Source organism: Phragmites australis, chromosome 15, assembly GCF_958298935.1.
Source record: "Phragmites australis chromosome 15, lpPhrAust1.1, whole genome shotgun sequence".
NCBI lineage: Eukaryota > Viridiplantae > Streptophyta > Magnoliopsida > Poales > Poaceae > Phragmites > Phragmites australis.
In genome coordinates, this window is record NC_084935.1 from 11,817,650 (window position 1) to 11,889,738 (window position 72,089).

At 45.2% G+C, this 72,089-nt stretch overlaps 2 protein-coding genes across 3 annotated transcripts; one reads left to right on the forward strand and one right to left on the reverse strand.

The window, feature by feature from the left end:
• The first annotated feature begins 8,995 nt into the window (after nucleotides 1-8,995).
• Nucleotides 8,996-14,411, forward strand: LOC133892631 (FT-interacting protein 3-like). The gene is made up of 2 exons (XM_062333521.1): nucleotides 8,996-9,308; nucleotides 11,116-14,411. The coding sequence occupies exon 2, from the start codon at nucleotides 11,150-11,152 to the stop codon at nucleotides 14,174-14,176; it is 3,027 nt and encodes a 1,008-aa protein (XP_062189505.1). The 5' UTR covers nucleotides 8,996-9,308; nucleotides 11,116-11,149; the 3' UTR covers nucleotides 14,177-14,411.
• Nucleotides 14,412-64,174: 49,763 nt separating this feature from the next.
• Nucleotides 64,175-66,537, reverse strand: LOC133893540 (uncharacterized). 2 transcript variants are annotated; one of them, XR_009904529.1, is made up of 6 exons: nucleotides 66,205-66,537; nucleotides 66,028-66,094; nucleotides 65,688-65,736; nucleotides 65,296-65,340; nucleotides 65,046-65,138; nucleotides 64,175-64,550 (listed from the first exon to the last, which is right to left on the reverse strand). XR_009904529.1 is itself a non-coding variant. In XM_062334580.1 (6 exons), exons 1-5 carry the CDS (start codon nucleotides 66,442-66,444, stop codon nucleotides 65,076-65,078), a joined length of 468 nt encoding a protein of 155 aa, XP_062190564.1. In that variant the 5' UTR covers nucleotides 66,445-66,535; the 3' UTR covers nucleotides 64,175-64,550; nucleotides 65,046-65,075. The 2 variants fall into 2 exon arrangements, 1 of the variants encoding a protein (XP_062190564.1); XM_062334580.1 differs by having other exon boundaries at nucleotides 65,046-65,142; nucleotides 66,205-66,535.
• Nucleotides 66,538-72,089: the final 5,552 nt, after the last annotated feature.

Consider the following 72,089-nt stretch of genomic DNA (forward strand, 5'->3'; position numbering starts at 1 on the left):
TCTTCTACTTTATTTCCTATGTTATATTGATTTTGTATGTATTTCTGAACTATCAAACCTTTCCATATGCTTATGATATTAGGCCAATCAATAGGATCATGTGCTGCTAGATTTAGTATCGCACCGTCACTCTTATGATTTTGAAACTTTACAGTCTTTTCAAATTCTCTTCTCTTAGAACCCATGTATGTATATTGTCCTGGAATATAATTATAAGGATAATCTTCTTTTTCTGGGGGCCATCTTCCGGATACTCTAGATGGTCTCTCCATTTCCCCTTCATTCTTTACCGAACTTTCACCATATCTTCTCCTTTTCCCTTTTCCTATGTCTACTTCCATGGCTTCCATTGCGTTTTCTAAATTATGCAACCCTACATCATCTAAGGAGTCTATAAAATCCTTATATTGCTCTGACGTATCATAAGCGTCATCTTCAGCGTATAATTCATTATTCGACTCGTCATCTTCTTCATAGCTTTCTAATAATAATTTATCATTTAAATCCCACTGCTCGTCTTCACTTGCAAGTTTATTATTAGATATTTGTTCATCTTTGTTATCGACCTCTTTTGCGCTTTCTTTACTTAGTTTGCTTATATCTTTGCTACTTTCTGAGCTTTCTAGACTTAATTCCTTATCTCTTTTTAGCTTTCTTAACCTTGACAGTTCTCTATAGAAATAAAGTTCTTTGTCCCTTAGTGCAGGCCATTCACTTGTCATAGCGCTATTATATTCTGCGGATATTTGTTTTAGTTTTTCTTCATAATATTTTATTTCGGTATCTAAATCTAGTTTTTCCATAAATTCAGAAACACTGTGCCTCCTATTATCTTCGATATCTTGTTCTGATGTAACCGAATCAAAATCATCTAAGGCTCTTGACTTATAATTTATGAATCTAATACTAGTATTGCCTTTGCAATTTTGGTAACTTATATAATTTTCATGCTGTTTCAAAGTTTTACTCTCTATTAACTCACTTATATTCCATTCTTCTCCTGCTCTTACTTCGGAGTCTATCTTTAAAGGGCTCATAAACTTTATTCCCCTTGACTGCATGCTTTCAATTACATCATTGACATTTACTTTATATCTGGTTCTACTTCTATTAGTTAACCTTCCAATGAATTCTATACTTTCTAATAAGTTTGTTCCCTTGAACTCTACATATCCTTTGGTCTGGAAACCAAAACTCATTTTTTCTATAAATTCTTTTATAGGCATCATCAAGTCTGGAGCTATATAAGTTATTAATTTATTTTCATTCATATCTCCTTCTAAGAAACCTAATGCGGCTTTATTTACTGTATCCCATCTTTTATCTAATAATGTTATTAGCACCTTTGTTCCTAATTTCTTCCTTGTCATGCCCTTAATTCCTATGATATACATACCTTGGTGAATATACTTGTAACCTGAGTATTTTAAATCATTTTCAAACTGCTTACTAACAACTCTTAATTCTACTAGTTGTGTCAAAACACTTAATTCTACTTCTTTAGATATTCTGTATAACCCATTCTTACTTTCAAACATACCCATTTGATAAAATTGTTGGGGCTTTATTTTTCTTAAGGTATCCTTTTGATATCTTTCAAGGTCCTTATCTACATCTATGACTTCTTCTAGGTTATCTATATCCTCAATTTTACCCTTTAGCCTATCCATTAGAGTTAAGGGTCTTGCATCTTAGTTTACTAGCTGGAGTGTTTTGCCTCTTCTAACGAAGCTTTTAGATATGTCCATCTTTGTGAGTTTATAGCCTTAGTGGATGCAACTATTCTGGACGAAGATAAAACGATCTCTTTGTTGTTTTCTTCTATATTGATTCTATTTAAAATCTGGATCAGCAATTGTAGAATGGTATTATTCTGTCTTATTAAAATCTTAGAGTCTTCTTTAGGTCATTCGTAATCAGAAAAACCAACAGGGTCAGCTAAATATTTTTCTGTTTCTCTTAAAGCTTGTTTATACTCTGTCATATATTTATGAGAGAACCAAGATCTATATATATATATATATATATACATATATATATATATATACATTATACATATATATATATATATACATTATACATATATATATATATATATATCATATTTTTACCTTTTGGAAGTGATATCGAAAACTTGCTGATTGAGCTCGCCTATTTTTTCCAGCAAGAGACAGCCCACTCCATTTTCCATTAGAAAACAGAAAGTACAGTAATTTGCAAATTGCAATTAAGAAAAAAAACTCAACCACAGAGAGAATTTATCTTAAGAAAGAGGTACCAAACTCTCTAGCGAGTTACTTACATGAACTACTAAGATTCGAGCCTAAGTGAACCACATTGTCACAGCCGGAGCATCTCTGTCTGAAGAACAAACCGGCTGAGACATTCAGATGCTGTCGCTGTCCGACAACGGCGCTTGTGCAGCTCTATTCTGCCGTTGGGCATTTCAATTGTTGCTGAGCTGGTGCCAGCTGTATGCCAGGGTGTTATGGACCCATAGGTCAGTTAGTGTCGAGGTGGGCCCAGGTGGCCAGATGGTTGACTGTTATAAACCCGTGTAACGAACTGTTGCTTGTTGTCGAAGAAAGAACTGAACCTTCTTCCTCTCTGTCTTCTGTCTGTTTCCTTACCACCCTTCCATCCTTTCCCCTTGGTGTCCGGCGACTCTTCGATCTCGCCGGTGTTACACTGGTATCAGAGGTCCCAGGTGTCCTCAGCACACACGTTGGCGGGGCATTTGATTGCAGCGAAGGTTGTGCGGCGATTGTCCGCACCTAAAATCCCAGGAGCTGCCATCGGATTTTTCTGCGGTGGTGACGACGGGAGTCCGGATTCACGCTTGGGTTGTTTGATTCGTTCGAATGTAAAATCCCTCGGTGGATCTCCGGCCTCAGGCGGCGGTAGAATTCCTGCTGAGGCATTCAAGCGAGGGATTCATCCTAAGCTGTCCTCGTAGGAGATTTTGCTCAGTTTCTTCGTGCGACAACAACGGCGCCCAAAGCCGGAATTCAAGTCCGGCAGGTCGTCGGCGCCATGGATGACTTCGAGAAGCGCTTGATGGAGCGGCTGGATCGTATCGAGCTTAAGGCAGACCGAGTGGAGCAGCTGACGGGAAAGTTGGAGGTATTGGATTCCAAGGTCTCTGCACAAGTGGAGCACCTTGGTCAGTTGCAAGCCAAAGTGGATCTGTCTATGGTGTCGTTCGGCAAAATTCAACAGGATCATGAAGGATTGACAGCCGCTGGATCAATTAGAAGAGCACCATCATCATCTTCTCTAGTGCTTCCATCCAAGGATGGTGTCCCCAGTGAGCATCCTGGTGCTCGAATTTTTCCATCACCACCACCACCACCACCACTACCACCACCATATCCACCTATGTGTGATGCTCCTCTTCATTACCCTACTCACACCTCTGGACGATCGTGGATGCCTAAAATGGACTTCCCAACATTTAATGGATCTGATGTCCGTGTTTGGATTGACAAGTGTGAGACATTCTTCGAGTTGTATCAAATCCCTCCAGGTTTTCAGGTACCAGCAGCGACTATGTATATGTGTGGTAGTGTAGCCCATTGGTACCAATCATTCAAATTAGATAACAATTGCATTTCATGGGATCATCTGAAGTTTGCTATGTTGGGAGAATTTGAACCTTACATCCATAGAGATAAGGTCACTGAGCTGCTCATGCTGAAACAAGCTGGTTCTGTTGATGACTATAAAAGGCAGTTTGAAGCTTTGGTATATCATATCAGACTCTATGACAGATCCATCAGTGACACCATGTTGGTTTCTCAATTCATTTTGGGGCTCAAAGAAGATCTGAGATCTGCTGTTGAGATGCAACTTCCTGACTCGGTTAGCCGACCGCCCAATTTGCTAGTATACAGGAAGCTATGTTGGATCGTCAGAAAAAGAGTACAACCAAGACCTTCCCTTACAAGAGTTTCCCTGCTCAATCTTCAAAAGCTGATGCTAAGCAGCCATGGAACTCGGGTGAACTTTGGAAGGCTAAGCAATTGAAGGAGTATCGAAGGACTAATGGCTTGTGCTATCGTTGTGGTGACAAATACACACCGACCCATAAGTGTAATACTATAGCTGACAGCCAGCTGCATGCTGTTGAGCTCACTTCTCATGATGGAGGCCCAATATTGTCTAAAACAATGTTAGACACATTGGAACTCCAAGACATTCAGTGTACTCCTTCTGAAGCATTATTGTCCTTGAGTGCAATATTAGGTACTGACACTCCTAAATCAATTCAGTTGCGAGCTTTGGTTGGTAATCAGGTATTGCTGATTCTGGTGGATTCTGGTAGTAGCCATACCTTCCTCAATCACGAACTCTTAGACAGACTTTCTCAAATACCTACTGCTATAGCCCCTTTGACAGTCAAGGTTGCTAATGGTACTACATTATCCTGTGCTACTGAAATTCTTGATTTTAGTTGGTGGATCCAGGGGCATACTTTCACCCATGCTGCAAAGATTATTCCATTGGGAGGCTATGATCTTATCTTGGGCATGGATTGGTTAGAGAAATTCAGCCCAATGACATGTGACTGGCTTTGTAAATGGATAGAATTTGAGTATCACAACAAAGTGGTTCGGTTGCAAGGTGTCCTTCCAGGGGATTCTTCTCAGTTATTGGAAGTTTGTCCAGAGCAGCTAAATAAATGGTACACTGGAAATGATGTTTGGGCAACAGTGGTGCTTAAGCCTGCAACTCAGCCACTTTTACCAGGTTCCACCACTCTGCACCCTTCTGTGCAGGCAGTGATCAACAAATATCAATCCATATTTCAAGAGCCTAAGGGATTGCCACCCAAGCGTGTGTATGATCATGCTATCTCCTTAGTACCTGGTTCAACCCCTGTTAACAGCAGGCCTTATAGATACACTCCATTGCAAAAGGATGAAATTGAAAGACAAGTAAATGCAATGCCTCAAGCTGGTATTATAACACATAGCCTCAGCCCCTTTGCTTCCCCTATTTTGTTGGTCAAAAAAAAAAGGATGGCTCTTGGAGATTTTGTGTGGATTATAGGAGGCTCAATGCTCTCACTATCAAAAATAGATTTCCAATGCCAATTGCAGATGAAATCTTTGATGCAATTGCAGAGGCATAGTACTTCACAAAGCTGGATTTGTACTCAGGGTTTCACCAAATTCGAATGGTGGATACAGATGAACCAAAAACAGCATTTAAGACCCATCATGGCCATTTCCAGTTTAAGGTAATGCCTTTTGGTCTTACAAACGCACCTGCGACTTTCCAATGTCTCATGAATAATATCTTTGCTGAGTATTTGAGAAAATTTGTTTTGGTCTTCATGGATGACATTTTAGTTTATAGCAAAACCTTGGAAGATCACATCAACCACTTGGACTTAGTCTTTCAGACCTTGCTGAACAATCAGTTGTTTGTTAAAGATAGCAAATGTTCCTTTGCTCAAACTCAGCTAGAATACTTAGGACATATCATTTCAAATCATGGCATTTCAACAGATCCTGCTAAAACTGCTGCTATGGTTCATTGGCCATCACCCACCAGTTTCACTGATCTGAGAGGATTCCTTGGCTTGACCGGATATTATAGAAAGTTTGTCAAGCATTATGCTATAATTGCAAAACCACTGAATGATCTGTTAAAGAGAAAAGAATTTGAGTGGTCTCCAGCAGCTCAAACAGCCTTTCCACAACTCAAAGATGCTATGTGCTCTACTCCTGTCTTAGCAGTTCCAAATTTTCAACATCAATTTGAATTAGAGACAGATGCTTGTGATACTGGCATTGGAGCAGTGCTCACTCAAAATGGCCAACCTTTGGCCTATTTCAGCAAAGCATTTGGCTGCAAAAATCAGAAACTGCCAGCTTATGAGAAGGAATTTATAGCTATTATGATGGCAGTTAGGGATGTCAACGGGGAATTCCCCTATTAGGGGACGGGGATGGGATCATTTTTCCCCCCACGAGGAGTTTAATGGGGAAAAAATCCCCCCCCCCGTCGGGTATGGCGGGGGCGGGGATGATTCCCCATCCCCCGTCCCCGTTTCCCCGCGGGGCTCCGAATATTAAGTTTTATTTTTATTGAGCTGAATTTATTTAACTCTAATCGGCCCAGCCCAAAAATTTCTACCTAACTACAATCGGCCCAGCCCAAAATTCCTTCTTGATGACGGGGACGGGGACCCCGTCGGGTACCCATTCCCCGCGCGGGGGCGGGGATAGGGGAATTTTTTCCCCCGCGAGCGGGGACGGGGACGGGGACGGGGAAATTTCCCCCGGTCGGGGACGGGGATGGTTACCCATTCCCCGCAGGAATTTTCCCCGTTGACATGCCTAATGGCAGTAGATAAATGGAGACCCTATCTTTTGAGAGGACCTTTCATTATTAAAACAGATCACAAGAGTTTATGTCACCTCAATGATCAGCAGTTGACCACAGATTTGCAAAAGAAGACCATGTCTAAACTCATGGGTCTACAATTCAGTTTTCAATACAAAAAAGGAGTTGAGAACAAAGCTGCTGATGCTTTGTCCAGGGTGGGGCATTTCTTTGAGCTGCAAGCTATGTTAGTTTGTCAACCCAAATGGATAGAAGAAGTGGCAAATTCTTATTATACTGATTCCTATACTACTCAATTACTAACTGAACTGTCAATTGTCTCTCCTAATGTACAAGGATTTTCTTTGGTGGCTGGTCTTATTAGGAAACAAGGGAGAGTTTGGATCAGTGCAAACTCAGCTCTACAGACTAAAATAATTTCAGCTTTTCATGCATCAGCCCTTGGAGGTCATTCTGGCACACAAGCCACATATCAAAGAATTAAGAAATTGTTTATATGGGCTGGTCTTAAGTCTGCAGTAGAAATTTTTGTGAAGCAATGCAAAGTCTGTCAACAGGCCAAGCATGAACATTGCAAGACTCCTGGCTTGCTACAGCCACTGCCTGTACCAGCAGGTGCATGGCAGGATTTATCAATGGATTTTATTGACGGGTTGCCACATTCTGAGGGGTATTCAGTCATTCTAGTGGTGGCGGATCGCTTTACAAAGTATGCTCATTTCTTACCCTTACATCACCCTTATACAGCACAACAAGTTGCTAAGCACTTCCTGAATACGGTGGTTAAACTGCATGGAGTCCCTCAAACTATTGTCTCCGATCGGGACAAGATCTTTACAAGTCAATTTTGGCAAGAATTGTTTCGACTTTTGGATACAAAACTTCAATTAAGCACAGCCTACCATCCACAAACGAATGGCCAAACTGAACGCATCAACCAATTGGAGATGTTCTTGCGGTGTGCTGTTCACGATTCTCCTACCAAGTGGATAAAATGGCTCCCTCTGGCAGAGTTTTGGTATAACACAAACTTTCATACATCTCTTGGCTGTTCACCCTTCAAAGCTCTCTACGGTGTTGATCCCAACTATGGTACGGTTCCTACTCTAGCAACTTCAGAGAATTCCGATGTCAGCTCCTTATTGCAGGAAAGACATCTCTTTTCTGAATTGCTGAAAACTCATCTGCATCGAGCTCAGAATAAGATGAAACAGCAAGCTGATAAGGGTCGATCGGTCAGAACCTTTCAAGAAGGTGATAGAGTTCTGTTAAAACTCCAACCTTATGCTTAGTCTTCGGTTGTTAATCGACCCTGTCCCAAATTAGCCTTCAAGTTTTTTGGTCCCTTTGAGATACTCCAATGTGTTGGTCCGGCTGCATATCGTCTTCGTCTACCAGAGAACTGTAAGATTCATCCTGTATTCCATGTATCACAATTGAAGCCATTTGTTGAAGATTATGCTCCAACATTCTCTACGCTTCCGGATTCCATCGATTTTGGTGCCGCTGATTTGCAACCGGAAGCAATACTGGACAGAAGGCTCGTAAAAAAGGGAAATGCCGCAACTACTCAGGCGCTGATCAAGTGGAGTTCTTTGCCAGATTCTTTCGCCACTTGGGAGGATTATTACGTGGTGCGTGATTGTTATCCTCATGCGCCAGCTTGGGGACAAGTTGCTCCTCAAGAGGGGGGGGGGCACTATCACAGCCGGAGCATCTCTGTCTGAAGAACAAACCGGCTGAGACATTCAGATGCTGTCGCTGTCCGACAACGGTGCTTGTGCAGCTCTGTTCTGCCGTTGGGTATTTCAATTGTTGCTGAGCTGGTGCCAGCTGTACGCCACGGTGTTATGGACCCATAGGTCAGTTAGTGTCGAGGTGGGCCCAGGTGGCCAGATGGTTGACTGTTATAAACCCGTGTAACGAACTGTTGCTTGTTGTCGAAGAAAGAACTGAACCTTCTTCCTCTCTGTCTTCTGTCTGTTTCCTTACCACCCTTCCATCCTTTCCCCTTGGTGTCCGGCGACTCTTCGATCTCGCCGGTGTTACACACATATTAAATGGAGGTTCTATCAAGTGAGTTATTGCTGGGTTCACCAAATTATAATTTAGGTCATTTTTCAACAAGCCAAACAGGAGCGCTAAACCGACACAAGATTGACGTGCAACTTCCAACAATAGTAAGTAAGGATGACCGAAGAAAAATAAACACACCAATTATTACGAAAGGACTCCAAGTAAATGAACAAAGATCAGGGAGCAAGCAACGACGAGGAAAAAACCAAAGACAAACAGAGGAGACTCACAGTGAAGGCGATAGAGACGGTACCACCACCAAGCAAGCTCACCATCATCGCTTAGTCTTTTCTACTCACCTGTCCCTATTAGCCTAATCTTTCTTTCCAACGTGTAGTAACCTAGCCATGGTTATCCCCTGCCGCTAAATCTCCTTCGTTCACACACTCCCTTCGGCCTTCCTCCCTCTTTCCAGTTGATCTCCAAGAAACCGCCAGCGTCCAACACGGCACCAGCAGCGACCGCACCCACCACAAGCACAGCCAAAACCACCATGCATGTGTCGCTCCATAGGCCTCTCCCCCCCCCCCCCCCCTCTCTCTCTCTCTATATATATATATATATATATCTATATCTCTCTATATATCTCTCTCCCCTCTGATATCTCTCTCTATATATCTCTCTCCCTTCTGCTAGTGCTATTGGTTGTTGCACGTTTTGCATCCCTTCTTTAATTTTCGATTTCCTTCCATGGTTTGGAGCTTCCAGCTGCGTGTGGCCAGTTGTTCTCCTCTCTCCTCCTAGCAGGCAGGATAGTTTATCTCTCTCTCTCTCTCTCTCTCTCTCTCTCTCTCTCTCTCAAAGAGAGACCACCAAAGACTGAAGTTCTGAAGCTGCTGAATTTTGAAGGATAGCAAGGCCACTGCATCAGTCTCGAGGTTTGCAGCCTACCCTCTTGTCTAGTTTTCTTTGCCTTATGAATTTCCAAAGCTTTTACCTGTCTTTCTTGTGCTCCTCCAAGTTTCAGTTTGGTGATGGTGGGTTAAATTGGGTAATCAAGTTTGCTTTCTTCTCTCCCCCCCCCCCCCTCCCTCAATTTTTCTCTTTGTTGAGCCCCTCGGTAATTTTGTTCATGAGTTAATTCCCCTTTATTTGGTGGATGCATGATACGAAGATGCAAGAAAATCCCATATTTAGGGATATACCACTAAAAGGATTAGGGAATTACTCAAATTCCATGAGTATATGCTTCCTTCTGTACATGGTTGCCTTTTTCTTTTCCCCATTTCAAATTCATTGTATGTAGGCTCTGAAAAGTCCAAACATAAAGAAAATCTAAGGTAAATGTGGAAGCCAAGTCCAAATTTCTTGAGAAAGACCAAGTTTTTCCTTCAGCCCAAATCTGCCCTGATTAGCTGATACACCTATGCTAATTTAGCAAATAATCTTCTATTTGATGAACTTGCCGAAGTTCCGTATGCAGGACTGCAAATAAATAAATAAATTTCACATTTATGGATGGATTCTGATGTTGGTATCTGGTGATGGGTGGAAGCACCATCATGGAGCACTCCATTCACTGAACTCAATGTTGACACCCCCATCCCATAGTTCCATCCATCACCTGCCTGCCTACCTACCTTTCTTCAGCAAAGGAGCTGGAAGAATGGCCCATGGTGTCCCATCCCCCAAGCTCTTGATTGAACTGAACAAATTCGGTTGCCGCTTTCCGGACGTTAGACTTGTGCCGCTTCATTTATGCCTCCGGATCTCCTTTCATTGTTAAGGTCGCGTCTTATGCGAAAACAAGTGGTATCAGCGCAATAAATAAACATCATATTCATACTAAACCTGTGCTCTTGTTATGAAATTAAAATTTCAGTTATGTTGCGATATTTTCTTTTTCGAAAACTAGTTATGTTGTGATATTTCGTCGATAATTGTAATCGTGCGTGGTCACAGTGGCAGTCTCAATCAGAAAAAGAGAGGGGCCGGTGGCCTCTCCCTTTCCTGCACTCAGCATCTGGCCTGCAAAATGTTGCTGGTGGTTTATAGCTTATATCAGCGTATTATGGTGATGCATGCCATTATCTGGATTGGATTTAAATTGGGTTGCTAGGTCGGAGTTTCGGTTGCGGACTATATGTGCATAAGCAAATGTCATCAGGTTACATTGCACTGAAAAAAGGTACACCTGATGAGTTAATGATTATTCAATAATGATGTATGTGTAGGATAGTTCCATATAGATAGCAAGTGGGTACAAGTCGCAATAACATATCCTTCAGAAAAGTTTGTGCCCTCCAAAGACTTGAAGCACAATACTCTCTAATCGTAAATATATATAGCTTCCAGCTGTTCAAATGCTTAATCCAAATCAGAAGTTGAAGACTCAAATTTCTTATCTACTACCACATGTGAAAACAATTATCAGCAGAAATAAAACATATTTTTCCTTTTTATACTTAATGTTGTTGTCAACACTTCCAACTTTCAGTACCTCACATGCTTCAAAGAATCTGTGGATCCAACTACCAATATTTGATTCCATGGGACCAAGAAAAAACTTGTGGGCATCACCAATAATTTTTTTCCAACCAACCATCTATTGATACAACTTTCTACAGCGTTCACATATTCTCTTTTCTTCCACCTCTTATGTCAAACTGGTAGTTGCAATGCTAGCTGTTGTCGTAGTTTCTGACACCAAAGTTTTCTAAATACATGTTTTTGTTCATGTTTCAGAATAAGGTGCATAAACAAGATCCAGTGGTGGGCCATGATGAGCAATCTTAAGCTTGGTGTTGAGGTTCTCAGTGCTCATGATCTCCTCCCGAAAGAGCAGGGCACAGCCAATGCTTTTGTCGAGGTCGAGTTTGATGACCAGAAGTTCCGCACAGCCATCAAAGACAGGGACCTCAACCCTGTCTGGAACGAGCATTTCTACTTCAACATATCTGATCCATCCCGCCTCCCAGAGCTATACCTTGAGGCCTATGTGTACCATGCAAACCGCACCAGCAATTCCAAGGCTTGCCTTGGCAAGGTTCGCATCTCGGGTACATCCTTTGTCAGCCAACCTGATGCCTCGCCCCTGCACTACCCGCTGGAGAAGCGCACAATCTTATCGCGTGCACGTGGTGAGCTTGGGCTAAGAGTCTTCCTTACAGATGATCCATCGGTAAGGGTGTCTGCTCCAGGTCAGGAATTCGATATGTTAAGCACGCCTACTACTGCACAAGAGCAGGCAGCGATCAACTCCATTCCAAATCCTTTCCAAGAGAGCAGACCAAATCCAGTGAGACAATTCCAGCACTTGCCAAGAGACCAGAACCATCCGGCACCAATGGCTGCACAACCATACTACTCTGAAGGTTCATATGGAGAGCAACAACAGAAAAGCTTTTCTGCAGTTGGGAACAAAGCTGGGGCCCCTCAGCCTCAGGTAGCAAGGATGATGTATGCTCCAGGACCACAGCAGCCTATAGACTTCCAGCTGAAGGAGACAAGCCCAACGCTTGGTGGTGGGCGTGTTATTGGCGGCCGGGTCATCCCTGGTGAAAAGGCCGGAGCATACGACCTTGTTGAGAAGATGCACTATCTCTTTGTGCGTGTGGTCAAGGCCCGCGACCTGCCCAACATGGACATCACCGGGAGTCTTGACCCTTATGTGGAGGCGCACCTTGGAAACTACAAAATGACAACAAAGTACTTTCAGAAGAATCAGAGGCCTGAGTGGGACGAGGTGTTTGCATTCCCTAAGGAAGTCTTGCAGTCAACGGTGCTCGAAGTTGTTGTGAAGGACAAGGATGTCGTTCGGGATGACTATGTTGGCCGGGTGATCTTTGACCTGAATGAGGTGCCTCTAAGGGTACCTCCTGACAGCCCATTGGCGCCGGAGTGGTATCGTCTTGTGGGCAAGGATGGCATGAGGGACAGAGGAGAGCTGATGCTCGCAGTCTGGTACGGCACTCAAGCGGATGAATGCTTCCCAAGTGCTATCCATGCAGGATCAGCATCAGTTGATTCCCATCTTCACAATCATATCCGTGGGAAGGTCTACCCTGTGCCAAGAATGTGGTACGTGAGGGTCAATGTGATCGAGGCACAGGATATAATCCCAATGGAGAACCGCATACCTGATGTGTTTGTAAAATTGAGGCTGGGCCACCAACTTTTGAAGACAAGGGCAGTTCGCTCACCAACCAAAAACTTCGTGTGGAATGATGAGATAATGTTTGTCGCAGCAGAGCCTTTTGAGGAGGACTTGGTCATATCAATAGAAGACCGTGTTGCACAGAACAAAGATGAGGTGATTGGTGAAGCTATCATACCACTCACAGGGCTTCAAAAGCGGGCTGATCACAAGCAAGTACGGCCAGCGTGGTACAATCTCAGAAGGCCAGGGCTGATTGATTTGAACCAGCTAAAGGAAGACAAATTCTATGCAAAGATTCACCTCCGTGTTTTCCTTGAAGGTGGTTATCATGTGCTTGATGAGTCCACACAATATTGCAGCGATCTCCGACCAACGATGAAGCAGCTGTGGAAACCAGCAATCGGGATGCTTGAAGTTGGCATTCTAAGTGCAAATGGTCTCAGCCCAACAAAAACCAGAAACGACCGGGGGTCATGCGACGCATATTGTGTTGCCAAGTATGGTCAGAAATGGGTGCGAACACGCACAATCGTTGACAGCTTGAGCCCTCGATTCAATGAGCAGTATACATGGGAGGTCTTTGATCATGGGACAGTAATCACCATTGGCCTGTTTGACAACTGCCACATAAGTGGAGACAGCAACCACAGTTCCCCTGGCCATATGGATAAGCCCATTGGTAAAGTGCGAATTCGGCTTTCAACGCTTGAGACTGGGCGAGTGTACACACACACATACCCATTGCTTGTACTCCACACATCAGGAGTTAAAAAGATGGGTGAACTCCACCTTGCCATCCGGTTCTCAGCCATATCCCTGATCAATGTGCTTTTCACATACTCTCGGCCCCTCTTGCCCAAGATGCATTACGCCCAACCTCTGTCAATAGTCCAGCAGGAAATGCTGCGCCAACAGGCTGTGCAGCTCGTTGCACAGCGCCTGGGGCGCATGGAGCCACCAGTTCGCAGGGAAGTTGTTGAGTTCATGTCAGATGCCCGCTCTCATCTTTGGAGCATGCGGCGGAGCAAAGCTAACTTCTTCCGTCTTATGCAAGTCTTCTCTGGAGTCATTGCTGCAGGAAAGTGGTTCGGCGATGTTTGCCAGTGGAAAAACCCAGTCACCACAGTCTTGGTTCATGTGCTCTTTGTCATGCTTGTGTTCTATCCAGATCTTATCCTGCCAACGATCTTCCTCTACATGTTTTTGATAGGGCTGTGGAATTACCGGTTCCGGCCACGCTTCCCGCCACACATGAATACAAGGATATCTTATGCTGATGTTGCTCACCCAGATGAGCTCGACGAGGAATTTGACACATTCCCAACCACAAAGAGCCCAGATCTGATTAGGATGAGGTACGACAGGTTACGGCATGTTGCCGGGAGGATACAGACCGTTGTCGGGGACATTGCCACTCAGGGAGAGAGACTACAGTCACTGCTGAGCTGGAGGGACCCAAGGGCAACGGCTATGTTCCTATTGCTCTGCCTGATCACTGCGATTATACTATATGTGACACCATTCCAAGTGATTGCACTCTGCCTTGGGTTCTTCTGGATGAGGCACCCTCGGTTTCGCCACAAGGTGCCTGCGGCGCCGGTAAACTTCTTCAGGAGGCTACCTGCAAAGACGGATTCTTTGCTGTAAAGCTCCTCATAGATCAACTACCAGCGATGTCTAATGTACCTCTTTGTATCTGTTTTTCAGTGGCCCATATATTGTTGTACAATAGCATTATTAAGTGAGAGCATATGTAATTTCGTCAGAACAAATAAGTCAATTTCGTCAGACAATTTTCTTGCTTTTAGAAGTTACGACATTCAAACTTCTGTATAGCATGAAATGTTTATAAGATGTCTGCATCAACAAGAGTTTCTCCAAATGAGTCAATTTTGTCATGCTGAAAGACTACTGACTTCGATAGGTACCAGAGAATTACACAGCAGTCGTGAAGTTGAGGCTTTTGATATCCTCTGGATGTGAATATGTGCATACATTTTCTATGTCTGAGCATCAAAACCTTGCTGAGAATCAAAACCTTGCTGTATTATGAAGATGAGAATCAAAACATTGCTGTATCTGGAAACAGGTAACAGCATCATTAGGACAGAAAAGTCATTCTTTACACTTCGTTTGAAGAAACCGCCTTACCGTTCTGGGACCTGGACGCGCGACCCGTGCTTCTTTCCTTTTCTAGTTCGAACCTCCACGACGCAGGTTCCCTTTTCTCGTTCGAATCCGAGGGTAGCCGCCGCCGCCGCCGCGTCCACTTCCCCCTCCGCACCTCGGCGTCCGCCGTGCCTTCCCCACCACTGAGCTCGCCGCGTAGCCCCCCCTGCCCTGCCCCCAACACGGACGCATTCGTCGGGCCAACGCCGCCTTCACTTGTCAAACGGGAAGCAGCAGCAAGGAGATGGATAACAGGGAGGAGAGACGCTGGGAGGTGTGCTGCTGGAGTTGCTCCATGGCCCGAGGAGGAGAGGAAGAAATCAATGAATGGCCGTCCTCGGGGCGTTGAGGTGTGAAGTTTTGGGGATTTTTTTTTTGCTGTGCCTTCGTTCTAATTTTCCTCTCCAGTTTCAAGAATTTCAAATATGCCCCTGAGTTCAAGGTTCATAAATTCGTTTTGGCAACAAAAATCGCTCACTGACCATTACCGAAAAATCACGGTTATAGTGATAACTGCAAAATTCAACGAGAATTCGCTCAAAATTCACTCAATTAAATTTAAAATTCGGCAATAATTCGATTCGAATCGACCAAACAGTAACTGGTCAGTTTGCTACAGTTACCGAGCGCATTTAGCGATTTTCAACCGATTTTTCCGCATTTTCAGAATTATCGGTAATCGTTCGAATTCTTCGGTAACCGTTCGGTTTTAGCGATTTATCGAGCGGTTTTCTCAAATTTCAGTAAAATTCAACAAAAAAACAAAAAAATGGCTCAACCTTGTAAAATCAATAACTAATGCATCTGACCTTCAAATCAATTGAAATAAATTTTGTTGGTTTCCTTGTAACATTATATACATGATAAAAGTATTTATACTCATAAAAAAGTTGAATATTTTTTTAGAAAATGTATTTGCTAAACCAAGTTAAATATATAGTTTACTCTCTGCTAATCCAAAAATCATGAAACCAATCTTTTTAGTCTTCTTACATGATCCTATGTCTTTTAAAAATACATAAACTCGTGAAATAGTTATTGTTACATGCAGGATTGTGTAAATTTATTGCAACTAGATTAATTCATAACTAACCCATCACACCTCTAAAATTAGTGAAACCACTTTTATTAGTTTACTTATACTATGCTTTATATAGGAAAAATAATGGTAAATATGAAAAAGTTAATTACAATGATGTTTCTTAACATTTTTACTTTATGCTTGTGAACTTTGTAAAAATTATGGATAAATTAATAAAACTCTAAATGAAGTGAAACCAATTTTAAAGATCCTCTTAAGATATCCTCTAAAAAAATGTGTTTAGGTGTTGAAATTTTCCTTAACATAAGTTAATAAATGAGTTGCGCACTTCAACTTTTTTCCTTTTCTTTTCAAACTTCCTCCCTATAGAATATGATGCAAACAATATTATTTTTGAAATTTTTTTCATAGAAGATCTTAGAATTGTCTCTAGTTTTTTAGGATTTGTTTTGAATTTTTTAAATTTAAATTCGATTACCGAACGGTTTCTATTATCGGTGCGGAACGGTAAGCTCGGTTACCACGATTTTCGAACGGTAACCAACATATTTGTGAACCGTGCCTGAGTTGTGGCGACTGACAAAGCTTTAGTTCTTACCTTCAACTCCGATTTACGTCGTGCCTGGTCTGATCCTTCGCAGTTCGCCCATCTTGACGTAGATCTCAGGAGTTGACATTAAAGCACCTTTTTTTTTTTGCTTGGCCAAGCACCTTTATCACTCTGACCTATGGAAGAAAAAAAATAGCAGAAATAAATAAATTGCTCGGAGTAGACAATTAATCATGACAATTGTTGTATACAATTTTTCTCTAATGCACAAGTTTGTGGTCCCTCAGTCATTCTTGTGACATCTAATGATTTGAAAATCTAGTAAACATGAGAACATAAGTCGCTATCATCCACTGCGCATCACTACTATTCTTCATTACAAGTTGCTACCCTATTTCCGAAAAGGACCTAGCTAACGCGCAAACAATCGTGTGTTGCCAGATAATACAACTCGTTACCTCATAGCTTCTCCGCTTCCCTCTTGCCACATCGTCGCTCCATCCTCTTTCTTGTTGGGTGATCTATTCCCCATTGTCTCCCTCATCCTAGCCACCTCGCCTTTCCACCATCACCAACGGCATTGGAGGACGAGGTGCGTTGGCCACATTGGCACACCGCCTCATCATGTCGCCTCGTAACTCATCCCATAATCAAGTCTGATGTTACAACTAGTTTCTCTAGGGTTTAACAAGTTGCCAGTAGAAAGTGAACAACTTACTAGTCATCTTGTAACAACTTTGCTAATCCACTAACACATGACTTGCTATTCTAGTTCTACACAACTTGCCAGATCCTTTGCAACTTGTTGGCCATCCTCTATCTTCTATTTAACGATTTACTATTTACTTTTAGAAATTTATAGTCCAATAACAAGGGGTGTGGCTAAGCATGTCACGACTTCACTGAGCATGTGACCGCCGCGTCATTGTTGATAGGTAACACCCTACTAAAAAAAAAACTGATGAACATTTCTTCGCCCCCGCAGATCCTGTGCTTTGCTCTTTACGCAATGTCATTTGGCCCTCCCCTCCCCCATTTCATCCTCATACCAAAACCAAAGCATGCTCTGGGAGGACCCGAAAACGAGCTGCTTCCCTAAACCACCAACAAGACAGCAAGTAATCGGAGCAAAAACAAAAAAAAAACCCTCAAGATATATCAACTTCAAATGCAAGTCAACTGAAGCATTGCGCTATCAAAGGGATGGTTAATTAGAAAAACCGATTTAAGGATAGATGGACACAATCCATTCTTCATACGGTTGGTTTGCCAGCTGGTATCCTCATACACCACAACTGCATGCTATAAGTATCACTATTTCCTCAAAAGGTAGCAACTTATGTTGAAATAAGATAGCAACTCACTCATACACAAAAATTCATGGGAACTGAGTAGCAACTCACCCCTTGAGGTGTACTTTTTTTTTTCAAAAAATATTGTTTGCAACTCACTCATAAGACAACTTGAGAGGGGTAGGTAGCTATTCACTACATAGAGATATATGTGTAACATTGATTCATCATAGTCTCTCCCTCCTTAAGAATGTAGTAATTTGAGTGAATGTTGGATAGCAACATATGCTTTGGATGTAAGCAAAGGGGACTGAAGCAATAAACATCAATGAAAGATAGTAGCAACTTATTTGGTAGCAATTTTTGTTGAGACTACATAGTAGCTCAGCATGTCTCTGAAAACATATATTCAATATTGTTCTAATTTTGTTTAGCTCATCATATTTAGCACAATGATACAAGCGGACCTGAAGTTGGACACTATGCACTGGCACAACAAAGAAAATGACATGTTTTGCACCCTTTCTATTTTTTGGAATCACGTTGGATCTTTCTTACACCGCTTGATTCACAACCAGTGGCCTTCTGGCCCCTAGAAACCATTTAGATCATTCAACATCCTAAATCCCAAATCTTTCTACCTTTCCTGGAGCACCTAAAGAGCATGGAAAAGTATTTCCTTTCAATTGATTTTCTCCTGCATAAGAGGAACAACAAAAAAATCAGTAGTGAGGTATCATAAAAAGGAGCATGAGCACATATAAATATAACAGCATACCCCTAGTGCATTGAGATAACCATAACATAACTAAAAAAGTCAGCATGGCAATAAGTTTTGACAATCTATATCTTATGATAACTAAATAGTAATGTAAAATATGGAAACCTAGCATCACTTGCAGGACATATTTCAAGGTCAATATTGCAGGCACAAATGTAAATTACAAGTGCTATTTTGAAATCTCTGCCATTCATCTAGGGCAATGAGTTTAACATAGACAACAAGTTGCACTGCAATACACATTTCCAGTTCAATTAGGAAAATATAGCATGGTAGCACATGTAAGTGTTATTGTCGAATCAATATGCCATTCATCTAGGAGTCTGAACTCTGGACATAGATAATTATTGTGAAATCAGTATGTCAGACACTTAGGCTGAATATGAATGTTCACAATATATTAGTAGAGATCATAACACAAATGGGACAAAACTAGCTATTGAGATGAATTTCATATCAAAGGAAGCTAAGAGACCGAACATGCAACTATGGAGTGGAAAAACTAGGGAAAATAAAAACTTCATTAGCATACAAGCATCCACAATTTCTCACCCCAAAATAGTGTGACAACATAACCTATTGATCCAAAGAACATATAAACCACCAACCAGAAAAGAGGAGTAGTATTCCAGAGATTGATAGTTATCCAAGTCCATGAGCAATCCAAACTATCTTAAGTTTCTAACTAATGTTGCTTGATGACACATAACCTAGCATGGTTCAATGTTCTACATTCATGTAAGAGCAAAAAGAAATATCCAAAGTTTCAAAATTGCTCTACTTCAAGCAAGTTGTCTGCAAAACTCATTACCACAAACACCGCAAATTTGAATCTCAGCCTACAGAGCTAAACAGCAAGCAGATGCTTCTCAAAACCAAAAAAAAAAAAGAGTGATCCAAACTATTGCCTCATAATTACATATTGGACCAAAAGCAGCAGCCTTCCAAAAATTGATCTCCAAAGAATTTAAAATATAATAGACACAGAATAACTAATAGAGGACTTCTTGTCATCTAGTTCTAAAAATTTCAAAAGTAATAGGAGCAAGATTGACTAAATGATATGTACATAGAATACAGAAAAGGGACAGAAAAGAAGGAGCTAGAAGTTCTCGTAAACAAAAACTTATCGTCTTGAATAATAGCTATTGTGTGCTCACAACTTTAGTGGAATAAAGTAGTATCATGCCATCTTAATTGGCAGCAACTTGTAAATAACTGTGGTAGCAACTTACATGCAAAATGTGATGAGCCGGTTTCAATGCAACCCTAACATAATGATTAATGACTGCTAATGCTATTACAATTCCATATATAGAGGCAAGTAGTTGAATTAACAACTTAAGTACACAAAATAAAATTGGCAACAACTTATTATCATAGTAGCTAAGCATAGAAACTACTAGCAAAACATTGATAGCAACATGATATAAAAAAATGAAGCACCTGACAAAGCACACTACACTCTTGGAAGAAGCAACACCTATCTGATTTAGATCAACTCAAGTTGTGACCTGCATATCACATAAAAAAACACGCTAGTCAGGGGAAACAAAAAAGATCAACCTGGAACAACAAACAAGCAATACATCAAACTCTAAAATTGAAGCAACCCACAGACAGCTTTGTTGGTTCGATGATCTCGGTCGGTAAAAATGATCGAGTCTTTAGGAGGGCTAACTACCCACTTACGCACGTGCCATGATTGGGAGGCGCTGATCAACACCATACGAGGCTTGGTCCCAACCCACGAGCGCTATAAGAAGGGATCCCAGCTTCTCATAGATGTGAGCAAATCAACTGGGAAGGCTACCCTACTAACCTACCGATCAAGGGAGCTACGCAGTGGGTTGAAGACCATAGCCCACCGCCGACCATCTGTGCCGGCGATCACCTTGATGACACTGAGCATCTACATCAACACCACACCTGCATCCTGCAGGCATAGGTCTACAGTGGCCATATCATGGTATTACTGTGCAGGTCAATCTCACTCTTTCAATAACTAGATTTGGTGTTCTAATCCTAGACTAGGTTCATGTTTGCTACTTATGTTCATAATGTACTAACATTGGTATCAGAGCCAACCTTGTCTAATTAGAACCTTAAATTAGATTAATGTGCTCGGTTAAGTATGGTTTAGCCCTAATTATGCCTCGAATTAGTGCTTTTAGTGATGATTAATTTTGATTAATGTGTTTTTGTTTCGGCATAGATGAATTAGTTCCACTTATGTTCAATTAAGCTCGGATTAATATAAATTAGTCTCAAATTGATGATAATTTAGCTCCTTATGCCTCGATTTAATGTTTTTCACGCACACATGATCATGTTTTATGTTTATTAGGGTGTGATTAAGGGATTTAGGGTATGAATTAGCTTGGGTTTGTTAATTTTGGGGCTCAGATAGCAGCTAGAAGGAGGGGATTTGGGAAAATCATGAAGCCCTAATGCAAATCCTAAGGAAATCCCCAAACCCCCTTTCGAATCTGAAACCCTAGTTACAAAATTCCCAATTTTCACCCAAATCCCAATCTCTAGAGCTCTATCCATCAAATCTATCACACCCAGTTGTGTGAAGGGATAAAACTAGATGTAAACCACATATATGCCAGGATCAAGTTTCATACATGCAGCGACTTCATCAGTGTATCACACACAGTGTCATTATTACAACACTTAACTTAAATAAAATAGAAAGACCTCAAAGTATTTAAAAAGTCTTTAACTAAAATACACTAGCAAAACACAACGAAGCTCCCATCTTCCACAAACAATCGACTGGGGGTCCACCAGCCTTGCAATCTTCATCTTCGTCGACGAAGTAGTCTGATTCTTCTTCATTGTCTGAGCAGCATTTGATGTACATTTGGATAGAAATAGCAAGTGTGAGTACATATCGTACTCCACAAATGTGAGAAATAAATTACATGCAAGCTTAAATAAAGAAAAAGGCTGTAGTATGTTAAATTTGCATAAATGCCAACTATGCTAACGAAGAGTTATAAAAGCATCCTATTTAACTATGTGATTCACCACTAAACTTCCAGCTCTTAGAAACATCTTCGTATGTTTCTCAACTTCCTGAAAACTACTTTAGATTCCCAAACCATCCGACTTGATACCCTCCACAGGTTACCAAGAACCATCCAACCAAACCAACTAAACCAAACCAAATAATCATGTGAGGATCCAAGTCTCTCATGACCGTGAGTACGACTGATATATCAGATTTTTACACTCTGCAGAGGTTGTCCAGCTTACTCCACGAGTCGTGAATTCCTTGTTCATGTGCCGACCAAGCACTTAACACACGCCTATGGTGTGTCACCTAGAAATCACTACAAAGCCATTAGAAAGTTTCATCTAGTATGTGCACGCCCGCTAGGTTTCACCGCCATCAAAGTGGTTTTCACGCCACCCAGAAGCCCCCTTTTGCGCCTTGTAGTTTCCAGCAAGTTTTCACCCTTCCCTTCTACTACACATCTCATACCACTAACCAAATGGTTCTGACCTTAGTCGTTCCCACACATCCACTCTTCTGTTTGGCACGCACAAAAACTGGAATCCACTAATTAATAGGTCAAGCCTGTCCCATACCAAGTCTCGTGGTTGGTACGATACTTTTTGGGTTGTTGCTCCATGAACTGGTCCTTACCTAGGTCACTTGAGTAAACATTAAACCAACTACATAACCATCATCATCAACAACACTACTTTGCTCAAGGCCTAAGGTTCCATGATGCTATACAATTACCAATATTCCCAACTCGTTGCATAGTTCATTAGTCATGTTTAACTGGCTACCCATCCATACCCTTGTGCAAAGTTAAGAATAAGCTACCTAATATAACTACTACTGACAACTAGGCGACAAAGAATGGTACTATAAGTAAATAGGATTTAGGATTAACAACATGTATGTTTGAACTAAAGAACTCATTTGAAAAACTAGGATCAAAGTATTCGAGGACACTTGCCTCTTCCAACTTGCTGCTCAGACTCTTCAAAGACTTGGTCCTAGAGATTCTCGAACTACTCTTCGTTTGCTCTCGAAACACACAAGGAAAAGCACACAACCAAAACTAACTAAGAACAATACATCAAACATTATTAAAACACTTTTAAAATACTATGGTTAGATAAGCATGATTTTAGAAGAATTTAGACGCAAGAATCGTCTAAATTAGAGTTAGAATAAAAGAGAATAAACTTTCGGAAGATGGATTAGGTTGAAAAGTAAAGACTAGTTTACTGGAGTTATCTTCCTATAAGAATAGAAATTACCACGCAATCATTGTGTCAGGCTTGACAACGTCATTGCACAAGGTTCCAGAAGTATATGGCTGACTAGGCTAAGGAGGATGATGTGATGCTAACTTGTCATGATATGCAAGTACCATCTTGGGTTGAAGAAGGGGTATGCTGAGATCTAGTCTCGACCACCTACGATGGATCAAAAAGGACGGATGTTGCGCTTCTAGGCTAAGGATACTATCGATGACTCTGCATAGCGGCAGCGGCTTGGGTTTCGTCGGAGATGGTGATCAGGCACGTGGCCACTGACATCAATGTTGGGCTTCAGTGGTATTTCAACGAAACTAGGGAAGCATAGCATAGAACACAGAAAGGCTAGCTCAAAGGTAGGGTCAGTTTTGAAAGGGTTCATTCGAGGTAGCGGCAAAACAGCAATGACTGCTGCTAGGTTTGGTGGTGACTACGAAACAAACGCAGCAACGAAGACGCTCGCGTTCCAGGAGATTGACTATGAAATTTGAGAAACTGTTTGAACAGAGACGTTCATATATCCTGGGAACACAATTCTATAGCATGGGTTTGGGTAGATCATCCCCTGAGAGGAAGAACAATCAGTGGAGATGAGATGGGTGGCGGTTGCGATATGCTGCAGTTGGCAATCACATTCTGGTCAAGTCGCTGCACAACCGGTGAAAGGCTACTAGGGTCACGTAGAAGACTTCATGTGTCATGTTGTGATGTAGATGGCACATCCATACGACTTCCGGATTGATGGGGAATGCGATAGCAAACTCGGTGCGCACGGAAAACGCGTCTAGAAACCGGACAGCGGGCATGTCGACCTTGATCCCAACGGTTTGGCTGCTCTACTGGATGACTCGATTGGTGAGGGCATGGGCAGCATCATGGGTCATGCACTGGTGAAAGGGCATGACAATTTGACTTTTGGTCAGCCGAAAATGTCGATGCCAATCAGCGATGGCGCGACTGTCCATGATGACAACGACTGTAGAGGCATAGATTGGACTTTGGCCGGGGCTAGGGCTTAGTTAGGGACTCAGTATGATGGTAAAACAGGGGTAAGGAAGGATAAGGAGGGCTCCTCACATTGCTTTGATGATCGGGGAAAGAGGATTCGTGAAGACGACGACGGCACCAGCGAACGACGGCACACGGGCAGGGCAGCTGCAGCGGCAAGGGCTTAGAGGCATGGATAGGGGGTAGGGGAGGACGTGCAACACCTATTTATAGGGCTAGAGGCGGCTGGTTGAGATGGAGTCCAAGCTGGACACGAATCTGGTTCGAGTTCGAGTCGGTTAGGATTTAATTTTTCCCAGCTCTCTATTTCAAGGACGATATCTCCCCCGTTAGGACTTCAAATTGGATGTTTCTGGACTCTAAATTGTAGTAATTGAAAAGATCTACAACTTTTGTATTCATTGTAACTTTTGAAAATGCCATTTTTATTTCCAAAATTTAATCACAATATAAACTGTTTGAACTGAGACTTATTTGCGTAGCACTGATTTTGAGGGCCATAACTCCTAGCTCTGTTATCCAAAAGGGGACTTCCATAGGTTCAAATTGAAGCTCTCAACGAGACCTACAACTTTGTATTGACAAGATTTGCATTTGAGGCCATCGTGAACTTCAAAACTGCATGGAAAGATGAGGCTAATCAGGACTTCGTGAATATTTACAGATTTCATGGATCCTTTGTGTTGAGCCTTCTAGAAGACTTGTGTGCCGACCAAGGGCTTAGACTTGGATAGAATTGGGTCTAATGGCACCTTAGGCATATCTAGGGTTTTAGAAAAGAAACTTTTGTAGAGAAATTTGAATAGATTTTGAATTTGAATTGCGCTTGGAGTGAATTTGAGAGAAACCAAAAGACGAGGTTGAACAAGAATGGGAGTAGATAAGGAATTTGATTTTGGACTTGGGTAGAATTTAAGAAAGAGGAGAGATTGGCTTTAAACAAGAATTTAGATAAGATTTGAATTGAACTAGAGAAGAATCAGGTATGATCAAGGATTAAATAGATGATGAATTCAAGGATTTTGAATTCCAACCATTAAGATCACTCAAAACAGCAAAGAGAAAGAAAAAGAAAAGGAACTCTAATGCATTTACCTAGCTCCTAGCAAAACTCAGCATGCAATGCATACAAAATAATAATCTATATTGATTGATTGTTTATGAAAATAGGTTTTAAACCTATTCCACTGGTGAAGATACTTACTAATGTTGGATTTTTTTTAAAGTTGCAAATTCTGAAAATCAGGGCGTTACAAAACCCTGCCCAAATCGAGAACCGTAGAGTTGTGTAGAGGGGATACTCACGTGTTCATGTCGCCGTGGATGATCCTCAACGTACCCTGCGCGTGGACCAACATGTTGATTGCTTGCCACCGCTCCGTCACTGCTCGCTCTTGTGTGTGTCGATTCGCTGGTGTGTTCTTTTGTCGCCGCATGTGCGTCGTCCTTGCGGGCACCACCGCAGCTCTAACCGATAGAGCCGCGCGTGGCTGTGGTTGCAAGCGTGCTCCAGGGTGTAGGCTTGCGGCGGCACCGGGTCCTTCTTGGTAGTGTTGCTTCCTCTCTCTCACCTCTCCTCCATCTCTCTCTTTCTCTCTCTCTCTCTCTCTCAGTATAAGGTCGATAGCCATGCGCTACCGGAATCCACCGCTGGCCCTCGGATGGCGCAACCGAAGTGGAGGGAGAAGGGAAAATTGATTTAGGTTTAGGGTTTTCGTCCGACACAGTGGTTTTTGATCTGGCGATAACGGAAGCCGACCATCGGATCAATATGGGCGACCAAGATTCAACAAAGCGGCAGCAACGACGTGGGCCGGGATCTCACGCCAATTGGGCTGCCTGGGTGGGCTTTAATCATTTTCAGTGCACATTCTTATGTCCATTTCTTTTGTCAAATCTGTGCACTGATTTAATAATTGCCCAAATACTGATGCTTTGACTTATGTAATTTTTAAAGTAATGTTTAGCTACCCAAAAATGATGCAATTATTTTTATGATAATTGAGGAATGCTCAAATTTAGTTAATGTTTTAGTGAAATTTTATGGCCTCTTACGATTAAGTTTGTCTCATATCAAATGGAACCAACAGGAAATTTTAATTTGGGTCTATAACCAAGTTTTGGGCATTAGTATACATAATGTTGACCTTTTTATGGTTATATTTCAATCAAAGTTGTTTATAATCATGAACGGATAGAATTTATTGCCCACTAATGAAATATTTATATCCCTAGGCCATGCATATTTAATGGGCACAATTTTTGGCATAAGTTTTAGGGTAGCCTTTTGGATATTTCTTACTTGGCCATGAAATAATATTTAGGTGCATTCCGCCACAAATAACGTTCCGGGAATAAGCTAAGATGGGATTAGTTAAGTATTTTTGTTTTCATCTGAGTTGTTTAATTGTTCCCACATACGTTATAATTTCTTATGCCCTAAGTTATGTGCTTAAGTTTTTCCCTTTTTTTCATTTTAGCATTTATTTACTACTCATTAATTATGATATTGTTTAATGTTTATGCTTTTGTAATTAAGTAATGTTTAATGCACATGTCTTTTGACCATATGATTAAGTTTGTCTCTAATTTATATATTTTTTTGGTTTGAGACAATGAGATTATGATTAATTTTATAGCTCATGGCCATATACTGACCAATGTCACTGTGGTCAAGTGTCATTTAATTTATTCTTAAATTAATTAAGTTATAAGTCATCTTGTCTCAACAATTTACGTGATAATGATTGTGTAATAATTAAGTTGTCTCTGATTAAGATGGAACCAACGAGAAGTCTTAATTGGAGATTTGATGATATTTGGGGATTATGTCATGGCACACAATTACATTCTAACCAACGTTGATTGTAGTCATGTGTTATTCCTATAGTTTCTCTAATCAAAATGGTAGCAACGAGAAGTTTTGGTTAGATATTTCATGTTGGTTTAACGGTTATGTTTTATGGCTCCTAGTTACAAATTGACCAACGTTGTTTGTGACTATTTGCCATCTCCATTAGTGAATCCAGTTATTCTTTATTTTCTACTAAAAGGTGATACGAAGTTGGACTATTAATTCTTTCCTCAAATTAGGTTCTACTTCGTTTCTGCGCAACGGTGAAGCCAACTGGAATTATTAAAGTTTGTCATCAACATGTTATTAATCTGAGCAGCATAGGATTAATATCATAACAGATAATTATTCATAGCTTTTGTGGATATTAAAGTAATGATCAATGATATGTCTTTATTATCAATTTAGCCATAAGTTCTTCAGTTGTTTCTAGTACCCTAATAAGGAATAGAGTAATTTATTAGTATATTATTCTTGAGGTTATGTATATTGATTACACACACAAACATAATGATAATGATTGGCTCCTATTAGAGAAGCATCAAATAATTTAGACATTGATGAAAATTCAATATTCTAATGACTAGTGGGAGCGACTTAAGCAAATGTCCCTTATGATTATAAAATTTAGGATCTGGGGGAGCAATTCTCTTATTAAATTATGATTATCTATCAATAAGGAAAAGCATTATGAAATTCGCCAAAAGTTCTTGCCAATACACTGATCATAAGAGTGCTCAAAGAATAACGAGCTTGGATATAAAGAATTATTAGTGCCTTTCTACTTCACTTCATTATGTCATTCTTTTCTACGACAACAATGAAGAATGAGAAGTAAAATATGATTGTGCCCTAAATTAGTGCATTCATAAAGAAAGTTGACAATATACTAAGATAAATGACTACATTTATGTTGCCAACATTACCTCAGGAATATAAAATGTTTTAAAGTGAAGTCTTAGAGAAGGGATATGAGGCTAATGTTTGAAGCTCTTGAAAGTTTTCCATCAATACTAATTTATGCTTTAACCCTCCATCTTAATAATGTAATTTATGTCCCCATTATGAGAAGTAATTTTATTGTGTTTCTCAACGTTACAATCTTATGAATTATTTAGGGAGCATTAAGCATGTTGCCAACTCTATTTACTTCACTTAGAATTCATCAAAATTGTAGCATTGATGCTTATGCCACATTTCGAGGGGGAGAATGGAGCATTTCATTAAGAAAGAACGCTTCATTATGTGAGATATAAACCCCATGAACAAATTTTTTACTCCATTAACTGTATGGAAGGATTAAAGGTAATCATACATACATTTAGTTTGTATCCCAGAAATAAATTACATTTCTAGTGGGATTGTCTAACTTCCTACTATTATTTTTTCTAAGCCATACCACTGGTTTATAGAGTTGTCAATTCTAGTGGGAGCTCTAAGACAGGGTAAACTATACTTGAGGACAATCGGAGTTATGTTCCAATACCAAAAATCCGAGAGACCCTAAACCCTACGTCTCCAAAAGTTTTTCCTCCAGTTGATTTTGGAGTTTGTTAATAATGTGAGTCTCATGTATAGGTACCTTAAGTTTTAACCTGAAGACTACATTAATATCAATGAGAGTAAGTTTAATCTCTTAGTTGTTCATATAGATGATATCTTGTTGACTATCAACAATAGGTACATTAATGTTTAAGACTCGACGATTCCTTTTCTTCTGGGTATTAAGATTGTCTTGGTGATGTCTCTCTTATTTTGACCATTAAGATTCACCAAGATAGGTCCAATATTAAGGGAGTTTACTCTGATTATTGATGGCAATAAAAGTTTTTTCTTACAATATGCACTCATGAATATTATGTATACTTAAGATTAATATGTGCCCTCATTAATTGATGTAACTGGGATACTTGGTAGATATTGATCCAGTACTGGACCACTGAAAAACTACTAAAGACAACTTTGTGTTATATGCAGGGTGCTAATGATTACATACTCACATATGAGAAGTCTCATAATCATAAAGTTGTGCATTATTCAGACGCAAATTGCACAAGGTGTGTTGATATTAAGAAATCCACATCAAGTCAAATCTTCACCCTTGCAGGAGGAGCCATATTGTGGAATAGCTCTAATCAATCTCTTAAGGCATCATTAATGATGCAATCAGACTTGTGGCATGTCATAAGGCTATTAAGAAATCAACATTAGGTTATTGTGGTTTAAAAATAAAGAAATTCTTCTTTTGACTTATGATTCTATCCTGAAACTTATATGTCAGAGTGCAATTTTGCTTCGAGTAACAACATGTCAAGTGTGTTGTCAAACACTTGACATTGTGAAAGATGGACCCAGAATCAAATTATTGATGTTCAGCCTATAAGAATTAAGTATCATGTTTAAAAACTACTACAGAACCATCAATCACTACCGGTTCCAAACCCCTCATCACTGCCCGGTTTTGGAGCCGACAATGGGTTTCGGGCAATGAAAGTCCGATTGACATCACTGCCGGTCTTTTAGAACCGACAGTGAAGCCTTTTTTAGCAAACAAAAAAAGAAAAAGAAAAGAAATCATCCCGCCGTCCGCCACCGAGCCTCGCTGTGCTGCTCTTGATCCCGTCATCGTGGCGCCAGGATCTTGTCACGCTCACCGTCGTGGATCCCGCCACCACGATGCCCTGCACACAAAAATACGATGGAACGAAGGCCACCGCCACAACACAAAAACACCCTGACAAACTTATAATCCCCATGGTCTTTAGAGATCTCTTCGATACCACCACCAGGAATGAATCAACCCGTAACACAAGAATCTCCATCACAATCCAAGAACTAGGATAATAAGTACAACAAGAACACAAGAAGAAGAGATCGTTGATGATGCTGACGAAACTGCCCATCCCCTAGCCAAGTCATTACAGACCAGGAGTTCGCGATGCTCTCCTAGACGGCATCCACCTCACGGTCATCGTCATAGTTGGCGTTGGAGAAGAGGCCATCATCGTTCCCCTCGAACTCACTGAACACTTCTGGTTCTCATCATACCCCTTCTTGTCGCCACCATCATCATCGTCGTCATCCTCGTTGGACGGTTTCCCATGGCTAAGCCCCGTGACGTAGTTGGGTGGTGGCTTGGAGTTGAGGACATCGTACCACAGGGGCCAGGCTGCCGATGGTGGTAGGTGCGGGAGCGGGGTCAGAGTGGCAGATTTTTCACGCGTGGCTTATGAACCGGTAGTGATGCCTCATCACTGTTGGCCCATTAGAAACCAGCAGTGATTGGCCGGCATATAAAGCCAATTCTGTAGTAGTAAATATATAAGTTTATGCATCATGTTTAGTTTAATGATTTCTTGTTAAAGGCTTGTCTCAAAGTTAGTGTTGGCATAAGACATATTGGCAGCCTAAACTTCTGGGACAAATTGAGATCTCATATTTCGATTATGGAATTACAAAGTTTGTTTTCACCTTCTTAAAGTGCACATGATGACAAATGAACAAACTGAACAAAAGGACCATAAGTGTATAAGCCATCTACCAAATAAGTATTAGTGACTATCCTATCGAGATAGAGTAGTACACTATAGATGTTGAGGTTTCAGTAGTATCCTATTAACTGCTGTAACACTGTATCTTGGTGTGCTATTCTGTTGATGTGGAACTTATGATTTCATCCATTCGATCAAGTGGGATAATGTTGTTTTGGTGATCTCGCCTGGTAAAAATGACTGAGTCTTCAAGAGGGATAACTACCCACTTACGCACGCACCATGATTGGGAGGCGCTAATCAACATCGACCGAGGCTTGGTCCCAACCCACGAGCGCTATAAGAAGGGGTCCCGACTTCTCATAGATGTGAGCGAATTGACTGGGAAGGCTACCCCACTAACCTATGATCAAGGGAGTGATGTAGTGGGTTGAAGGCCATAGCGCACTGCGGCCATCTGTGCCGGCGATCACCCTGACGACACCGAGTATCTACATTGACATCGCACCTACATCCTGCAGGCATAGGTCTACAACGGCCATATCATAGCATTACCCAGCGTAGGTCAATCTCACTCTTTCACTAAGTAGATTTAGTATTCTAATCCTAGACTAGGTTCATGTTTATGCACTAATTATGTTCATAATGTACTAACATGCTTGCCACCACTATGCCACAACAGTGACACGGAGGCGCCAGATGAGTAGGAGCATGGTATTCAGGGCACGTAGTTGATGGCCAGTGCATTTCATCGAGCATGGGGTGGGCGGCATCAAAGCTATGGTGCTTGGTGAAGATGGCCAGAATTTCAAGCCACTGAAATACAGTGAGCGTTGACACACAACTTTTGCGGAGGTGGGCGAGTGCAGCCACCACATGTGCCTCAAATGTCTTAGGACTGCATAGCACCAGGAGGCCCTATCATGCGTGGCATCCGCGTGGGAGCACGTGGCAATGTCAGGGGGCACTAGAAAGGATGGGGAGGCGAGGCCTACAGGGTACTGTTGGAGATGCCAGCTAGGAGGCAAGGCCGACGAGGATGAGGTCAGGGTGCCGGCGAGGAGGCGAGGCCAACGAGTATAGGTTGGGGTGAAACGATGAGGAGGTGGAGGCAATGGGGACAAGGTTCGAGGCACTAGAGAGGAGGTGGAGGCAACGGGGATGAGGTTTGGAGCACCTGTGAGGAGGCTAAGACACTTGGCCACCGCTGCTGCGCTGGGGGTGCTCGATCGGGGAAGGCACATCTGGGCTGCATCTCTTTGGGAAGGCACGAATAGTGGGCTTGCTTGGTCACTTGGTGTCACCCAGCATGAGCAGTCGTCAAATAGATTTCCCTTATAACATATTTAACTCTAATCGATATTATCGAGTACCATCCGTTAAGTATAAGGCTCATATCATTTGGGCTCGTATTGTCCCAAACACTGGCTATATCAGAGCAAGGGTTAGAGTTAGAGTTAGGCTTAAACTAATCCACCCTGATCCAAAAAGAAAATTACATCATCATGACTACAATTCATACTTTGATTGCAATGATTATTGTTTGCTCATGGACCATATCTAAAATGGATGTTATTTTGTTTTATCTTCATGCGATTTGAATGAGGAAGTTTATATTCAAGCACCACTTGGTGTTGATAGTCCTTCAGGTTATGTTTGCCATCTTCGATGTGCTTTATATGGTATTAAACAACCTCCTCGCGCTTGGTGTGAGATTTTTTCCTCTGTGATATAAGCTGCTAGTTTTTCATTAGTGATCATGATACTACTTTATTTATTTATCTCTCCACGTGGACATACTTTGCTTCTCCTATATATTGATGATATGTTAATTAAGAGTGATGATATATATCATTTTGCTCATGTGAAGAAACAACTTAGTGAGCAATTTTAGATGTTTGATTTTGTGTCCTCTCACTTATTTCTTATGCTCCGTTTGGTTCCTGGAATTGAATTGGTTTCCTGGAATTGGAGAACCAATTCCATTTCATGTGAAATTGGAATTGTACTATAATTTCAATTATGTTGTTCGATTGCAACCTAAATTTGTCTGATAGAATCCAAATGCAATTCAATTTCTGAACCTGTTTGAATCTGCCTTTTTTGGAATTGCCTGTTTCCTCCATTGAATTCTCTAGCATCAACATATATCACTTAACATGTAAGTTGACAATGATTCAAAATAAATACAAACTCTCGACAGGCCTCTATTAAGATTTGCATGATGGAACCAGACACATGCACATCAGCATATAGACATAATCACCATTTTAGAACAACAACAACATACATGACATATAAATTGTTCGAATACATCATGAGAGGTCCTTCTGTGCCTTTGGCTTTGATGTAGGTGGCTTCAGCTTGCTAACTCTAGGTTCCTCATCATCAATATCATCCCGATGACGCATTGTAGTGTAGTTTGTCAATGAACCTTTCGTTCTTTGTCGAATATCTAACTATGGGGTATACACGCATAAGTAGTACACCATACATCGTACACCTGATGGACAACTCCGGATATTGCGGATCAGAATCTGCAGGACCCGATATACTTGGAGATCATAAAAACCTATAATAGGAAGGTCTCGATTGGGTTAATCGACTCAAGCACGACTAGTATCTAAACTGGATTCGACTGGCTTGCTTTGACAGAAAATATGAGGGACTCTCTATCGATTACGGCTAGGACTAAGGTGGCGCCATGACCACTTTATAAGACAGGGACCCTGACCCTCGAGGGGAAGAACTGATGACAAATCAATGCCTACACAACACAACGCAAGCACCAAGATCCTAGCTTTGGAGATACTTGGCAACTTTAACTCTAGATTAGTTTAGATCCGTTCTACTTCATTGTAATAGGTTTAGCCACCTGTCTTGTACTCCAGACAATCTATATACAATATCATCCACACAGGACGTAGGGTATTACTCCACCTTGGGGGCCTGACCTTGTATACATCGCGTGTTTTGTTTCCTGCTCGGTCCATGATCTCGAAGTACCCTAGTTCAATTACGGACATATTGTTAGGAACTAATCTTTGATAGTTGGCAAACCAGGTAGGGACCTTCATCTGTTTTTCAGGATCGATCATGTCTCAAGTGCGCGTTCGTGTTGGATTCTCCGACACCGGCTTCTATGACCACTTCAAGTCGGCGGCGGTCATCTTCGCATCGGCTCCTACCGGTTCAGAGATCACTTTCAGAACAATGGCATACCACTGGGACAATCAAGGTGAACTGATCCATATCAGTATCATCGAGTCCAACCCATTGGACACATACTGCGAGGTGGGACACCTCGAGTGGGATCCCAAGGAGCCTAAGTTCTTTAGTTCATGGACACCGACAGCGATGATGAGAGTCAGGAAAGTGGTGACGATGGCTCCATCGATGGTTAGAGAAGCCGAACAAAACGATTTGTGTTTATGGCAAGAGCCGATGGCACACCCATCGAGCAAAACATGGAGGATCTGGACACCATGATGAACGATGGTGAAAGAATCCTCAAGGACCCAGCAACAGTAGTTGGGGATCTACAGGCCCCCGAATCGCCCATCATCGATCGGCAGAGGAAAATTAGGGAAACCTGATATTCGATGTTGACTTGGCTTGGGAATGCCTGCTATTCAGGTGGTGCCCCCATCTGCAACGATTCCAAGATCGAGGGACAAACTCCCTCAACATACGACCGCAGAGCTACATTGGCTCGACCACAGCCAAGTCTTGGAAGCTGTCGGTAATATGGGATCCAGGGGTTCTCGAGTCCCGAGGCCAGGACAGCACAGTGCCACATGGCGCCTCCCCTCGGGGACCATCTCCCAGAGGGCCCGAGGGAAGCAAGGTCCGGGAGTGGGTGCTCAGGGACAAGAACAGTTGGTTCCCGAGTTCCCAGAGAGCCCCGAGGACCCGAGGGAAGCCAGGTCCGGGAGTGGGTGCTCAGGGCCAAGAATAGTTGGTCCCTGAGTACCCGGTGAGCCCCGAGGACCCGAGGGAAGCAAGGTACGGGAGTGGGCGCTCGGGGCCAAGAACAGTTGGTCCCCGAGCACCCAGAGAGCCCTGAGCACCCGGTAAGCCCAATACCGGTGGACCCCGCAGGGGCTCACGATGAGGTGTCGGTCGATGGGAGGCCCGATGCCGCATTTAATAGGGAGCGTGGACGGTCACATCCAACCACTCTCCCCCACGCCTGTTGTACTGAATACGCCAGTCCCTGATGCCGCCTGGCAGGAAGGCGTGGGCACAATTAATGCAGCGGGTCCCATCGCATGTCCCCTCGCGGGGTCCATGAAGAAAGGAGGGTTGAAGATATCTTTGATGGGCACGAGGCTTATCACCCTGTCACATCAGATCGCGGCAGACCTACTCTACCCAAACGGGCATGAGAGGGTACTCAGAGGTTGGCCGGTGGGCGCCCCTGCGCCTGCTAAAACTGGAACGCGAAGACCAATGGAACCGTTCGAGGGATATTTTTTCAATCCTCTGTAACATCAAACTGTAGACTAATGATGACCACTTTCCATTTATTGTTTACGGGAACTTGTGCCCTCATACTGGGCACTCCCTGAAGGGTCTCCCCCCGGTAGATAAAAGGGGGGAGGGAGCACCTTGTAAGGGGATCCAGAGATCGAAAGAGATCGAGAAAAAGAGTAAGACAAACATCTGAAGAGCATTTATAACATACTAGACACAAAGGAGTAGGGTATTACGCCTCCGTACGGCCTGAACCTGTCTTAATCCTTGGTGCATTCATTCCTACTAGCTGACGACGATCCATCCTGCCTAAGTCCCACACGCATTAACCCCACGTACGAGGCAGCTCTAGGACCAGCTCCCCGGTCGAATCTCAAAGGGGATCCCTAAGGATCCCTGCTCGCGGTGTTCATCCACCGACAGCTGGCGCGCCAGATAGGTGGGTTGTATCCCTGAATCCACCTCATTTTTTGCAGAAAAAATGGCCCAAGGGGCCCCGGCTCCTGCTCGTCCTCAGCGGCGTCAACAGTTGACTCATACGGCACCTCCTCGCGTCGGGGACAATGGCGCTGGGCCCAATAGGGCCGCGGCTGCCGCGGGCGGGCCACGGAACTCGCAGCAAGCAGCGATCGTCCCTGCCGCAAGATCGGCATCCAGACAACGCCGGCGCCGATACGGTGCAAACTCAACTTTGGTGATGCCAGCCCTGGGAGTGCCTTTCTTGCGGCGCAAGTACTCCTTAGGCACCCGCCTGTCTAGGCAACAGGAGAAACGCCAGAGGGCCGTTGGCTACAGGAGGTAGCCGACTTGGTGGGCGCGGCTCAACGGCGAGTACTTGCCCAGAGTTCCCGTACCACCTCCCTCTACGGTACAACTAAGGCTGGAGCATCTTCGAGTGGCGGTAGAGCCAGCCAGGGGGGCTCCAAACGAAGTACTACTCCCCTCATCACGACGGGAGCTCAAGACCTCCTCTTGCACATTAATGAGCAGAGGGCCATCGAGGATGCACGTGTCACCCTCGAGCGCCGCCGGGAGTCCCGTCGTGAGGCTGAGGCGGTGAAGGACCAAGCCTCCTCTATGCCGGCCCACGACCACCGGGGTTCCCCGGTGCATCGGTGTTCACCCCCCAGGGGCATAGCTGGCGCCGAAGTATATGGCACGGGCTACCAAGTGTTCACCGACGAGCTCCGTCGGGTCAACTGGCCCAAAAAGTTCCGACCTGAACTACCGGAGAAGTACGACGGTTCCATCGACCCCGTCGAGTTCCTCCAGATCTACACCACCGCTGTCCAAGCAGCGGGCGGGAACGAAAAGGTGATGGGCTCTGCCCGCTCTTGGCTCATTAACTTACCCCCAGGCTCTATTTGCTCCTGAGATGATCTATGCCACCAGTTCGTGGCAAACTTTCAGGGCACCTTCGCGTGCCCCAACCTGGAGTGCGACCTCAATGTCGTCAAGCAACGGGAGGGAGAGACGCTGAGGCGGTTCATACATCGCTTCAGTCAGGTCCGCAATACCATCCCGCGGATCACCCCCTATGCTATCATCATCGTCTTCCGGTAGGGTGTTCGCGACGAGCGGATGCTCGAGAAGCTAGGCACGCACGAGGTCGAGACCACCGCGGAGCTTTTCACGCTGGCCGACAAGTGCGCCAAGGCGGCGGAAGCTCGGGCGTGGCACGGGCCGCGGCACAAGCAACCCGCAGCCAACAAAACAGGTCCTTCCCGCTCCGATAAGGGGGATAAGATGAAGAGGAAAAAGTGTGACGCTGCCCCTGTCCTGCCGGTGGAAGGCGCCGCACGCAGGTCGGTACGCCGAGCGGCTGTCGAGAAAAAGCCCGCTCCCGTGAGGCCAGAGGCAGGGAAATGGTGCAAAATCTACCAAACTGACTGGCACGACCTCACCGAGTGCCGGTCGGTGAAGGGTCTCGCGGAGCGGCACCAGAAGGAGCGCGAGGAGCGCCGCATGAGTGATGACGACAAAGGTGCCCCCGGAAATGAAGAGCTCTGGTTTCAGGAGCCCGAGCACACCGTTGCCTTCATCGATGGGGGCGTACGTGCCCTCCTCTCACCGCTGTGTCAAAACAATGCGGCGTGAGGTGTGCTCGGCAACCCCGAGCACGGCGGCCACAAGGCCCCTCAAGTGGTCGGAGACCCTGATCACCTTCAGTCAGGCATACCACCCCGTTAGTACTGCGGGGATGGGGCGACTGCCTCTGGTAGTATCCCCCACCATCTGCAATGTGAAGGTCAGTCGAGTGCTGATCGACGGGGGTGCAGGCTTGAACCTCCTGTCCCAAGAGGCGTTCAAGAAGTTGCAGGTGACTCCGAAGCGTCTGAAGCCATCCCTCCCTTTCTATGGGTTGACGCTGGGGTACACCCTACCCCTCGGGCAGGTCGAGTTGCCCATCACCTTTGGGGGCCGGGATAACTTCCGGACGGAGAACCTCATCTTCGACGTCGCGGAGGTCCCTCTCCCCTACAATGCGATCCTCGGGCGCCCGACGCTCGCCAGGTTTATGGTGGCGACACACTACGCCTACCTCACTGTGAAGATGCCGGGCCCGGCCGGCCCCATCTCCGTGCCCGCTGAAACCGGCAGCACCGTCTCCTACGCCGAGCAGCTGTACTCGGCCTTGGCCTCCGCCCGAGCCGAGGTCGAAGGACACCCTGGGGGCTCGGGACCCTCTTCGTCCAAGTCACGACTCGCCGCCGATGCCTCCGTCCCCACGAAGGAGGTCGCGCTAGGCGAAGACCCGTCTAAGGTCACCAGAATCGGTGGTGACTTGTACGCCAAATAGGAAAGCGCGCTCGTCACCTTCCTCCGGGCTAACGCTGATGTGTTTGCATCGTAGCTGTCGGATATTCCCGGGATCCCTAGGGAGGTGATCGAGCACCACCTTGCCATGCGCCCAGACGCACGGCCCGTGAGGCAGAAGGTTCGCCGACAGGCACCTAAGCGCCAGGAGTTCATTCAGGAGCAAGTCAACAAGCTCCTTGACGCTGGCTTCGTCCGAGAAGTCCTTCACCCGGAGTGGCTGGCAAACCCCGTCGTCGTCCCCAAGGCCAGCGGCAGGCTAAAGATGTGTGTCGACTACACCGACCTTAGTAAGGCATGCCCAAAAGATCCTTTCCCTCTACCTCGCATAGACCAAATTGTCGACTCCACTGCAGGGTGCGATCTTTTGAGTTTTCTCGATGCAAACTTGTCCTATCACCAAATTCGCATGGCTAGGCAGGATGAAGAAAAAACATCTTTTATTTCCCCGGTGGGGACTTATTGCTATGTGTCTATGCCTTTTGGCTTGCGCAATTCTGGATCTTCGTTTCAGTGGGCCATCCGTATTACCCTTAACACGCAGGTTGGTCGCAACATTGAAGCATATGCCAACTACATCGTGGTCAAGTCCCGAGAATGGGCCACCCTGCTGGAAGACTTTGTCGAGACGTTCAACAATCTCCACAGCACGCGCCTGAAGCTCAATCCCGAGAAGTGCGTATTCGGGGTACCTGTGGGAAAACTCCTCGGCTTCTTGGTCTCCAGTCGCGGAATCGAGGCCAATCCCGAGAAGTTCCGGGCCATCGAGCAGATGCGTCCCCCAGCTCGGCTCAAAGAAGTATAGCGTCTCGCTGGATGCATGGCAGCCTTGGGGCGCTTCATCTCCAAGCTCGGGGAGCAGGGGCTCCCACTCTTCAAATTACTGAAGAAGACTAGTCATTTCGACTGGCCACTGGAGGCCGAGTAGGCCTTCCAAGACTTGAAGAAGTACCTCACCTCGCCGCCCATGCTGGTGGCCCTCGGCGAGGGCGAACCTCTATTGCTCTACGTATCAGCCACTCCTCAGGTCGTGAGCATGGTGCTAGTGGTGGAGCATGATGAGTGCTCGGGGCAAGGTGCTGGGTCCGAGCTCCCGGCCGCCCCCGAGCAGCCTCCAGGACGCGGGACCGATCCAGACCAGGAAGTTGAACTCGAGATCTCGGCAGGCTCCGAACCCTGCTTTGAGCTCGGGGGCTGTGTCAAGGCCTCGGGCGAGGCCGCGGTCGGAGGCCGCTGGATACAGCGACCGGTGTACTTTATCAGTGAAGTCCTCCAGGATTCCAAGACGAGATACCCTCAAGCACAGAAGATGCTCTATGCAGTGCTTATCGCTTCCAGGAAGCTGCGACACTACTTACAGGCGCACAAAGTCTCGGTGGTGACCACATACCCACTAGGGCCGATCCCGCGGAATCGAGAAAGTACCGGACGTATCGTCAAGTGGGCGGTCGAGCTCGCGGAATTCGATGTGCACTTCATCAGTCACCACACGATCAAAAGACAGGCGCTATCCGACTTCGTGGCGGAGTGGACGCCGGTCCCCGAGATCAACAACGAAGAATTGTCCGCGTACCCCGGGCAAGACGGGCCCGAGTATTGGGTCATGCACTTTGACGGCTCCTTCACGCTGAAGGGCGCGGGGGCTGGAGTGGTGCTCACCTTCCTGACAGGTGAAGTACTCCAGTATGTCGTGTAGCTGCATTTTTGAGCAACAAACAATATGGCGGAATACGAAGGCCTCATCGCTGGACTCCGAGCAATGGTGGGTCTCAGGATCCGACGGCTGCTTGTCAAAGGCGACTCTGAACTGGTAGTCAATCAAGTATCCAAAGAATACCAGTGCGTGGACCCGCAGATGGCAGCGTACATGGCAAAAGTCAGGAGGCTGGAGTGGCACTGCGATGGCCTGGAGGTGCGGCATATACCCTGTCGCGACAACACCATGGCCGATGACCTCTCCCGCTTGGCTTCCGCCCGGGCACTCGTCCCGGCTGGAACCATTGAAGAAAGGCTCACACGGACATTCGTCCTGTCTGCCGACCAGGATGAAGGGGAACCCTCGAGCTCAGTCGAGGGGATCCAGGCCGCTCCTTAAGTGGGAGGTCCCGTCAAGGTGGCGCCACCCGGCGAGTGCGCTGCACTTGCCGGTAGTCCTCAGGAACCCTCGTGGATCGACGAGATCTGAGGGTACTTGAAAGAAAACATCCTCCCCGAGGACGACGCCTCTGCAGAGAGGATTGCACGATAGTCCAAACGCTATGCCTTAGTAGATGGGGATCTCAACCGGCGTGGCACGGACGGTGTCCTCCTAAAATGCATCACCCGGGAAGAAGGCAGTGAGCTCCTCACTGAGATCCACGAGGGCGAGTGCGGTGGCCATGCATCGTTCTGCACGCTGGTCGGAAAGACCTTTCGGTAAGGTTTCTACTGGTCAACAGCCCTCCAGGACGCTTCCGAGCTGGTTCGGCGCTGCAGGGCGTGCCAGTTCCATGCAAAGCAGATTCACCAGCCAGCTCACACTCTTCACACCATCCCCCTGTCTTGGCCCTTTGCGGTCTGGGGGCTGGACATCTTGGGTCCTTTCCCCCGAGCAGTCGGGGGCTATGAGTACCTATACATCGCCATCGACAAGTTCACCATGTGGCCGGAGGCGGTCCCAGTAATCAAGATCACCAAGAACACGGTGGTCCAATTCATCCGCGGCATCACAAGTTGCTTTGGCGTCCTGAACAGGATCATCACCGACAATGGCACCCAGTTCAGAAGTGCCCTGTTCGGGGAATACTGCGAGGACCTTGGGATCAAGCTTTGCTTTTCCTCCGTTGCTCATCCCCGTAGCAACGGGCAAGTGGAGCGCGTGAATGCCGAGATACTGAAGGGTTCAAGACCCGGACATATGACGTGCTCGCAAAGCATGGGAAAGGGTGGATCGATGAGCTACCCGCTATGTTATGGGCCAACCGGACCACACCAAGCCGAGCCACAAGGGAGACACCTTTCTTCCTCATCTACGGTGCCGAAGCTGTCCTCCCCTCCGAGCTTACGCTCGGCTCGCCTCGGGTGAATGCATACTCGGAGGGTGAACAAGAACAGTGAAGACGCGAGGACGTCGAGTACTTGGAAGAGCGTCGGCGACGAGTTGTTGTCCGAGCCGCCAGATATTAGCAGAGCCTGAGGCGCAATCATCAGCGCCGTGTTTGGGCCCGGTCGATCGAGGTTGGGGATCTGGTTCTCTGATGCGCTCAGACGCGCGAAGGAAAGAACAAGCTCTCGCCCATGTGGGAAGGCCCCTTCGTCGTGACCAGTACCCCACGGCAAGGCTCGTTTCGATTGGTCACGGAGGACGGGCAGCCTCTCCCGAATGCATGGAACATCGAGCACCTTCGCAAATTTTATCCATAGGTGAGCGTGTCTGTGCTCGGGCCAACCAGGCCAGGGGTCTTTCCCCTGCCCATACCAACCACGTAAGTTATCTCTTGCCATTTAAATTCGTCGCATCTGTATGAATCGTTAATATACGCCTATATGGCTTTTGTTTCGAGTTTTCCTCTAGAATCCATGCGTTAATCTACTTGGTGAAATGCTCGACTCGTGCGCGAAAAACACGCTCTCTCTCGTTTTCCCGCTGACAAAAACGGATGCCAGTCGGTATGCGGCACAGGCGGCGATCGCTGACCTAAGTTCGTTGTGGTAGGCTGTGGTACCTGGCTGCTGTGGCAATACCACGAGCACTACCGAGCCTCTGGGTTCTCGGGTGGTTCTACCGCTCGAGCATGAGTGGTCGGGACCACCTAGTCCCCGGGGGCGGGCTGTCGGTGCTCGGCCTGGTTAGTCCCGGCCCGTACACCACCGAACCATGGGACCTCTTGGCCGTATCTCCGTCTGTGCACTTCGCCGGTCCGGGCATTCAAGAGGTCGCGGGTCAAAAACGGGAGCAAGCTATCATAAGTACTGCACCGACAAAGCACACCAAGCAAAGAAACCTTGCCCATTTGAGCTTGCAGGGAATTGCTCAAGAACCAAGCGACCCGAGCACTAGGGCATCAGTACCCAGGGCGCTGCCGAGCCTCTGGGGTCCTCGGGTGATCCTACCGCTCAGGCATGAGTGGTCGGGACCACCTAGCCCCCGGGAAGTGCTCGGGTGATAAAAGGACGACCTGGGGGCTAAAGCGGTGTGCACAAGGGAATCCACATTCCCGGGCGCCCTAAGCACCGGGGCATCTACCCTTTCTTGGCCTGGTCGGCCGAGAGGTTGGCACGGCTCGGTAAGTCACTAAAGTCATGTGAATTTCCGTTCATACATACGTAATAAACTATTGTTCCCAAGTTATTCTCGGAACCTTCTTGTGATAATATACTCGGCGAGGCGATCTCCTCGCGCGCAAAACCACGCCCTCGTATTCGCTTTTCTGGAACGACAAAGACAAACAATAGTCGGTATACCGCACTGTCGGCGATCGCTGATCTAAGTCCTTTGTGGTAGGCTGTGGTGCCCGACTGGCATGGCAGTACCCCGAGCACTACCGAGACTCTGGGGTTCTCGGGTAGTCCTATCGCTCGAGCATGAGTGGTCGGGACCATCTGGTCCCCGGGGTCGGGCTGTCGGTGCTCGGCCTGGTCAGTCCTACCCCGGACACCACCAGACCATGAGGACTCTTAGTTGCTTTTCTGCCTGTGCGTGTCTCTGGTCTATTTGTTTGAGAGGTCGCGAGGCAGGAAACGTTCATGAGTTGCGGTGGGTACCGTGCTAGGTGGACTCACTTCCTGAGCACAAGAGTTTGTGTCTATCTGACTCAGAGCCGCGTACTCGCAAGCACCCAGGGGCTACTCGCCCCGAGCACAGGACCCTACACGCGGGCTCGGGGGTTGGATGCTCGGGAGCCGAGTACCATGAGCACTACTGAAACACGAGGGTCTCGGGTGGTCCTGCTGCTCGAGCGTGAGTGGCCGGGGCAACCTTGTTCTCGGGGGTAAACTGCCGGTGCTCGGCCTGGTCAGTGCCTCCCGGGACATCAGTACAAACAAAATCAAGGAAGAAGAAGTACAAAACGGAGTACCATTCCAAGGACGTCTTCTAATATATTGAAGGGAGCCAATCAACAGGGAATCACCTCCAGAATTACAACTTTCAAAAAGAAAAGAAAACCCCTAACTTATTATAGGCAACAGACGAGGTCACGCGTCGTCGCCGCTATCACTGCCCAGGCCCAGCTCCTACACAAAAAATTCCGCCACTTCGGTGGCGACATCGCGGACGGATGCCCGAGCGGCGGCTTCCTCCACCTCAACCACGCCCTGCCGGGCTGGCTCCAGTGGGAAGGCAGGGTCTCGGCTGCGATAGCAGGCGAGAACGTGCTCTGCCACACCCTGGGCCAGTGCATGCCCCTCCCTGGTCGCCAGTTCCTGGACCGCGGTGGGGAGAGCCTCGAGGCGCCGGGCGATCTCCGAGAACCCAAGGGCAAGATGGCCTATCGTATCCAGCCCTTGGGAACCCACCGTCACGGACCAGAGCCCAGCCACCTCCATAGAGCCCCGCGCCTGCCGGAGGATATCCTGCATCATCGCCTTAACATTCGTCCACTCTTCGCGGACGGCATTAAGATCCTCCTCGGCTTTCTTTAGACGAGCTTCAAGACCTTTGTTGCTGGCGGTGCTGGCGGGGACGTCCTTTGCGGCCCGTGCCTCCTGAAGTTCGGCAGCCACCTTGGTGCGGGCCCGCTCTAGTTGCTAAGCTCGAGCCTCGATGGCCTGCTCTCGGGCAGTTACGCCTGCCTCTTGGTTGGCGAGGTTCTCCTCCCGGGCGGCAAGCGCTTACGACGCCAGATCAGCGTCCATCTTGCGCAGTGCAACCTGCTCCTCCCGGCAGAGAACGTCGGTGCGGCCACGTTCGAGGTCTTGGGCTTGGCGGTGGAGGTCCGTCTCAGTGGATCGCAAGGTTTCCTCCCTCTTGCCGACCGCCTCCTCCCGTGAGCTCCTGCTCACGCAAGGCAAGCCGCTCCTCACGAGTGGCCAGCTCACCGGCGCGCTCCTTCGACGCCTGGTCGTGGACCGCAGCGAGCTCCCCCAAGCATTCAGCCTCCTTCTGTGCGGTGACAGCCTCCTCGCGCACCTCCTCCAGGGCCTCCCGCTCGGTGGCCAGGTCCTGTAGGGACCTCTCGTAGGCCGTGCGGGCCGTGGCCACGCGGGTCTCCAGGAGCTCGCGGGCCTCCTCCAGCCGGTCCCTTTCGTCAACAAGGGCGGTGCGCTCCTCTTCGAGCTCGGCCCTCTCTACTACAATGGCCGCCTCGAGCCACCCGATGATCTCCCGAGTGCTCCCCAGCACCTCGGGGAGGGGTTCCAGGGCCTGGCCAGGGGATGCCCGAGAACTGAATCCCCTCCGTGACTTTTCAGCAGAGGCGCTCGAGGACCCCGAAGGCGGCCGCGCCAGTGCCACCCCTTGTCGCGACGGCCTCCACTGAAGCCGGTAGCTCGTCCCCAGTCGGAGTGCTCGGGGCAGAGCTGGCCTGGCCTCTCAACTCAGGGACAGGGGGAGGCCTTGGTTGCTCAGGAGATGCTCGGCCTCCTGAAGAGCCCTTGGGCGGCCTGGAACGGAAAGAGATCAACCCCCAGCCAAGACACAAGCAAAATGAGCTCGAAAAAAAAAGGGGGCTTACGTGGTTTTTGGCCCGCGGTACTGCCATCGGGACTGCGGGATTTGGAACCCTGGGGCCTTCGGCCTGGGCTCCGGCCTTCTCCTCTTCGGGGGTGGGCTCTAGCCCCCGGGCCATTATGAACTGGACCCAGCGTCCACCCCGGGACCTGCTCCCGATGGTTGGCCAGTCCAGTCGCTGGCCGTCACGCCGCTAGCCAATGGCCGAGGGTCTCGACGCGGGGACGGCGGAGGTGATGGCGACGGAGAGGACGAGGACGGTAGGGCGATGGGTGATAGGGATGCTTCCCCTTGTCGCCCCGACTTGGCGATATGCCATCGTCAGCGGCAGCGCCCCGCCCTCCGTTGTCATCTGCCCCGGGAATATGCAGTGTCTCGGGGTCTCGGCGCCCCGTGCGATCCGTCGGCCCCTGGGCGTCAAAGACCGCCATCGACTCCTACAGAGCCGTCCGGCCCGGGTCTGAGCAGAGCGCCAGGTCTTCACGTGGCAGGACCGCCCAGGCAAGGTCTTCGATGCCAGTTATCACCTTGAGCAGTGCCACCGGGGCCCCCTCGTCGTGGTTCCCGCCCTCGCTTATACACGTCATCGTCACATCACGAGGCCCGGTGTACATCCAGGAGGGACAGACACGTTCCCTCAGGGGGGCCAGCCGGCGGCGCAGGAAGTCGGTGACCACCATTAGCAAGGTAAGCCCCGCCCGGCGCAGGTCTTTGATGCGGTTCAGCAATGGGCGTAGGCGGGCGTCCTCCGAGGGAGCGGACTCCCAGACCCGTTTGTTGGGCTCCGCCGGTGATCGAGGTAGCGAAAGGCGGTTGTGGGAGCTGACGTCAACGTAAACCCAGTCCCGGCGCCAGTCGTCTCACTTGCCGCGTAGCACCTGCTGGATGTAGGCGTCGCCGACTCCCTCCCGCAGGTGAAAGTTGCAGCAGCCCACGACCTCCACATCGTCCGACATTTTCTTCTTCCCGGCTGCTCAGAGGATGAAGAAGTGTCGAAAGAGTGCCACAGATGGCGGCACCCCAACGAACATCTCGCAGAGGTGGGTGAAGACCGCCAGGATCACCACCGAATTCGGGCTCAGGTGGGCCTACTGGACGCCGTAAGTGTCCAGCACTTGCATGAATAATGCCAAAAACGGCGGCACTAGACCGGCAGCCACGAAGGAGGCAAAGATGACGATCTGCCCGGGCCCACGCAGGGCGGGCGAATGGGTGGCCGGTGTCACCACCGATGCTCCCTGCTGGCTAGCGGGGACCATACGCTTCCGCACCTTCTCCGCGCCTCCTCGTTCAGGAGGCGGGATTTCGGCAGAATGCCGTCGATGTTCGACGCTTCCCGACGGCCACCTCCTGCCCTTGGCATTTTCTGGGGTGGGAAGTGCACTGGAGGAGGCTGGATTCAAGGTGCACTGAAGGTTGAAGAGAAGGCTCCCAGTGCTCAAGAATGGCAAAGGCAAGAATGGCGATTAAGGAAGGCAACGGTCCGTTGCCTCTCCCCTTTTTTATCGATGGGATTTCAAACGCCTTATTCCTCGGCGTAATAAGTGAGGCACATCTTCCTTGGTCCGCGTGGAAGCCTGGGCGTCTCCCACCTCATCATCGCCTTCCTCAAAAGTCGAAAGGGCATGTGCCCTTTCGGCTCCTCCTTGGGTTATACCAAGAGCTTGGGCCTAAAAATTGCAAGGCCCACAAAGATTTCGGCACCGAGCGACAGAAAGTAACGTGGCATCAATGCTGTGATCGGCCTCGAAGAAATAGGGCCCCACCCTTAGTCTCTAGACAATCGCCTGCCGATGGGCCCGGTGGCTGCTGTCGGTGATATGGGATCCAGGGGTTCCCAAGTCCCGAGGCCAGGACAACGTAGTGCCACGTGGCGCCTCCCCTCGGGGACCATCTCCCCGAGGGCCCGAGGGAAGCAAGGTTCGAGAGTGGGTGCTCGGGGACAAGAACAGTTAGTTTCCGAGTACCCAGAGAGCCCCGAGGACCCGAGGGAAGCCAGGTCCGGTAGTGAGTGCTCGGGGCCAAGAACAGTTGGTCCCCGAGTACCCGGAGAGCCCCGAGGACCCGAGGGAAGCAAGGTCCGGGAGTGGGCGCTCGGGGCTAAGAACAGTTGGTCCTCGAGCATCCAGAGAGCCCTGAGCACCTGGCAAGCCCCATGCCGGTGGACCCCGCAGGGGATCACGATGAGGTGTCGGTCGGTGGGAGGCCCGATGCCGCATTTAATGGGGAGCGTGGACGGTCACATCCAACCACTCTCCCCCACGCCTGCCGTACTGAATACGCCAGTCCCTACCGCCGCCTAGAAGGAAGGGGTGGGCACAATTAATGCGGCGGGTCCCATCGCATGTCCCCTCGCGAGGTCCATGAAGAAAGGCGGTTTGAAGATATCTTTGATGGGCACGAGGCTTATCACCCTGTCACATCAGACCGCGGCAGACCTACTCTGCCCAAACGGGCATAAGAGGGTACTCAGAGGCTGGCCGGTGGGCACCCCTGCGCCTGCTAAAACTGGAACGCGAAGACCAATGGAACCGTCTGAGGGATATTTTTTCAACCCTCTGTAACATCAAACTGTAGACTAATGATGGCCACTTTTCATTTATTGTTTACGGGAACTTGTGCCCTCGTACTGGGCACTCCCTGAAGGGCCTCCCCCCTGGTAGATAAAAGGGGGGGAGGGAGCACCTTGTAAGGGGATTCGGAGATCGAAAGAGATCGAGAAAAAGAGTAAGACAGACATCTGAAGAGCATTGATAACATACTAGACACACAGGAGTAGAGTATTACGCCTTCGTGCGGCCTGAACCTGTCTTAATCCTTGGTGCATGCATTCCTACTAGCTGATGACGATCCATCCTGCCTAAGTCCCACACGTATTAATCCCATGTACGAGGTAGCTCCAGGACCAGCCCCCCGGCAGAATCTCGAAGGGGATCCCTACTCGCGGTGTTCATCCACCGACAGCAGCGGTCTCTTTAGTACTTTGGAAGCTAATATCCAGGGAGCTCATATGATTCTGAGGTCCATCCCCAAGTTGGATTTGACGAATCCTCCAACCCCGATGGTCAATCAGCTCAAGACTCTACTCGATGCGGCTCAGATCTAGGTGGCTCAAGTGAATAACCCCAGCGGGTCTAGGCACCCCAGCCAACAAGGTGTTGGTTTGAGGAGTCATGGACGCGAACATCCTTGAGTTGAGGGATCCCAAATAGGAAGCTCGGGTGGTCGAGCTCGAGCACAGTCCTATAGGCCAGACTATAACTGCCCCATTCATAGGCACAAGAAGCAGGAAGACCTAAAGAACCACATCCATCATGATAGGCACAATCTACGAAGAGTGATAGACAACCGCCATGAGGAATGTTGTGATGATGACCGTCGTTATAACGATTGCATACCTTGAGGACAAGACGGTCAACGTGACTCCCACATTCAAAAGAACATGCATAACATACCTCCCCCATCTCCTCCTTAAGAATCTGACGAAGGTTGTGAAGCCTTCGCACTTGAGCTCTGGTCGATATGATGGCTTGAGAAGTTCAAGGCAGGTCTGATGCAGAAGTATGACAGGAAGCTCTACCCTAATAAGTGGTTACAGATCTACACCACTGTTATTTAAGCAGCTTGTGGTGACAACAGGGTAATGGCCAATTACCTACTAATCACCCTCAATGGACTTGCAAGGTCCTGGTTGCTGAACCTACTACCTAACTTAATTCAATTGTGAGTCGAGCTGAAGGCTTAGTTCATCGCCAACTTATAGGGAATGTTCGAGTGCCTATGAATGGAAGACAATCTCCATCAGCTGAACCAAGGTAAGGATGAATCTAATCAGGACTTCATTTGCAAGTTTAGTGACAGGTGCAATACGATACCAGACATCTCCGACAGCTTGGTCATCATCTCCTTCAAGCGAGGCATTAAGGACAAAGATCTGGTCGGGAAGCTTGATACCCAGAAGACCAATGTGGTGAAATAACTCTTCGAGCTGGCCGACAAGTGTGGAAAGCATGCTGAAGCCTAGCACACGCCAAAAATCCTCAGTATGGCAAGGACAAGCCAGAGTCCTCAAAGAATAAGGGGAAGAGGAACAGACCAGGTGACAAGAGCAAGGGTCTGGACGCGATCGTGGCTGTGGTCGATAGGAGCAAGTCGTGCAACACCGGAGATAATAAGGGCCTGGGCTGTGGAGGCAGGAAGTGGTGTCCCATCCATCGAACCAACCAGCATGACTTTGACGAATGTCACGTTACAAAAAAGAAGCTCGATGACAAGCTTATGGCTACTATTGCTAATTACCATAGCAAATCGGCCAAGCCATATGCCCAGGACGATGGCCAAAATTCCGTGGGGCCGACTAGAGCTTGGAACACATCTTCGAAGGGTCCGCCTCATATGAGTCCAATAGGCAGTACAAGGTGGTCGAAAGGGTGGTCAACCTGGTTCAAGCTGGGCCTCCCTAGCGTCTCAAGTGATCAAAAGTCCCGATCACCTTCAATCAAGCTGACCACCCAGCCACGGTTCCACACTCGGGTCGGTATCCGGTTGTGATCTAGCCTACTATCCTCAACATCAAAGTCTATAGGACCTTGGTCGACGGAGGGAGCTCGCTTAACCTCATCTTTGCCAAGACATTAGACAAGATGGGGATCCAAAGGCCAGAGGTAAAGACATGAGCTAAGCTTTTCTATGGTATAACTCCAAACTCATCGCCCATGACTCTTAGCCAGATCGAGTTACTGGTAACATTCGGCAAGCCTGACAACTTCTTTACAGAGAAGCTAACCTTCGATGTTGCGGATTTTGAGATGACCTACAATGTGATCCTAGGTCGACTAATGCTACGCATGTTAATGGTTGTGGTGCACTACGTGTACCTGGTGCTCAAGATCCCATGCCCTATTGGGGTCATAACCATCAAGGGAGATCAATGTGCAGCAGTCAATTGCGACAAGCAGAGCCTGGATATGGTCGAACACTTCTGCCGAATGGTAACTACGTTAAGAAGTGTGGAGTTTAAGATGAGGAATAAACTGCTTTTGTTACACCCTTTGGTGTATTTTGTTATGTAAAAATACCTTTTGGTTTAAAGAATGCTGGTGCTACTTATCAATGGTGTATTCAAAATTGCCTACAACCCCAAATCAGGCGCAATTTAGAAGCTTATGTCGATGATATTGTAGTCAAGTCTAGAACCGAAGATGCATTGATTAATTATCTCAAGGAGAGATTCGACAACCACAGGAAATATCGTATGATGCTTAACCCCAAGAAGTGCATGCTCAGCGTCATGTCCAGCAAGCTTCTCAGTTTCCTGATGTCAAGTTAAGACATTGAGGCTAATCCATGAAAAATAGAGGCTCTTGAACAGATGCGGTCACCTCGAATGCTGAAGGAAGTTCAGAAATTGACATGATGCATAGTAACCCTTAGGGCCTGCATGTTTGGGCTTTTTCTTCTGGCTTTTCTCCTGCTAGAAGCCTGAAGCCCAAGCAAACAGGATTACTGAAAAGTGGCTTCTAGAGAAGCCAAAATACTATTTCTAAGGAAATGAACTAGAAGCTGAGAGTAACTTTTCTAGCTTTTGGTGTGCTGAGAAGCCAAAAATTGGTAGTAAAAGCCAACAGCTAAAATCCAAAAGCAGCTTTTCAGAAATGTCAAAAGCAGAAGCCCAAACAAATAGGCCCTTAGTCGATTCATCTCCAAGATGGGCGAGTGAGGGATGCCTTTCTTCAAGCTGCTAAAGAAACACAGTTGGTTTGAGTGGATGGAAGAAGCAGAGAAGGCTTTTCAAGACTTAAAAAGATATTTATTGTCTTCATTAATTCTGTCTCTACCTAACAAAAAAGAGGAGCTCTCTTTGTACATTGCAGCCACCCCACAAGTTGTGAGCATGACCCTGGTGGTCGAGCGGAAGTGCCTCGAGAAGAAGGCCAAGATCTAGAAGCCGGTTTACTAAGTAAGCAAAGTCCTACATGATGCTAAGCTACGATACCCACAAGTTCAGAAGTTGGTGTATGCAGTCCTAATGACTTCATGGAAGCTATGACACTATTTCCAAGCACACAAGATTACCATCACATATCTGCTGAAGGATGTTATATGCAATAGGGAGGCTATTGGACAAATCACGCAATGAGCAGTCGAGCTCAACGAGTTCGACGTAGATTACGTACAATGCAATGCGTTAAGTTAGAAATACTAGCAGAATTATCACCGAATGGACAAATGTTAAGGAAACAAAGCCAAACGTGGCTGAGGACCACTAGACGCTTTTCTTTGACGGATCACTTACGCTTCAAGGCTCGGGGGCTGATATCATGCTCAAATCTCCAACGAGTAACAAACTCAAGTATGTCATTCAATTAGAATTTAAAGCTTCCAATAATATTGTAGAGTACGAAGGACTAGTAAACGGGCTACGCATAGCTATATCATTTGGAATCAGGCAACTACTCATGAAAGGGGACTCACAGCTAGTTGTAAACCAGATGCAAAAGGAGTACCAATGCTTAGACGACAACATGACAGCTTACCTAAGAGAAGTATGAAAGCTTGAGCAAAGGTTTGAAGGGCTGGAGGTCACACACATATGGAGAGGTGACAACTCCATTGTCGATGAACTCGTCAGGCTTGCTTCGTCTTGTTCGCCCACACCTGTAGGAGTCTTCATCGAGAAACTCCTCGAACCATCTATCTCGATAGCCCCGAGCGCAAATGATGCCTAACTCGGCTAGCAGTCTTGTTTGGCCAGCGAGGCAGAATCCACAGACACAGAAGCTGCACTACTCGAACGCGAACCAACTTGGATGAATCCATTCCAAGCCTATCTCAAAGGTCGAGAGATCCCTGATGATGATGCATCTGCAGAGAAAATTGCTCATAAGTCCAAGCTATATGCTTTGGTAGATGACAAGCTCTTCCAAAAGAGGAGTAATGGAATCTTGATGAAGTGCATCACTTAGGAAGAGGGCAATAAGATATTGCTTGATATCGATGGAGGTACGTGTGGTAATCATGCGCCTTACCACACCTTGGTTGGAAAGGTTTTCTACCAAGGATTCTATTGACCGACTGCCTCCAAGATGCTTCTACGCTGGTAAAAAAGTGCAAAAGCTACCAATTTTTCAGAAGGCATACCACTCGACCAGCCCAAGCTCCGCAAATAATTCCTCTTTCTTAGTCTTTCTCCGTCTGGGGCTTGGATATCTTGGGACCGTTCCCAAGGGCCCAAGGTGGTTTCAAATTCCTATTCATGGCTATCGACACATTCACTAAGTGGATTGATGCCGAACATGTAGGAAAGATAACCATAGAAGCGGCTAAGAAGTTCATGGGAAGCATAATTACTTGATATGACATTTTGCATTGGATAATTATAGACAATGGTAGCTAGTTCAGAAGTGGAACCTTTACTACATTCTCTGAACAATTCAGCATCAAAACTTGTTTTTGCTTTAGTAGCTCACCCTCAAAGTAACAGTTAGGTTGAGTGCGCCAATGGTATAGTCTTGCAGGGTATCAAAACTCGGGTTTTCGGCAGGCTAAAAGCTTACTTGAAACGATGGGTCAAGAAACTTCCCTTGGTACTATGGGTCATTCGTACCTCAACTAACAGGGCCACAGGTGAAATTCCTTTCTTTTTAGTCTACGGAGCAGAAGCAGTGCTTCTGACTGAATTGGAGTTTGGATCACCATGAGTGGAAAGTTACTCGAAAAAGGCGCATGAGCAATTATGAGCGGACAACATCAATCTACTTGAGGAATCGTGATCGAGCATCCATTCGAGCAACTAAGTATCAACAAGCGTTGCATAGATATCACAGTTAGAAAATCCAGCCCAATAAACTCATTGCTGGGGACCTTGTTCTACTAAAAGTGCAGAAACATGATAGGCACCACAAGTTATCACCTAAGTGGGAAGGACCCTACATAGTAGTCAAAGTCACTCAACCTGGATTAGTATGACTATCTACTTCACACGGTGAAGAACTCAAAAACTCATGTATATCGATCAACTCTGATAGTTTTATTCATAAATAAGGTAGGTTAAAGGTAAGTCGATTACATTTTGATCAGATTGACTATCCTATTACATATTTTTGTTTTTTTTAGCTGCACAGCTAGACAGAAAGGATCCACCTAACTCTTGCAAATAGTGAAGATCCACCACTTCCAAATGCTCAGAAGTAAGTGGACTCCTACTTGCCCTCAAACGAGTCGAGGAACCTCTTTTTCTCCTACTGAGGGTAGTAGCTGATCGCCCTAGGAACTGGTCGCTGACCAACATAAGGGCCAGGAAGAGTGGTCGAGGCAAAGACCTTGCTGGCGCTACTGACTGATGCTGACGATGCCAAGTGACTCTCCACGAGATGCGAAGGCAATATGGCGGTTGTCGACGGAGAGGACGACCATGCTTTCTTCACCACCGAAGGCTCGGGGGATCCATCGCCAAAGATCTCATCGGTGACCTGGTCGATGATCTTGTCTAGATCACCACCATCCTCATCTCCCTCTTGTGTAGCTCACGTCACTAACCCCTGCGCCGTTTGCTCCATGGCGTCGGCATTGAGGAAATGCCGGAGGTGTCAAGTGAAGGGTCGACAACCTCCGATGGACATTTTGTTCCCTCTCCTCTTAGGCTTCTCACTCGATTGCTCCTCATTGGAGAAAACGATGATGACTCCCGGCGGAACTGTGGCGAGGGGTCGTGGGGTGAGAGATCCCACTTATTTGATTTATGGACATTTCTCGGGAGACGATAGTGGAATGGAGGCCATGGTTTCATGTTCTACGAGTGCTACTGAGTAATGCGCAGGGAAGAGTGGAAGGAGATTAGGGTGAAAATGAATGGCTTCAGGTCCCCCTATTTATAGTCATGGGAATGTGTCGAACGGAAAATGGTGAAGCCGTCAAGATCCGATAACGACAATTGAATTTCCAAGGCGCCTTGGGTGTGCGGTGATTCAAGCCTGACACGTTGGGCGGAAGCCGAGACATCGCCAAGGCATTATGGCGCATCCAATCTCTATGCAGAGGGATGTTACGTTATTATGACACGTTAAACCAAAGGTTGCGGTGAAAACGAGCATGATCGGGAGTGGATTTTTAATTCTCACCTACCCGACTGTTCGAATTCACTCGATGACCATAACATAACCACATCCATACACTCATAGGTTTACGCCTTCAAGAATAATGAGTGGATGCTTACACTCTACTCTCCACTCGATCCAATCATCGAGCAGAGAGTCGGAGGCTACATCGCATAATTTTAATGCTTACGCTTCCCTCTCTGTTTAGTTATCATGCTAACCAGAGAGCCATCAGCTACATTGTTTAATGTTAGCGTTGATGCTCTACTTTCTACTCGAACTCAATTTTTGAGCAAAGAGTCATGGCCATGTCGGGTATCTTTCGATGCTACAACTCCACTCTCTATCTTGATTATCACATTAAACAGAGAGTCGGGGGCTACATAATATACTTTCAATGGTACATGTATGTTCTTTCTTACTCTCCAATTAGGAAATCTTCTTCTCGACCAGAGAGTCAGGGGATACATAGTAATACCATGTTCTACAAATATATATTTTTTGTAATACACATTTTCTGTAAAAGTTTATCTGGCTTTGCGTCGATTGCATTGGATAGAACCAACAGAGACATGTGTTGGGTCGATGATGAACAACTACACCTCGTAAGGCATCACAAGATTGTCAGACATCTCATGCTTAATGGCCAATAAGGTTTTTAAGTTCTAGTCGGTCTCATGTGCGTTCTCCATCGAGCTCATGTTCGCACGCTGGTCAAATACGTGAGTTGGCCAAAAGTTTGCAAAAACCACCGTGTTATTTTTTTTTCTTTTTCTAGTTTTATACTAGTCTTTTCCTTATTCTTGAGGATACTTCTAGTGGTCACTCGAGGTCCAATGCATCTAATAATATGTCTAGTTGAGTTTTCAGGTATCGATGGATATTTGATAAGTAGGTTTCGAGGATGGTTTTAGCATGTACTAATCGGTTTTTGCATCTACTTATGCTAACTCTATTTCATCAACAAGGAAATATTGGTAAGAGTATACTGGACAAGCAAAATAATAGTAATGTTATAGACATCCCCAAACCATGGATCAAGTTTTGAGTGTTTCGCGTTGAGAACTTCGGACAATTAGCTAGAAAGTTTGTCCTCACTTTCTTCATCAGGCAGGCTGAGCCCTAGGGACTCGACGAAGGTAGGTATCAGAGGCTTGATGTTTTGAATGATATTTGTTGCCTCCTCCATTGGACAATCGAACCATGACGTCACTACTAATGTGTCGAGGTTGGGGTTGTAGCTTTTGACGAGACCAAGTACTATTCAGCGCTTACGGAGGCCGATTGGTTCATGCGGTCGAAGGTCTGATCTTTCAGCTTTTGAAGTGCGATGACCGCGGTGTCCCACTCGACGGCCATAACATCTCGTGCAGCTACAATGGTGTCCCGCTCGATAGCCATAGCATCTAGCACGGTAGCAATGGTGTCCCGTTCAGTGGCCATGCTGTCTCGTTCAGCACCCATGGCCTTTCAGTCGGCTTTTGTTGTCTTCAGGTCACCTCTGAGCTTTTCCTAATATTTGGAATTATTGTCGATAGTTTCGTTGCATCATCGATGATAGCCTCCTTGTTCCTTAAGAAGGACTCGAGAACTGAAAAAGCAAACAAAAATAAAAAATTATTAGTTGCACGGTAATCGAATCACATGCTAATGATCTGGGGATAGACTAATGGTCAATTCTTTCTTTGCCGGCATTCAGTTCCTTCTAGCAATTGCTATGGTCAATCTCCAAATACTGAGCCTTGGCGACAGCAATCTTGACACCTGCAGCCCTGAAGAGATCCTCTATTTCTGTCCAAGGATCATCAGTTGGGGTCTCAGCTCTGTTGATTTGCAGGCTTGTTTCAAGTGCGTCTGTAGGAGTTTTCTGTACTTGAGGAAGCGAAGATGACACCACTAGGGAGGACTGAGTCAGCTACTCGATTGGACCGCTCATTATCTGTTCTTTTAGCTTCTCCAGGGAGAACGGTCTGCGATTAACAGGGTGATGAAGGAAAAGGAAGGCTGCAAGACAAGATAATTGTTCAAGCAAAACATTTTGGCGATTGGGATATGCAAAATAATGTTCAACTTCTGTCTCTTGATGGTGACTTTCTTCTTCATCATACTAGCAGCTGAAGTTGGTTGTGTCGAAGGGATGACCTGAGAGTCTAGTGAAGTTAAGGAAGCCATTACCTACAAAAAATTAGCCCATAATGACTCATCATCATTCTGGACTTATCGAGTAAATCCTCAGAGGAATAACCAAGGTAAGGAGACCAACTTGATATGAGTTACCTCTCTTACTGAGTCATCAGGAACAATGATTTCTAGAGCAGGTGATTGTGAGGATGCACCAGTAGATCCCTATAATAAGGCCCCCATACAGACCCAGTGTTAGTTGAGATATGCTCGATAATTAGGATAGCAGCCAAATAAATAGTCATCTAAGGATCTAATTTCAGTACCAAATGACTTTTTCTTCGCGTACGCTTGATGGGCGGTGGGTCAGATGGTGTAACAAAAATGGCCCTATTAGGCCATGATTGTGATTTTGGTCATTAATGACAACATAGTTATTGGGACTAACATGTTTATCAAAAATATATATTAGTAGGTCTCATGGATGCAATACATGAAGAAGCCACCGAAGCCGGGACAAAATTTGATTGAATTAGAAAAGTTTTAGGAAGATTTGCCTCATCGGATGGTCCAGTGCAGAGGAGTTTTCACTCATTGGAGCATTATGTCCAGAGGCTGTTAGCCTCACCAGAGAGTCTGGTGTTAGGCCTGAGTGAAATATTTATGTCAGTAGACTTCAAGGAAGTTACACTCATAGGAAGGTCCGATGATAAACCAGTGAACACACCAGAGTATTTCTGACAAAGTGGGAGGATAGCCTCATCGTATGATCTAGTGCTCAATGAAGTAGAACACACCAAAGCATTTTCAAAAGAAGGCAGATGAAGATCAACACACCGAAAGGTCTGATGATTGGAGATGTACTCACCGGAGTATTGCGCTGGAGAATTTCTTGTAGAGAAGGATTCAAATATAGAAAACTAAAGATCAACTCACCGTATGGTCCAATGATATGTGTGTGTACACCGGAGGATCACACCGAAGTATTTTGTGTAGAGAAGAATGAAGTGGCTAGGTTGGCTCAAGATAACTCACTGGATAGTCCGGTGATGGTTTAAAGGTTGCGCCGGATAGTCCGGTATTCATAGAGGCTTTGAGTGGAGTTCCAACGATTAGATTCAGAGGTTGTACTTACTGTATGATCCGATATTAGTACCACTATTATCACCGGATCATCTGGTGTTAATAGTAAAGTTGAGTAGTTAGGGTAACGACTAGTTGGCGGGTTTGATGCTATAAATATCCCTCCACTCAGTCATTTGAAGGATCTAGAGTCTAGAGAAATACAGAGACACTTGAGAAGACATCCAAGGCACCAAAGTGCTTAAAGTGATCATCCAAGGCAATTAAGCACAAGATTAATGAGTGATTAGTGCTTATAAGCCTAAAGAGAGTGTTGCTAGATGATTACTGCCTAGAGAGTGAATCAATGAGTGATCCTAGCTTGTATCAAGTGGTACGTCAGCGCCTTGGAGTCTTGGTGACTCACCGGCAACTTGAGCCAGAGTTGCTCAAGCTTGTTGACCCTCCGACTTGGTGTGGAGCGGTGGCAAGGCACGTGTACTGGGACGCAGAGACCCTTTCCTTGGTGGCTCAAGATCTGAAGTGATCACGATGGCAAGTGACCGAAATAGAGGCTTATGCTAAGGCCTTGTCTTGGTGGCTCATCCGACTTGAGGTCTTGGTGGCTCAAGAGCCATGACTGGGTGCCGTCTGGGAGCATATCTTTGGTGAAGCTCCAACGTGGACTAGGTGTGGTGTTTATAGCATCGATACCACGGGATAAAAATCCCTTGTGCTGAGTTTGCTCTCTATCTTGTTTACGTTTCTGCGTTTACATTCTTGCAATTTACCTTTCTAGATAGGTTGAAATTTCTTTTAAATGATAGAGTAGACACACTAGATAAACCTATAGCATATTTATTAGAAATTGATATAGGTTTATCTTATATTTTTGGAGCTGATTAGGTTTTTAAGTATCCTAATTCACCCCCTCTTAGAACGTCACCTATCCTTACAGATGGCGAGGATGATCTCTGGGATCGAAGAGACTCTTCAGCCGCTTAACCGGTCGATGTTTTCCCTTTGTCACTAGCGCCAGAAGAGGAGGTGTCTTCTTTATGGGAGGCTATGATCTAGAATAAAAAAGACATGTCAGGATGAAACAAGCAATCAGTACTGTTTCCTCAATCTAAGCAAATTCTCATTGGTGGTCAAGAATTCTTGAGGGAGTAGAGCTAAACAGGGCATGGTTGCGTGTCTTCAGCGAACAATTTTCTCAATCGAGCAGCAGTGTCCTGTAGGGACAGAGCTAAAGGAAAAATGAGTCATTCGAAAGAGCTCAACTGCAGCTACAGATGTAGTAAAATGCTAACTCAAATTTACATCCGGCTGCATCCCAGGAGCTATCATTGTCTCTAGCATAGTCACACTCAAAGTGATCCCGCACTTTCAGGGGACTCAACTTTTGACTAATGAAGTCTTTGGCCATATGCCATCTGATCAAACCACTCTATCTAAGCTCGCTAATCTTCTTGACATAGCATGCAGTGTGATCGAGCTCACCATGCTTCTTCAACCAGGATGGATTTGGGTGAAGTTGAAGGCCCTTATAGACTAAGGGAGAGGTGACCGGGTCGAGGTTGGTGACGTAAAACCAGTTCTTCTTCCAATCGTTCTACCAGGAGGAGATTAGCGCAACCAGAATATAGGAATTCTTCATTCCGTTATGTAGTTGGAAACCACAACCTCTGACACATTTATTTTTAGTATTTCTTTTCAAATGATAGAAATACTAAAACATATCCAGGCTTGGTGCAATACCAAGGAAAGCTTTGCACAGATGGACGAATACACTAATCATGGTGATCAAGTTCGGATTTCAGTGGTGGAGCTTGATTTGGTAATGGTCGAGAACGTTGAGAAGAAATTTGGAAGGGGGAACATTGAAATCATAGTAGAAAATTGATTCAAACACCATGAGTTCATGATTGAACTGGTAGGATGGGAATTCCGCACCAGACGCTGGCCTCCAGTTAGCCAGCTCGTGAGGAGAAACAGTTCATTTGCCTTCAAGTTCCTAGAGCTTTGTTTCTTGCATCGTCGAGATTTCCCAAACATCAACAGGAAGCCTTATCTCGTCCAGCTGCTCAGAGGAGGCGTCGACGGCTTTCAAGTTGGTTTCTTTCTCAAGTGGGGAAGGAGCAGCGGTGTTCGCAAAAGGGCTGGAGGCTATGGAGCAAGATTGTTGTGCGGCGGCGCGTACTTGGGTGAAGAAAGATGAAAGTTTGAAGCAGGAGACCGTGGCGAGAGGATGAAGAATAGCTACAGCCCAGGTTCATATGAATATAAAGCTTGGTACTTAACGTTTCTTTGGTAACCACTTCCGTTACTGTGGTGACTCATTTAGCGTAGAAGATGGGACAATGGCATCATGCAAATTTTTGCTTGCCCATTCGAGTGCATTAAATGCGCCTATTCTCAACAGTTCAAATTTTAGAGATTTCTTTTTAACTCTACCCAGAGACGGATGTCGAGAAGTTGAGTTTTCAAGCTTTTCTTGAATCTTGAGTGCGGACAATGGCGGAGCACTCAACTCAATAGCATTTCCACTTGATACTCGAAACATGATTTTCCTTGCTCGATTCTTTCGATTGCAAGCTTGATCTACCTTGCCCGACCAAGCTTAGACTTGACAGTACTCGAGTAGGCACTTGTGAAAATCCTCCCTGCTAAGTAGAGTTAGGAGGCTACTATCAAATATCTAACTATGAGGTATATACGTATAAGGAGTACACCACACATGGATAGGGTAAATTGTACACCTGATGGACAACTCCGGATATTACGGATCCGAACCCGTGAGACCTGATATACTTGAAGATCACATAGACCTGCACCAGGAAGGTCTCGATTGGGTCAACCGATTTGAGCACGACTAGTATCTAAACTGGATTCGACTGTCTTGCCTTGACCAACAAGATGAGGAACTCCCTATCGACTATGGCTAGGACTAAGGCGGCGCGAGGACCCCTTTATAAGGCAGGGACCCTGACCCCCGAGGGGAAGAACTCACGATAGATCAACGCCTACATAACTTTGGAGATACTTAGCAACTTTAACTCTAGATTAGTTTAGATCCGTTCTAATCCATTGTAATAGGTTTAGCCACATGACTTGTACTCGAGACAATCTATATATAGCATCATCCACACAGGATGTAAGGTATTGCTCTACCTTAGGGGCACAAACTTGTATACATCATGTGTTTTATTTCCTGCTCGATCCTTGATCTCGAAGGTACCCTAGTTTAATTACAGATATATTATCAGGAACTAATCTTTTATAGTTCTCCATCTCGAGCCACATGCATTACAGAGCACCGGTTTATCTGGTGGCCCATTCGCCAAAGGGGAGTACCTGTTCGAGCATTTCCCATGAGAAATTCGTTAAAATCGATATACAAAAACATTTGGTGTACAAGTAGGGAAACTATAAATTCTCACGAATGTATCCATAATGCAATTTTAGATATTATTTTTAATGCCTCAATGGTTAGTTCAACTGTACAAACATGTAATTCTTAATTTGCAGCTCTACAAAATGGCCATACTAAATGTAGATAGCCACTTCAAATGAGCATTTTGCTGCAGTTAGAGCTACATAACTCTAGACAATATAATGCAGCTGAAGTTCAAGAAAAAGATGGAATAAGCCTGTGTAAATTACACAGCAAACCAGAGATTTCACTTTAGTGGCACCCTGCAACTAAGCATATCTGTAGTTGTGGCAGCTATTGAACTCTAAATTGGCAAGAGCAAATGGGTATTTCCTTCTTGTAGAATAGAAGTCTGAACTGCATATCTAAGAAGCACATATCCACCGAAGTCAAGGGCAAGCCTAAATGTGTCCTGGGAGCATGGTATAATCTATTCCTCATGTTCAGAATTTTACAGGCAAAGGCCTTTGAAACCTTAATCACGTCCACATATTTCTCTTAAACACTTCTGACAGTTCAATGAATTCTGAGTAATAACCATCAATGACAAGAAGAAAACCATCAGCATGCAGTAACTAGAGTAGCTGATAAAAACTGCACAAGACAAGCAAGCCGGCCCGACGCGTTGCTGCTGCTGTTCCTACAGGCGGGCGGCACAATGCCATTGCCATTGCAGTGCAACGAAAGTGGACAAGCGGAATCGCCTGCTTGGCTCTGACAAGCTGTTGTAAACCGACAAACGGACACGCCCATAGAGGATCTGCAACCACATCGATGAAGCACGGGCAGAAATGAATTACCTGCGGCAGCAGCGGCAGTGCTGGAGCATGGGAGGAGGTGGTGGTGGCGCCGGATCTGCGGCGGGGGCGGGGGTGGAGGACGGGAGGCGGCGGCAGCGGTGTAGGAGGAGGAGGATAGGCAGGGTGGCGGTGGCGGGGGAGGGGTTGGAGTGACAGCGGCGTCGGATCTGCGGGGGTCAAGCATGGGGGCAGGCAGTCTCGAGAGCTCACTGAGTGTTACGGTGTGAATTCCATCAATTGCAGAGGGCTCACAAGCGGAATCGGGGAAGAGGCATTTTAGTTGTCCTTGGATTCCACAGAATTGGTAAGTCAATTCAATTCCATAGTTTGTAAACAACCAAACATCCAAATTGAAACAATCTCAATTCCAATTCCATAATTCCGGCCCCAATTATGGGATCCAAACGGGGGGTTAGGGATTAAGGTTTTGCATTCTACAAAGGGGTATTATCTTTCTCAGTCCAAATACATACAAGATCTTACTATTCATTTGCAACTTTGTTCTAGTGATGATACACCACTAGAGGATCCATCTCGTTATCGGCATATTGTGAGAAGTCTTGTTTATCTCACTGTTACAAGACCTGATATTGATCATGCAATTCATGTTTGGAGTCACTTTGTGAGTGCTCCTACTTCGGTTCATTTTGGTAATTTGCTTCGTGTGCTACGGTACTTAAGGGAGACATCATCTTAGTGTTTGTTCTATACTTGTGATAGTCAGTTTCAGCTTCATGCTTACTTGGACTCCATTGGACGAGTGATCCAATGGATCAGTGTTTTGTCATTGGTTATTGCATTTTTCTTGGTTCTTCTCTTCTCACATGGAAGTCCAAGAAGAGGCCGAACTTCGAGCACTTGCCACTACCACTTCAAAGATTGTATGGATTTGATAGTTGCTAGCTGATTTTAGTATTTCCTGTGATGCCTTCACACATCTTCTCTGTGATAATACTAGATCCATATAGATTGCCAGTGATTCGGACAAATTTTAAAGAACATTGAGAAACCAAATTGAAATGTGTTTTGGTTTATATGTGATGAGTGATTAACAAGGTTGTGAATTTGGTTTATTGAGTTGTGGGATTGCATAAGCATGTATATATGTGGCGCAATTATGATTATGACTAACCAAAGTTTATATATGTGGCGCAATTATGATTATGACTAACCAAAGTTGAAGAGAAAAATAGAGTTGACATTTTTGTGTCTGAGACTAGGAAAATTGTACGTGCCAGATGATCTGGCGTTAGGAAATTTGAACGGGCCAGATGGTCCGGCGTTCAGGAGGTTTTCATGCCGGAGCATTTTGAGCTAGAGGCAAAAATTGAAGTGAACACCGGAAGGTCTGGCGATGAAGTGATATGAACACTGGAGCTTTTCTTGCAGAGAGGCTGCAAATTGGATCTGGTGGATTTGTACTCGTCAGATGGTCCGATGCTAAAAAAGATGAACGCTGGATGCTTCATCAAAGCGTTTCTTGTAGAGAGGTTGCAAGATGGCTGGTCTGGAGAAGAAGTACACGTCGGATGGTCTGATGATGAGACAATGAACACGCTGGAGCATTTCTTACTGAGAGATTACAAGATGGCCGGTCTGCTGGATTGAACATGCCGGATGATCCGATGCTGAGGAGGTGATAAAAACCAGAACATCTACCATTCACGATTTGTCTAGGATGAGTTCTTCAATAGAGAATTTTGATTTTGACTAATCAATAATGATGTTAGAGATGCATGTTTGCTTGTCTAGTGTTGTGAAGGTGATAGATGCAACTTAGCGACCGATGTCGGGATGATCGAGGATGCCGGGCGGAGTCAAGGGTGGTCCTAGCTGTGTATATGGAGATCAAGCAAAGCATAAGAAGGTTGATGAAGATGACATGTTGACAAAGTCAAGCAAAGAGGATGCCGGTGCAAGTGATAAGACGGCCCGAGGGATCGGGAATGAGAGAGACTTGCCGACGGTCAAGATCACAAGACGGAGTACACACGTTGACATCGGACTGCTTGCTTAAGGTGTAAGCAAATGGTGGCGAGTCACGCTTTTGAGAAGCATCCTTAAAACCATGGAAGAATGGAGTGCACGTAACATCATTGCGAAGCTTACGTTGAGGCGAAGCTAAGTCATGAAAAAGCCATGGCTGTTCGATGAACGGAACGAAAAATGGACCAAAATGCTCTGGTGGTAGGTAGTAGGCCATTGAAAAAGAGGTATTTTGGAAATAAGAAAGTTTAAGGGCTAAGCAACCTCTCTAGGCTTATAAATAGAGGGATAAAGTTATAGAAGAGGTTTGAGCCATCCACTTGAGTTTGTATGTTAGGGTTTTAGAGGAAATGAGAGAGGAGAGCTTAGCCTGTGTAATATGTGATAGCTTTTTGTGAGAAAAATATATTGTAATCTACCAAAAATATGGCCAACCTTTACAAGAAATGAAGTGCATATTTCCTCGAATACTTGTGTTTATCTCCTTCTAGTTTTTCTCTATTGGCTCTCTTGCTTTGTTGCAAGTTTTCCTCTTTGATTGAGATTTTCGTTTTGATTGATGAGCTGAGATTTTCCCACCATAGGATGTTGTTCTTCTTGTTGCTAGAGGCATAAACTTCACATACAAACGTATACAAGTGGGTCTTAAATTCTCCTGTCTCTAAATTATCAACTCGACGAACTTCTTCTTCCGGTGATCTTTTCTTTGATTCGAAGGATTCTTTCCTCAAGTTGCTAGTATTTGTGACGATGACATGTGAGATAAGCTTCAATAGAATCTAGGTTTCATATACATCCACGAGAGCCACGTGTTTTCTAGAGATTTCCGTAGTAACTTATTCTGTCCGGTGTTGCTTCCGTTATTTATTTTTGAGGTACATTGAGTGAAAAAAGAAGGTCATCCATTTTGAATGAAATTGGTAAGACGACTATCCACCCGTCCTTTAGTTGTCATTCTCGATCCTACAAACATGCAATCCTCCAAAAGGAGAGGAAGCAACCAATTACCTTATTATCAGTATGGCCCTCTGATATTTCCAATCTATCAGTTTCTGCTGTATAATCAAGGAGCTTGAAAGACAACCTGAAAACAAACTAACACTGGTTCTCAATATTCACTAAAAACAAGTATCAAGTTTTGTTCAGTACAAAAAGAAGCAAAATAGAAACTGCATTTGTCCCGCCGTTACCTTTGGGTACTAGACTACATGTGCTGTAGCTACTGGTGTCCACACCACATGTTTTTTGAGCTACTTCCCTCTTATATGTTTTGTGGTCCTATAAGTTCCAGAAAATTTCAAAGAAATTCGAGAGATGACTGGTAACCAGGCAGTAACCGGCTACCGCCCAAGGGCCGAAATCGGGTTTTATAACCGTGACACCATCAAGTACTAGAATGTCATGTGCACAGTACGAAGATAAGCACAAAGCAGCAAAGGTAATTGGAACATATGAAAGCAATAATAAGTTACTCTTCAACACAATATGTGCAGGTGCCTAAGAAAGGCAATGAGAAAGTTACCATTTTCATGTTAACTTCACAACACATCTATCTCTTTAAAGCTATTAATTTTCACTAGTCAATATGAGCATAGTTAAAATTGTTGGCAAAATAAAAATATCAAGTCCAGATCTAAATACCATACGTAATTTAATATAATCACAAGTAGGAACATCGTACCAAAGCCAAGAGTAAGAAAAACAAAGAGATAATGGTAGAGCAAAGATATAACACAAAAACCTTTATTGCCATTTTTTTCTGATATACAGAGTATAACCGGCTTGTGTGACCATGGTCCATGGGTTGAATGGCCCATTTTACGAACACAATTCACTCACACATCACAAGATAAAGATGTAAGATTTGCCTAGCGCTGTTTCTCAAAAAATGCATAGCATTGTTTATAAATACACATAAGATGGAAGCGTAAATCAACTCAAGAGTTCATTTTAAAAAAAAACACAAGAGTTAGGTGTGTTTCATCATGCCATGGAAGGGGAAAAGTCTTCTTTTGCTTGGTATAAGCCGCTTCATATTTGCAGCAGTTGATTGCCTTGAACTAAAACACATGACGTATCTGGTGTACAAATTTCCTTACAAGATCCTGCAGCAATATAATTGCAAAAATCAGTACATGCGTACCACAGCGAGCAAAGAACTAGTACTACTTCCAGTCAAGTATAGATGACGTTTCAGACAGGAAAACAGTGTCATCTATACTTGACTGGAGGAAGTAGTCTGCAGTGATGTCAAAAGTAAACATTTGAGGAGCATTCAGCAAAGAAGGTGGATAATAACTCATGAGGTGTCTTATCAGTGAAGTATTGTGTACATCCTACATTTTCTCAAATAGTTGGTGATGGTAGATTTATATAAGAAACGTAGCATCAATGGGCCTATCATCAGATGCACATTTTCACAAGAGGGCCTCTATTCTTTCCAAAGCCTACAGTGGGCAATTGTCACTTTCCTTTAAGCATGTTGCTATTAACTTTTCTTTGGATAAGGCATTGAAGCACTACCAGAGCATGCGAGGCAAAAAAGAAATCCCAAAACAAGTGACCCAGAAAACATGTTGCAGACTTGCAGCGATGGTTACCTTGTACATGCTACTGATAGTATCCACTGACTAGGGGAGGCGGAGCAACTGATTGACAGCCAAGTCTAATGAATCAACATTCTTCCGTAGAATCTTTCTTGTAAAAATTAAGACTTAACAAGTAACTCCAAAATGAACAACACTAAACTACAATAAAAACACACATTGGCACAATCTTATTAAGGTGGCCTTTACATATTCTACAACATAGAACAGAACGATGGATTGTCAGCAAGTAACAAAAGGATACAGTTGCATGGCTAGGCTTTCCAGCCCTCTCATTTCCTCATTCAACCTGCAACATGTGTTATGAGAAACTTCTAGCCAAAATCAAGAAAAATAATTTGACTAAGCATTGCAAATATATAAAAAGCAAATTATTCTGATAAAGAAATACATTTTTTTCATATACCATCTTGTTTCGCTGCAAGAATTACAGTAATAAAGGAAATGCACCAAAGCCAACCAGCTTTTAGCCAAATTTAAAATCAGCAGTTTTCAGTTACTCACAGAATTGCTATTCAAGTAAACAAAGAATCCCCACAATAAGCTACAAAACGCTAGAATATAAGCTGTCTATTACTGTACTATCACGCAGGCAGCAGGGTGAAAGATCAAGAACATTTTGCCCAGACTGATCACCTCACGCACGAATTGATGTATTTATTTCCCTTCGAAGACGCTTCGAGCGCTGCAAAAACATAGTAACAACATAATAGTCATAATCTGGTAAACCAACGAAATAATCGATGTTTAGATGGTTCAGTCCAATGAAATCATCTGTGATAAGATACAACCCCAAACGCAACAAACTATGGAAATCTTGCAATCACTACTGCTGCAGTAGAAAAGGCGTGATCTTTTAAGGCTATCATTTTCCCAGTATTAGATACTTAGGTGTCCCCATCCCCATCCTAACAAAAAATCTCCCCCAATTCATGCGAACACCTGAGAGAGCCTCGTAGATTCCTCAAAGCCTCACCGGATTCCTGGAGGCGGCCGGCGACGTCTCCCAAGCACTCCATATTCTCCGCCGACGTGGAGGTGACCTTTTGGTCTCGCGCGTTGCAGCAAGCAAGATCCATCCATCAGTGAACTGTGGTATTACTAGCAGAGCAGCGAGAAAAGCTCGAAATTTCGGACGTAAAAGAATACGTACGTTGGAGAGGGCGAAGCGTAGGGAGGAGAAGAGGGAGGCGTAGCTCTCGGCGATGGCGGCGGCGTCCCGCTCCACCGCCTCCATCGCCGCCGCAACCCCCCGCACGCCGGGAGGCGGAGGCGCCCCCGGAACATCGGCGGCGACGGCCGAGGAGGAGGTTTCCGCAAGAGAGGGATCCTCCGGAGGTGGCGGCGGCGGCGGATCACGGGACTCTCCGACGGCGGCGGCGGCTTCTTCCATCTGGTTCACCGGTTGGGTTCTCTGCGAACGGAAGGGGGAGAGATGGGTGAGAGTTTTGCGCCTCAGTGGGTGTCGACGTGAAATTTAGAGTGTTTGGTTGCTTGTACGAGATTATTTTGTATATGGAAGTTTAGTTAGAGAAGTTGATATATATTTGATATTTTGTTAGCTATATAAGATGATATATATTTATGTTTAGTTAGTTATATAAAATAAGATGACTTGATAAAAGCTTCTATTTAGTTGTCTAAATCTATGGAGTGATCACATCAAATTGGATTAAAAAAAGAATATCACATAAAATGATAAAAATATATATAAATAGAGTATTACAAAAGAACTTACTTTTTCACTATATAATATAGGGCTGAAAATAATTTTAAAAATTATTCCATCATATAAGAAGAATATTAGTGAAATTTTCTTGATTTTTGGAATTTATTTGAGGTCCTAATAATAGTTAGAAGTTATAAAAGTAGTCTTTTTTAAGAAATTTAGTTTAAATTCTACACATGATTTTTAGATGAATCTAATTAAAATGAGCTGCACATGGATTATGGAACACGTAAAAAAATTCTAAGATTTTTTAGTACCAAAAGACTACTGTTTTAAAAAGAGAAGATGAGAAGAGAAATTGAAACTACCGAGTACTGTTTTGAGCGGAACGACTCGGTCCTTGACGGGCATGGTGCAACCGATTTTAATGTACCAGCTCGTTAAGAATCTAAATCACCTCATACTGAACGAGTTTGTTTCATTCAAACATGCAAACACTGGATGTGCTGCTATCCCGGATGGCCTCGTCCAGGATGAAAGCCGTACAGGCATCCAAACATACCGTTAATTCTCTTTTCCTTCCTAAAAAATGGCATGTGGCAATGGTGGTTCATCCAACGGCTTGTGTGAATTTGATGGTCTGTCGTATGATTGGATGGATAGATTTGTCTCTCCCTTCCCCTTATCTATCCACACCTGCCCACTTCACATGGCGTCATGCTCCCACAAATCCCGCATCCACCTAAGAAGATCGTCTTTCCATCACTCGTCATGCACGCTTTCCATGTGAGGATCCCTCGCGCAATTCAATCTCATCCAATCCAATTTTGCCCTCGCTATCATGTTTCCTTCTCCGATCTTCTCATGCAATCCTACATCACTCCCCTCCATTTGCCCTCTCTACAATCGTGCCCACCGTGCATCATCTTATGCCTCATTTGATTGCCCCCTCCTGTAGCCGAAGCCTATCCCATCTTCACGTCGCCAATGAAGCCGATGCGTTGAGGTCAATTTAGCCGCTAGCAATCATTGACGCCACAAATCCTCTAAGCATGCCACTCGTTGAAAAGGACCTCCTCCTCTCCGCCACTAAGGAGTGATGCGCCGCCTCTGCACGCCCATGGCTCTCACGGGGCTCGAGGCCCTCTTGAAATATCTGACAAGTGGCTGGACCTGCACTTGATTTCATTCCCCCTAGGGGGGTTGTCTCGTATGTTGAGTTTTGTTAGTTGTGATTTTGACTCCAACTAACCACCGATTCCTAAGGGAGGTGGTGACACACGCGCCCTGATCAGGGGCGAACACCAGAGATTGGTTTTGGTCCCAAATCGCTAGCGCCACAATAAAAGGGGAACCAACTGCCCATAATGTGAATTAATCGCTCTTGTGGTCACCCTCACCCCAACACCCCACAAACCCTAAGAAACCAATCTAAAAGGCGGTTGTAGCGACTTGAAGGCCGACACTGACGTCGGTGAATTGCCGATGACTACTACGATGATCATCTGCATGCATGGACTACATCTACGACTTGTCTTCCCCAAAGTACCGATCCCCCTCGTAGCTCTACTTCGACCCGTGAAGACATTGGCGATGACATCTCCTAATCAAGGTCAGACCCACCTAATTCCGCATCACGTCAATATGTTTATGTGATTAGGTTAGATTTAATGCTATTATTTGGCATTAGAGCCAATCTAACCTAGCCCTTGAACCCTCAAACCCTAACTAACCTTGATTATATCTCTGCTAAGCCAAATCAATTTGTCGGTGATCATGTTTATTCCTAATTGCTTTAAGTCATGATAATTAAGGCTTAATACTTGTCGGTTTTTGGATAAATCAATCTAATTTATCCCTATTAATGCTAATCAAGCTATTTAAGTCATCTATTATCATTGGTTAATCATGATTAAGGGTTAACCACATCTTATTGTTGTCGGTATCCTAATCAAACGCTCAATCAACACTCAGTTAGCATGAAGAAGGAGGTGATTGGGTGAATTAGATAAATTGGCAAACCAATGGTGGAATTCACAAAAATCTAAAACCCTATATTTGTGTGCCGCCATGCACTCGTGTCCCTCCACACCGCCTTAGATTCGTGCATGCGTGAGCACGCTGTTGCTCTGGCGATCGAGCTGGCGCCCTTTCTCACACCCCTGGACGTCATCGCGTCGTGCCATCGTTTTTGCTGATTCATGCACAGCATCGTCACCGCTCTTTTATGTACACGTTGCCCTATCTCTCTCTCATTTAGCTGGTGTCGTTGCCCTCTCTCTCTCTCTCTCTCTCTCTCTCCCTCGCATCTTTTTTGGGAGAACGAGATGGAAATGATTCTAGGGTTAGTGTGTCACGAGGTTTTATTCAGGTCAAGCAAGTCATCGATCACCATCAGATGGACAATGCCCTTTGTGCGTACCTACGAGCTAAGGGAGGAAGTTGGGCCACCTTCGGGCATTTTGGGTCACATGTTTCCTCTCGGGCCAGCGTTTTGAACCGGGCTGCACACATGATGTTAGGTCGTGCTGATGTTTTGGGTGATCCTCTTTAGAATAAGGTTTTTTTATTTATTATGTCTCTATTTTTTATTATTAATAATAATACTTTATGAATTTATTCCATGTTATGAATTGTGATTATGCATTGTATAATTACAACATTTTGGTTGTGTGACGAAATAAATACTGAGGATTTCTTGTCTAATTTAAGTGGAACCAACGCGAAACTTTCATTAGAGATTTAATTGGAAATTATTTATGTAAATTATTTTATAGCCATAATTATTTTATGACCAAAATTGATTATGATTATGCGTCATTAGATTAATCTCTTACTTACTTAAATTATTTTGTTTATTTTTTTGTTTCTACCTATGTGATGTGAAAATTTGAACTGTCATTACCATGCTATTAATCAAACCAACATGGATTAATTTCATGCCAAACTTTATTTAGTTGATGTAATTATATATAATTATTGTTAATATTCTATTATTTAAATTACAACAATGAATCCCTCCACCATCACTAGTTATTTTAATGGAATTGAACAACTAACCGGGACTAATTTCGCTTCCTAGAAGGAGCAGATTCTGGTTGTCCTCTGAGTAATGGATCTCGATTATGCTTTACGAGAGATAGCTCATGTTGCATCCACTATTGATGTCCCAGACCTCGCTGAGAAAAAGAAGGTCTATGAGGCAGCTAAGGAAAAGTGGGAGCGGTCTAACCGCATGTTCCTAATGATCATGAAGAGCACCATGACTGTATGGATCAGGAGAGCAATCCCTGATTCTAAGAGTGCTAACACTTACTTGGATTTAGTGGAGGAGCGGTTTAAGGGCTCCTCGAAGGTTTACGCTAGGACACTAATTATGAAAATGCTAATGACCAAGTATGATGGGACTAACGGTATTAGAGAACATGTGATGATTATGAATGACATGGCTGCTAAGTTTAAGGGCATGGAGATGGTGATCTCTGAGGGCTTTTTAGTCCATTTCATTATGACTTCATTCCCTTCTTAGTTTGGACTGTTCAAGATTAATTACAACACTCAGAAGGAGAAGTGGATGATGAGCGAGCTCATTGCCATGTATGTCCAAGATGAGGAGAGGTTGAAGGTTGAGAAGGACTATGCACATCAAGTTAGTGCAAGTTCGGGAAAGAGGAAGTTCCAAGGGGAGTTCAAGTCAAAGAAGAAGTTGCACTTCACCTCTAAGAGGATATCAAGCAAGCAAAAGTCTAAAGAACTAAAGTCTCTTGCTGCACCAGCTTCACCCTTTGGACCTAATAAAATAATATGCAGATTCTGTAAGGTAAGGGGCATGTTCAGAAGGAATGTGCATGTTTCAAGGAGTGGCTTGCCAAGAGGGGTAATGATGTTATTTCCTTTGTTGATGAAACTATTTTTTCTAGTTTTTCCCCTAATTCCCGGTGGATTGATTCGTGTGCAACTGTACATGTGTGTAACTCATTATAGGGATTTCATTCCGTGATGACACTAAGAAAGGGGTAGTGAAGTTTTAGAGTAGCTGATGGAAAGGAGGCTGAAGTCAAAGTAGTAAGAGATCTTCCATTAGTGTTGTATGACGGTTTTACTCTCCAATTGAATAATAAACTCTATGTTCCCACATTAAGTAGGAACCTTATTTCTTTTTCATTTCAAGACGATTATGATTTGGAATGTGTTTTTAGGAACAATCAGTGTGTAATAAAGCTTGGCAATGAGAATGTTGGTTATAGTTTTCACCAAGATAAGCTTTATAGACTTACATAATTAATCCCTTTAAATCCCTGAATGTGCGTAGGAAAATTAATGAATGTAATGAGATCTCGTCGAAACTATGGTACTATCGCTTAGATCATATTTTGAAGGGGAGAATGGAACGTCTCATTAAAGAAGAGATACTTCACCCTCTTGATTTCTCCGACTCAGGCCCCTGTATTGATTGCATTAAGGGGTAATATGTTAAAAAGATTGAAAAGGTAGTCACCCATAGCACAGGATTAGTAGAATTGATCCACACTAACATATGTGGACCTTGTCCTCTTCTGAATGTGGATGGATACGACTCCTTCATTACGTTCACTGTTGATTACTCCCGTTACGGATATATCTTTCCTGTTCATGATCGATCTGGATCATTCAATAAGTTTAAGATATTTAAGGCTGAAGTAGAAAATCAGCATAATTTAAATATTAAGGTAGTAAGGTCAGACCGAGGAGGAGAGTACTATGGCAGACATACTCCATATGGGCAAATTCCTGGTCATTTTGTGTTGTGCCTTCAGAAAAATGGGATAATTGCACAATACACAATGCCTGGCGAATCTCAACAGAATAAAGTGGTTGAAAGGTGAAACCGTACTCTCATGGATATGGTACAGAGTATGATTAATAACTCCAGTTTGCCAGATAATTTATGGATGGAGACATTAAAGATAGCTGCTCAAATCGGGTCCTCAATAAATCAGTGTCTTAGACATCTTATGAATTATGGACTGAGACAAAACCAAGCTTAACATATTTACGAGTGTGGGGTTGTCCAGCTGAAGCCAAAGTCTTTAACCCGCGCGTTGGGAAATTGGACCCTAAGATAGTTAGCTACCATTTCATTGGGTACCCAAAATGATAAAATGGGTATCGCTTCTATTGTCCAAATCATACCACTAAGTTTGTAGAAACGAGACATGCTAAGTTCTTAGAGAACGCTGAAATAAATGGGAGCTCTGAGGGAAGAAAGATTTCACTCAAGGAGAACCGGATTTATGTTCCTATCCCGATTATCCAAGAGGCTAATGTCCCTGCACTTCCTATTGCTGCACCTCTAGATGTTTAGCCTCAAGAAGAGAATTCTGGAATTA

What these genes read in the sequence shown, in the direction of transcription:
- LOC133892631 (XM_062333521.1), top strand. Translation starts at nt 11,150, where the DNA reads ATGATGAGCAATCTTAAGCTTGGTGTTGAGGTTCTCAGTGCTCATGAT.
- LOC133893540 (XM_062334580.1), bottom strand. Translation starts at nt 66,444, where the DNA reads ATGGAAGAAGCCGCCGCCGCCGTCGGAGAGTCCCGTGATCCGCCGCCG. An exon ending in TACGCTTCGCCCTCTCCAAC is followed by an intron (nt 66,095 to 66,204) that starts GTACGTATTCTT and finishes CGAGACCAAAAG; the next exon opens with GTCACCTCCACGTCGGCGGA. An exon ending in GAAAGCCTAGCCATGCAACT is followed by an intron (nt 65,143 to 65,295) that starts GTATCCTTTTGT and finishes AATTTTTACAAG; the next exon opens with AAAGATTCTACGGAAGAATG.